Here is a 72,089-nt window from a genome sequence, read left to right on the forward strand (position 1 = left end):
AACTTTTATAATGAAGTAAAACAAAGAATAGAATTAGGGAATTTAGCCTGAAAAGAGGAACTTTTATTTCCATCTCAGTGGCTGATACCAAATTAAAAAGCATTTATTTTTGTGTGTTTTTTTAAAAAAGATGTTGGCAGGGCTGTGCTCTCTTAAGGCTCTAGGGCAGAATCCTTGCCTCTTTAGCACACGTTCCTTAGCTTGTGGCTGCATTGCTCCAATTTCTGTCTTCATGCGGCCTTCTTCTCTTTGTTCCCTCCTGTTTGGGGGACAACAAGGATACTTATAGCTGTCGTTGGATTTAAGGTGTCCCAGATAACCCAGGATGACATTATGTCGGAGATCCCTAACTTAATCACATCTGCAAAGAACCTTTTTCCAAATAAGTCACATTTACAAGTTCTAGGTATATCTATTTACAGATATACCTTTGTGGGACCACCACTCAGCCCACTATTAGTATGCTGTGAAACAACAGTGAGCCAACTTAAAAGATAAATTCTTGCCTGGCCAGTGTGGCTCAGCAGTTAAGCATCGACCTATGATCCAGGAGAATGTGGTTCGATTCCAGGTCAGGGCACATGCCCAGGTTGTGGGCTCGACCCCTGGTAGGGGTGTGCAGGAGGCAGCCGGTTAATGCCTCTCTCATCCTTGATGTTTCTCTCTCCTTCTCCCTTCCTCTCTCTGAAACCAATATATCGATCTTATATATATAATGATCTTAGAGAAATATTTAAAAAAAAAAATAAAAGATAAATTCCCTTAGTTGCATAGGAGGGTGAATCAAGCCTGTAAGTAAACTAGGACCTGAGTGGATTTATAAGAGGTAATGGATGTCATGAGGTGCTAACAATGAAAAGTTAGGTGGAAGATAAAAAGAGAATGAACTTAGGCCGCTTGTATCAATGTTTGATAAACTTGGGTGAAGGGACTTTTACTGTACTTTTATAGCAGCAGTTATGTAAAATATTCCATTTTATGAGCATTGATAAAGTTCTAGTATCAACAAACACACTTTTCCAGACTCACTAATAGTCTTCAACAGTTTAAGCCTTGGTGCTCAGTCTCATGCAGATATCCAGCCTCCCTACACTCAAACGATCCTGTCAGTCTGATCTTCAAACACAATTCCTGTACTCAGAAAATCTGTTATATTTCTGGATATATATACAGAGCTCTGGCAGTCTGAATCCCTTTCATTTTTCCTGAGTCCGTTTCAACCCTTATGCAAAAAGAGGTTACAAACAGACATAAAGAGTGAAATGCTAATGTTCACCCACCAGTAGCAGCCAAGCTCAAGACATGGTCCAGCCAAAATGTCCTGTTATATTAGAATTTTACAACTGAATTTTGGAACTGCTGCTGTTTATATCTTCATTTGAAATTACTCCCTGCCCTAACTTTTTGTAAGTTCTTTGAGAAAATATATGTAAACTGTGCTTAAAAACAAAGAGAAATATGATCTTTGTGGGGACAAAATGAAATACAAGGATCAATGAGGATGGTCTCACTAGGAAGGTAGATTCACAGAGAGATTCAGAGACTAGGTGTGTAGCTGTTTCTTTTCCCCTGAATGTTATCTTCTGGAAGTCTTTTCTGTTGCAACAGTGAAGAGATTTGGGACATCGAAGGATAATATGCTGGGGCTTTATGATTGATCTGAGTGTAGGGGAAAGAGCCTGAGCTTTGGAATCAGAGAGGCCTAGATTAGAATCCTAAACCTAGTTTTGCCTTCTCAAAGAAGTCGCGTAGCTTTTGATCATTTGCATGAGCATTAAGTTGAAGAAAATACCACCTAACTCAAAGCATTGCACGGAAGATTAAAAGAGATTTGAAAGCTTTAAGTTTCATGATAATAAGAATTCATTACCTTATAACTTGGTATAAGCTTTAATAATTTGCAGATTGACTATTCATGGCATCTTTAACTGTGTCTCTGTTACTAGTCCTTATGCCTTTGGCGTGTCTCCTCATCTTGGGATTCTCAGGTTGCCATAAACTTTACCCCCTGACAAGTTACTTGATGGTGCTAAAGATGTAGATGAAGGTACTGTCATTTTCAGAAGTCTCTTTTTAGGTAAATATACAAAATGTATATTCTTACCTTTTTGTTGCCTTTAAAAATAAGCCAATGTAGACAGAACTTTCTGACATACTTAAATGCTAGTTTGAGATCATTCAACTCATTTGCATGGATGACCTCTACTTGAACTCATTTCTCTGGAAATAAAAGTTTAGTGCACTACTAATTCAACTTAGAAAGTAATTGGAAGACTTCAGCAAATGAGGAAAATTCTAATTTTATAGGGACTGGGGACTTAATTCAAATGAAGAAAGCTTCATTGATGACATGAGTTAATTGTGCAGTTAACATGAAATAACCTTACCTAGCATTACAAAGACTCTAAAAGCATAATTTGCAAGTATCGATGATTAAAAGATTCTTTAACAGAAAATCACATTTCTTGAATTTTCTCCATTTTGTACATTAAAGGACACAGTCAATGGTCACTAGGGAATCTAATACTTTTGATGATACCATGTACTAGAACCCTATTATAACCCCCAAATCTGGGCAGATTCCTAAATACCAAACTCTCTCTTTTGCAAAATCCTTACCTTCTGTGTCTAAATTCTGGAGATCTCAGAGGTCAGTCCTGGACCGCTTAATGTAATTACACACCTGCTTGGAGATCTCAGCCATTCCTCTAGCTGTTAATACCATTCATATGCTACTAATGCCCAGACACTCTGTCTCTCCAAGGTTGAGTCATATATCAACCTGCCTACTTAACATTGCCACTTGGATGCCTCATAGTGATGTCGAAAGTAACATGTTCAAAATTAAATTCTCTCTCAGGTTGTTTTCCCTAGAAGCAGAGCTTCAGACAGGGATTCTCAAGTGATTTATTATATTGATATTGATTTAGTGATAGTCAAGTGATTTATTTGGTGAGTGCTCTCAGAGAAGGGGAGGAAAACAGGAGAGGGTCAGGGAAAAGAGCTAAGTGGGACTAGCTTCAGCACAGTCCCATAGGGAAGCTCTAGAGTTTTAATTGTACAATAAATTGGTCTCACTTCGAGGCAAGGCCCCTGGCCTTTTATAACCACATGTCAGGTTTCTGGCTCCCCAGGGCTGGGAGGTCAGAGGACATAACTTCCAAGTATTGCAGCTGTTTTACTGAGGAAAATTCTCCAGAGAAGGTGGCAGCTGTGAGCAATTAGCCCCTGATTCTCATGGCTGTGAGGGAATGGGTTTCCTGGGGAATGGGCATACCCGCCGATAAAGAGGGCAAGAACAGGGCACCAGCAGCATCCACTATGTGGTTAATTGATCCTTTACTATGTTGTACGAATCTACCTATAATTTATATCTGAACCCCAGCCACATCTCTCCAACTCCACTTTCAATACCAAGGTCAAGCTGCCATCACGTCTTATCTAGACTAGTAAAAGGCTTTCAACAGGTGCGGCTAGGCCCACCCTTACTCATCACAGTGATAATACCTTCTCTTGTCCTTTCAAACTTGGGATTGTAGGAGCCTCCTGCTGTGGATCACCTCTGGCTGCTTTTCCCCGTAGTGGGTGGCCTCACAGCACTCTCCCTTTACACTACACAACTTTCAAACCAATTCCCTGGGCCTGCTTTAAATACTCAGAGTGTTTCTGTTTTCTTGGTTGGATCCTGACTGAGGCTGGTTTTAGAAAAGCTGGTAGTGGTGGGGTGGAGACGAGCATAAACTCACAAATAGGGTATATAGAAGAAAGAGTATGTTGTGAAAATTATTCCAATTAAAAATAAGATGTTGTTGACTCCTCAGGGCTGCACGGCAGGCTGAAAGGAGGTTAGTACTCACCAGCCTAAAACTGGGCAACCATCACACTCAGAGTATTGCATTAAAACCAAGGCGCTCTTTCATGTAGGGAGGCAGTACTGGGCCCCCCTTCTGAGAACTGCTTTGTGCTGAGCAGGGAAGGAATGGGTTCCCGCCACTAAGGTAGCAGACAGGAGGCGATCCTGTGACACTCAGGATGATGGTAAGGGGTGAAAACCTAAAAATAGTACTTGAAGGGCATATTTCTAACACATATTTTACAGAGCCATAGTGATTGTCCAGTAAAGTATTAAGAATAACTGTTGTGCTCGGTCATTCTTTTACTGTTAGAGAATGCCTACTATGTTCCATTCTATTTTAGATACTGGGGATAGAGTAGTGAGCAGATAAAAAATACTATGTCTCTATAAATTTATAATATAGTGTTGGGGGATGGAGGAGACAGACCACAAACAAAATATGTAAGTGATATATATGTTAAAATGGTGACATGTTATAGAAAACATAATGCAGGGAAGTGAATAGTAAACGCTGGGAGTATAGGATTGCAATTTTAAAAAGGAAAGTCATGGAAGGCCTCACTTAGAGTGAAATTTTGTTTGGGGTTGTGTTTGGGAGATTAGGAGCTTAATATTTAGATATATTAGATTTGATAAGCCTATTATGCATTTAAGAAGAGATGCCACATAGATAGTTGCTTCTATACATTTAGATCTCTGAGAGAGATAGATCTGAGAGCTTTTAGAATATCAAGAGTACTTTAATAAATTAAATTTAAAGCATCAAGATAATGAGCATAGATAGGAAAATAAAAAGCCAAAGACTGAGTCCTTGGTATGCCAAAGAGGTCAGAAAGATAAGGAGGACTTGAAACAAAGCTTTATTAGTCATGGTTCTCCAGAGAAACAGACCAGTAGGGCTTATATAGAGATATAGAGCTATGTAGATGAAGATTTATTATGAGGGTCTGTCTTATGCAATTATGGAGGCTGAGACGTCCCATGAGCTGCCATCTGTAAGCTGGAGCCCAGGAAAGCCAGTCGTGTAGTTCCTTCCACACCCGAAGGCTTGAGAACCAGGCCTTACTGTTTCACTTATATGTGGAACTTAGAAAATAAAGTAAATGAACAAGCAGACCAGAAACAGACTCATAGATACAAAGAACATTTTCGTAGTTGCCAGATGAGAGGGGCGTTGGGGGTATGTACAAAAGGGGAAGGGATTGAGATGTACAAATTGGTAGTTCAAAATAGTCATGGGCATGTGAAGAATAGCCCAGGGAACATAGTCAATAATATGGTAATAACTATGAATAGTGTCAGATGGGTACTAGGTTTATCAGGGAGATCAATTTGCAGGCTATATAAGGTCTAATCACTAAGTTGTAAAACAGTGTTCATACTATATGATTTCATTTTTGTGAAACTGTAGACACAGAAAATTGATCTCTAATGACAGAAGGCTGATCATTATGTTTGGGGGTGGTGGGGTGGGGGTGGGAGGGAAGGAGAAGTGGGGATGATTACAAAGAAACACTAGAAATCTTTCGAGGGTGATGGGGATGTTCATTCTCTTATCTGATAATGAACTTATCTGACACTGTGGTGGTAGTTGCAGGTATGCATACATATATCAAAACTTACCAAGTTGTACATTTTAAGTATTATCGTATATCGATTATACCACAGTAAAGATATTTTTTTAAAAAAAGGAGAGAATGAAATTATATGAAAATGAATGACAGTGTGTATAGAAACACTTTCGTGGAGAGTTTCTGTAAAGGGAAATAAATAAATCAGTGGTAGCTAGAGGAAGTAGAATTATTTAAACAGAATTTTTTGAGGTAGGAGAATAGACAGTAAGTTGGTAAGAAAGGTCTAGCAAAGGAAAGCAAATCATGGTTCGGGGAAAGAGGGGCTGCCGCTGCTGCGATGTTTGAGGGCGCGGGGGAGGCGGCCCGAGGGTGCGGGCGGAGGGCTGGAGTGAGCCGGGAGCGTGGCCGGCGCCTCCCCAGGGCCAGGAGACAGGCAGAGCGTGAGGGGCAGCCGCTGCTGGGTGCACAGCTCTGAAGGGAGTTTGCATTTCTCTCCGGGGTGTTTTTATTTTCTCAGTAAAATGCGAAGCTGAGGAAGAAGAAGAAACAAGTCATCAACTAAGAAAGGAGGGTGGGGAAAGAGGTGCTGGAGAGAGAAGCGGGTGTGGAAATACAATTTCCAGTGAGCATTAAGAGCCCACTTGAGACAAGTGGTCGTGAATCGGAAGCGAGGCCATTTATCACGGTCTTATGCTTTTCTTTAGTCATGTTCAGTTGCACAGTTGCAGGTATGGAGTAAAGAGTTGGATCTAACTTGGGCCGTCTTTTTGCCTGTGATGAAGCTAGACAGAGACAAAGAAGTCGTGCATGGACCCACGGGAGGGACTAGAGATTTTGGTCACAGAGTTAAGGCTGGATAAGAAAGGGAGTGATTACTAGATGGATCAGAAAAAGTGAAATATTGATATCACCGGTAGAATGCAGGTCCTGAAGGGGTGCAATGGAGGCCGAAAAGAAGATACTGGAAGGAAAGTGCTGGAAATACAGAAGGTGGTGGTCAGAGAGTGGGATGCTGCAAACTGAGGATACAGAGGGAACGTAGTTCAGATCATGAAAAGGGCTATGGTATAATCATGGAAACAAATGACGGGGGGGCACAGGCAAGAGGATCATGCGAAGGAGGAGCTCAGGGACTGAGAAGCCAGAGTGTTGGAAAGAGCACACTAGATTCAAAGGGAAGTGCTTCCGTGGAGAAAGGGACAATAGGAAGGAGCAATAGGGGTTATGGGACACCCACCCCTCCTGGAAAGCCAGTGCATGAGAGTGCAGAGGAGCTAACGGGAATTGTTTGGAAGGGCTATGGGAGAAGCAGTATCCCCAGAGAGAGTCAGGGCTCAGAACATAGTGTGTCTGATTATAATGGACCAGGAGTTTTATAAGTCACAGTGGAAGAGTTTTAGGAATTGGGTACAATTAGAAGATGTGATCAGAAAAGGAGATCATGGGGTTTATAGAATAGAGAAGGAAGGGTAGCCTGGAGACCAGGACTTCGTGTGTGACTTTCTTTAGTTGCAACTTTGACTCTCTTTTAACTACTGGCTTAGAGCTTTGTCTACTTGTGAAGGGACTGTTATGGGACAAGGTTCATACTCATAAATATGTATGTACTGGGTTGTGTTTAAGAGATGATCTCCCCTCGGTTGTGATGCGCTGAACCTAAGAGATAATGTATGGAAATTAGGTGGAAAGAAGAGTTTGGCTGAGGGTGGTGAGATCTCTACTGATTAAGAGAACTTGGCATGGAAGTGGGAAGAGGGGTTATTAGAATGTAAAATGTCAAACCTGAAATCAAACCTGTTTTATTGTTACAGGCATGATCCTTCCACTGTCACACCAAAAACAATAGGACATGTCCTGATATTGGAAATACAGATTTTTGAGGGCGAGAGGAGTAAAAAACTGACTTACGTAGATTTTGAGTCCGTACATGAGTGATAGACACATATTTTGAAAGACACAAGAGCAAAATTTTAATTAATTTTTTTCACAAATTTGACTTACTTTCTGTTGCTTTCAATAGTAGAAAATATAATGCAGTCATTTTTAAGTAAATTTAGACAAATAACAGATTACTTAGTCATTTCAAGTAAAAGCTCAAAGTCAGAAATTTTTCTCTGCCCATCCCTTTTTCTAATCTGAACACTATAAGACGGGGGTAGGGGGAGACTCAGCTTCATTCTGTGGGAGAGCCGGCAGAGGGACAGCGAGGTGACCAAACGTGGTGCCATGGTCTGCGTTGGGAGCGAAATGTGATCACTGGCACCCCCGTGCTCTCACTGGCCCCCCGTCCCCGGGCCAGCAGCCCACTGGGGCTGCATATCGTCATCACAGCGTGGGATCTGTTGCGGACCAGAGGCCATGTCTCAGCCCTTGCGCACCCACTTGGGGTGTGCTGGGTAGAGTGGATAGGGGTCTGGGGATGCTTGCCCAGGACACGCTTTGCCTGTGGCTCCGCGTATTGCAGTGTGGTGCCCCTGTAGCCCTTTTTGAGCCAGGTTCAGCCATGCTGTGCTACAAGCGACGGTTCCACTCTGCAGCGGCTGCCTGTGGTGCACGAAGGTCTCTCCGTGAGGCTTGCTCTCTCACTGGGCTTGGCCCACATGCACTGTGCTATCAGGCCTCCAATTTGAAATAGATTTTTTTTGTGTTCCTCCCCATAACCCCCCAAAGAAGAAGAATTCTCTCTTACGTCTACCATCCTCATTTTCCCCCAATAACCACATTCCCTATTCTGAGTTCCAGCCCCCTTGAGCTCATGAGGACATGGGGACTCGGTCAGGGAGGAGAAATCGTTACTCACTGAAGTCACGTGCTTTATCTCTGGAGTCAGACATTTGATGCCCTTGTTCTTAGGTTCCCCATGAGGAAAAATTGGGGGGGATACTATTGGATAAGAGACATGGTGGGTTATTACTTTTTCCTGAATTATCTATTTTTATTTATTGAAAAGTTGAGGTTGATGAATGAAATAATATACCCGGCAATTAGCAAACTCTTTGAAAGAAAGGTGCTATTGGAATGGAAATAATTGTTTTAAATTCTTGAGAATGAGCAGATGGCTCATCCTGCTTTCGCTGGCTTTCAGGTTGGTTCCAAAAGACACACTATTGCCTGGGCAAATATTTGGAATCAGAGTGACCCTCCTCCATTTGTTCAGAATGTTTCAGTACCCTGTTGACTATGCAAGTCATGTTCGCCGTTATAAAAGGACATAAAACTTGCTAAGGAAAAAAATCTGCCATTTATTGGAGCACTAGGATGGAGTTTGAAAGGAAAGCAAGCGAAGGAACAGATACTCACCACCAAAAGGCAAAGATACTAACGGGAAGAAAAGAGTCTGAGCACACTGTGGACTCTGAATTAAGGCGGCAGACTTTTATCCAGGTGTGGACAAACTCTGCAGGTTTCACTGTTGTAGAGACCAGAACCATTTCCAAATGAAAAGGTGGGTCTTGAATTATGGATTTTGTTCTAAATAAGCTAAAGAGAATATTTAGTACTTTTGATAGAACCAATTATCTTTATGAGTAATTAACACTTTTTTGTCTCTTAATTAAACATGAAATCACTGTATTTTGAAATAGCTCTCGAGAAAAAGAAATAAAGCAAAATGATATATGACTGAAGAGCAAAGTACTTGGACCTAAAAGGGAAGAAAAATTTGAAGCGTAGTTACTTTGTAATATGAACTTAGATTTGGATGGTGGGAACTGGCCATCTCAATGCTCTCGTTTATTACTAGAGATTAATTAAAAAAACAGTAAAAGGGGAGCACAGAGGCTGGAGTGTGGCACAGCTTGTGCAATAAGATTGACCCAAGTCTAAATTCCCACTGTACCACATAATAGCTGTTTGATATTAAGCAAATCTTAGCCTAAGTTTCCACATCCTGCTGAAGTATCAGCTTTTCTCTCTGTAAAGTGGAAATATTAAAACCTACTTTATAATTTTCAGAAAATAATATGTATTATATGGCTTAGCATAGTATCTGAAACGTAGACTTAGGATGTTTCAGGTGGTCCCTCCCAGTAAACTGGCTATGCAAAGGGCTGAAATGATAGTGCCTGAACAATTTAATTTTCTTTCAAAGATGTTAGGGAATAAATTCAATAAAATAATCCATTTGTTCTGCTTTTTTTCATTGAAGGCCCAGTGTCCTGTTGAAAGAAGGCTAGAGGGACCTAGATATTGGAGTTTCCCTCAAACAAAAAGCTGACTTATTCCTTCTTTCTACGCTTTGGTTGCTCCCATCTCTCCGAGCAGTTGGTGCCTTCCGGCTAAGGTTTTGTATTTGTCACTGTTAGAAGTCATGCAAGTATAAATTGGCCCACCCCACCCAAGCTAGTGGTCATTCCTGAAATAGGAATCTATTTTTCTCCTCATGTTGTGACATATCCCAGAAAAGGGCTTTGCATTGAAATTGGGAGTTTCTAAAGAAAACAAAAATAAACAATAGAACAGCAGAATTCTTCAAGATCCAGCTCAAATGTGTCCTATTCATGAAATCTGTTTCTTTAATTCTCTAGTAAGAATTGTTTTACACACCCTCAGGTAGTCTCTATATACAGCATAATTTTGCATTTATGTCTTACTGCATCTTTATATTAGTATATTTTTATATATTCTCACTTTATATTTGTTTTCCTACTTGTCAGTCTCCCTTAGCAGTCAGTGCCTCTGAGAGCCAGGCCAAGTCTCTTTCACTGCTGGCTTCCCATTCCACCCAGCATCTGGTCTTGCACAGAAGTGTCCAAACGAGGTCAGCCTCTATCACTCCTTTTCTGCAGAAACCCAAGGCTTGAGACTCTTGGTTACTGTGACTGTGTCCATGAAAATGCATGTCCTTAATTTGGGAAGTGGGATGATTTAACTGTAACTATCTAAAATCTCATTTTGAGATAAAAAGGAAAGATCAAAGTTTGTGGAACTAGTCCCTATGTAATGCAGAAATCACTGGTCCAGCTGACACCCAGCTCCTTGGCTGAGAAACATCACAGACTGTAAAGCTGGCCTCAGAGCAAAGGCACATCTATTGACACAGTTTTGGCTGTTTCTGTTTCAAATTAGCAGTTGCTTCTCCAAAGCTCCTCTCCCTTCTCAGTGATGTTGTCTCACTGTTTCATGTAAATTCTTCTATGTTTCAAATTATTGATCTAAAAGGAGTGGAAGCGGGGGCTCTTTGCAGGAAAGGAAAAATCACTTGGCATATGTAGTTGCCTTGCATGCCTGACTTTTAAGTTTAGGTGTTACCCTTCTTAAAAATTAAATAATGTCTTTGTAAGGCACAAAACTGTAACTGTTACAAACTCCATAGGTATCTGGGCGAGATCAAAACATACTGTTCCTGGTGGGAAATGAGTATGTCTTAGAGATCCCTTTAATACTATCCTGCACAAGCCAGCAGACCTTTGTTCCTTTGATTGGAAATGTAAATCATATTTTAGAATTGTTCCAAAAGAATTTTGAGCTGAGTCCTTGGATGCAAAGTTGCAACTCACTGCAGATTCTGATAGTTGAGTTACAACTTACTGAAAATCAGGGGTTTAAAATGGAAGCGCTGACAAACCTTCAAGCCAGGGCAGCACAAATGGCGCCTTGATAATTTATAGTCTACAGGCAGCTCTTGGGTTTATTATCACAATGACAAATGCACTGTCATGGTTAATAGGATATTTCCCAGCAAGGACTTCTTGTTATGCAAGCCAGGTTCGGTATGTCATGCAGCATGATAGCAATAAAGTCTACAAGAATTTGTAATGAACTTCAATTACTAATAGATTATGGTTAATGGGAAATATGTGCAGTAAAGATATGGGTTTTTATATGCGCCTTCTGGTATTCTACAAGGCAGTGATTTATGCTACAATTTATGTTAACATTTCCTACTATGAAAAGGCCCAATTTGGTAGAAAGCCACTTCATCCATAACAAATATTTAAGATAATTTTGCACATAATATAAATGAAGGCATAAAATTAGATATTAATCTATTTAATTTTAGCATTTTTATTTTATTGAAAAGGGAGGCTTTTTTCTCCCTCTCCTGAGTAGTACTGTTAAAAATTCTTGCTATAAAACAAAAGCATGAGATATATTGAAGTTTTTGAGTTAAATGTAGCATTTGGTATGTGAATTTCTTTGTTTAACTTCCTGCTGTAATTGAGGATACAGTTAAGATTTTATATATGCTGGTGTCTTGCTTCTGTAAGTATTATTTTAAATTAAGAAAACCCACAAGTATCTTGGTAAACTAACATGAATTTATAATCCACATCATGATTCCTCTCACCGTAGAGACTGACAGCTGTGATACAAATGTGGAGGTGCACATTTAAATTGACAAAAACTGACAAAATTTAACAATGCTAACCACAGCTTAGCCAAGTACACACACACACACACACACACACACACACACACACACACGAATCATCCCTTTTCCCAGCATATTCATGCTGTCTATGGTACCCGCCGGTTGCCCTCTAGGTTATTAGATCATCTATGGCAGCATCTCAGAGCTTGTGTTCAGGTAACCCTTATTTTATTGTTATAATCGTTCTATTTTAGTGTTAGTTATTGTTAATCTCTTACTGTGCCTAATTTATAAATTAAATTTTATCATAGGCATCTATGTATAGGGAAAACATAGCACGCATGGGATTTGGTACTAGCCATGGTTTTCGGCGTCTACCGCGGTTCTTGGAACACACGCCCCATGGCTAAAGGGGGGCTGCTGTAGTTGACATCGTGCAGATTAAATATCTGGGATCCCTGTGATTAAAAAAATAGGCATACTTCTCATCTTGATATTTTGGCTCTATTGGGAAAAAATATTTTCTTCAGAAATAGTCACCCACTCTCGTAGGCCCAATGCAACCTGTGTTGAATTTTTAAAGTTTGTCTCTTATTTTCTCAGCCTTCCTTTTGGCCTGCTTTATAGATTAGAAAGAAGGTTCTGAAAAAGTTGGGCAAGACTTGGGTCCGGTTAATTTACGTGTGGTAGTCAGGGCATGGGTTCAGCCACTGGTCCTCCAAATAAGTTAACACTGAGCATAGAAGGTAGAAAGCTATTTCTCTATCGTGGGGCAGCCTTAGGGCAGGCAGTCCTGGTGTGGAGGCCGCTCCATCAGGCCCAGGGACCCAGCTCCTTCTACCCATTGCTTTGTGATTCCCAGGGCATTGCCATGCTTGTCTGCATGACCTGAGGGAGCTCACCGTCACGCCTACGTTCCAGTCATCCAGACGGAAGAAAAGCGTCAAGGGAATATACCTCTTCCCTTCTGTGTATCCCACAAATTGTTACTTCTCACATCCCATTGGCTACAATTGAGTCATATGACTACATGTAACTCAAAGGGAGTCTGAGAAATGTAGTCATCTGGGCAGCCATGGACTTAATTTAAAAGAGAAACACACATTAGGGTACCATAGAGGGGGGAGGGTTGCTATTAGGAACCAGTTTCTACCACATCACCTTCCACTCGCTGGCCAGCTGGAGCTACACAGGCCTCATCATGTGCCATTGCAAAGTCTCTCTTTTTTTTTTTATGGATATTCAATAACTGAGATTATGTTTCCATGAGGACAAAATAATAGATCATTTCATTGGGATTTTCCTCCCCTGCCCAAGAGGGCAGGCCAGCCACTGCCTTTAGAAGGTAATACATTATTGGATCAAAAGTGACTAAGTCCAACAGGTGCTCTCCTTGTCCCAGAGTCACCAGGTGAGATCAGTCCCCTGGAAACAGAATGAAAATTCAGAAGTGGGGAGATCATTCCTAAAATTCAGTTTGGAGAGTTAGGAGAGAAAGAAACAGAAAATCAACAAGAATCAACATTAGAAGAAGCCAAGATAAGGTGGTTGAGAAAACGGCCTCGGGTTCATCTGTATGGGTTGGAATTTGGGTTCTACCAGCTGCGAGAATGTGGGGGAGATTATATAAGCAACTTAAACCTCAGTTCCCTTATTTGTGAAGCTGGAATAAAATAGTAACTAACTCATAAGTTTGCTAAGAGAATTATATTAAATAATGTAACACAGTGCCTAAGCCTCAATACATATTAACTATTATTAAACTGGAGGCTTTAAAATTCTTTAAGGTTTGTTTAATCTGGCAAAGAATATCCTTCCATGACCAACCAAAGGAAATCTATACATTAAGGAGACCAAAGAAAACATATGGAAGCAGGTGGGCCTGGGAACTAGTGTTTATCATTCCTAAGGCACACAGGTGGGAAACTCATGGGTTGCCAACCTTGTCCAGACAAATCCATCCCATGAGGCTTCTTCTGAAGCAGTAAGACCTGGAAAATTTCCTGGTCCTGTTTTCCGAGTATCTTTTATACACGAAACTCAAAGACTATAAAGCACCTCTCATTAAAAGCTGTCGCAGGGTAGATTACGCCTCTTGGAAACATGGAGAACAGTAGCAATATCTTGATAAATAAGCCCAGGCTGCAATGTGCTTGTGCTGATAATAAGCAGCGTGGAACGACTGCCTCTTCTGCAGAACCCTGGGATTTATGTCCAGTCTGTCTGCGCTGGAAACCGGAGAATGAACTCAGGAAACTCATCCATCAACACATGGCGAAAAAGGAACCACAGCATAGAAATGAAATTAGCATGGAATTAGTTAGCGGTAGGACATAAATAGAGGCACTGACATTTTCCTGCATCTTCTGTATCAATATCTATGGAGAACTCCCCCGGCCTGGACTCTAGTTGATGGCCCCTGTGATTTATTTCCACATATTCTACCCAAGGCGGGTTGTTCGAAAAAGTCCTTCAAGTATCATTAGAATGAGTCAGAAAACACAGATAATTCTTCAAGAGAATGTGATCGTGGGAAGACACTGCTTACACAGAATATTCACCATGTGTCGTTGCAGCCTCCAGAACAGCGCATCGCTGTATTTATTCATCCATGGCCACAGAGATTACAGCAACCTGACGCGGAGCCCTAATGAGTTTTTGGCACGTTTGGAAATTGTGACTGTCGTTGCCCAGGGAGCCTCTTAAATCAGCCCCCCTCTCACGGCAGTCGCCGGTTCACACTGCATATCGCTCTGAGGGATGGACTGCGCAATCCGCACCTTTAACTCCCCTGCGTCAGCGGATCGCATACGGTGGATGTGTGTTGGGCGGTGTATGAATCAAGGGGTAGCTGGACGTGGTGACAGATAATTTAAACATGAAATCGGTGATGCCTGGGACCGGGTGGGAGTAATAGAGAAATAAAAGCAAAAGGGAAGGTAAACGGACGGGAGACTCCTGGTACTTGTGATTAGATGGAAGCAGACCTGTTAGTGAAGCATAGCGGTCGGGGTTGTGCTTCACCAGGCAAGGAGGCGACTTTCTGACCCTCCCACGGCTTCTCCTCTTCGTAATGATTCCCTTCAGTTTGCGGATGGACATTTGGGGGCAAAGGTAACTTTGTTCTATGAAGCTTTATTCTTTAAGGCAGCTGCATCTAATGAAGAAGAACCATAAACTTAATTGCCCAATATGTAGACACACAGTGTGAAGTCGGATGGCAGAGGCCCCGCCTCCTGGGACAAAGTTGGTGTGAGAGCCGAGGTCAGCCATCGACTTACCAGCATCTCGGCTTCCTGCCATCAAAATGGACTAATAATAGCCAATCTCTTAAACTCATTAACCATGAAATGTAATTTCTAACTAGGACGTTTGGGAGGCAAGAGGCAGACACGAGGATACTTTGGGGAAAGGGGTATTTGTTTTCAGGATAGACAGGGATTGAAAATGACAAGGAGCATAACTTGAGACGGCCGAAGGTCATGCCCTGTTTACAGGCCCTGGTCGGACTCTCTCTGCAAGTCGGATCCGTTCCTCTCTTTCTAACTGGTACCCCAGTGAGCTCCCCAACGTGTGGGCCCCGGTGGCAACTCGACTCCAATCTATCTCACGACCTTTCAGCTTAGCTACTAGAGAAAGCCGCCCAGCCTCCTGATTTTCAAATATGTCAAGCTCTTGCCCGAGGCAGGGCCTGCGCACTGGCGCTTCTTTCTTCCCCAAATGCTCCTCCCCTAGCTCTTCACCTGTCATGCTTCACTTCATTTAAACCTCTATTCAAATCTCACCCTTTAGAAAAGGCCTTCCCTGACCATTATCCCGTCTGCTGTTCTATTTTTATTTTCTTAATAGTGAAAGTGACTATCACTATCTGCTTTTTGCTTGTTTGTTTTTCTGCTTTCTAGACATCAGGTCGATGAGGTGGGGATCCCCCCCCCTTAACTGCAGTACTGCCCTGGCTTAGAACAATGCCTCACAGAGTCAGTACTGGTTGAATAATATATTTTATGAATTAACAAAATAGTGAATGCCTGATTTGTAATTCCAAATTCCTAGGAGAATTAAAATGATCCATTTCATATTTTTCAAAAGAAACCACTCCAATCAAATGCGGGCCAGCCTAGGAGCTGCCATTCTAATGTCACTGCCCCACCCACTGGTTCACTGGGAAACAGAGTTGAGATGGGATCACTTCACATAGTTGGGAGTGCAGGTGCTTAGTGTCAGGCAGGCAGATTCCCTGACAGCACCTGGAGTTTCGTGAAGCACCAACTCAGCTCTAACGGACACAGAGAGGCTGTAGACCTCTGACTAGAAATGTCAAGGTCAGGAACTAGGTTGGCTCCTTTAGGTACTAGCTCTCTGGCCTCCGTCATAATTTTCCTTAATTTATTTCTTATCTGTTCTGAATTTTATATTGTCCTTTTTGAGCAATTAATTATATAGTCAATATTTTTGAAATTCCCTATAAGCCTGCTGCTACTTTATGAGAATATTTATGTAGTTTAACTCCTGACATCCTCACAACTATCCTCTGAGGTAGGTACAATAATTTTCTCCATTTTGAAGATAAAGAAATGTGGTAATAGAGAGAGAATAAGTTGTTGAGATCACTTAGTGAGTGAACAGAAGCAAGATTCAAAGCCAGGAAATCTGGTTTGACCTCTCCATCTAACAAGACTATTTCATACAGTCATTCCCTGTGGGGCTTAGCAAAAAATCCTTATTTTCTTAGAAACAGCATTCTGAGGCAATAAACAAATGCAAATATGCTCTTAAAATGTCAAACTATTTTGAGTTAGCTATTCTTAATAAACATCTAAAATATATCACGTATACCTTTGGGTCTATGCAGTTTGACAAACTTAAGATATAGTATTCTCTATGATCTATGCATCTGTTATTATGTATGTACACCAGATATTTAAAATATTTTGCCCAAGTTGAGTTTTCAATGAAGACATTTGCCAATTTTTATAACAAGCAAATAACCAGACTCTAAAACACTGTGCTCCAGTTTAAATAAGTTAAGGTTTATACTAATGCTAAGGGCAACAGTTTTGTTGGGTTTCTTGAGCTATGTTTACAATAAGAATATAAACACATACGTATAAGAGAGATGCTTGAGAAGTAAAGAATTCACTGAGCACCCATTATTTAGCATCTTCCATATGCATGGCACTATGTTAAACATTGGGAGATGTACAGTGATATATATACAGCAATGTTCCAAATTCATGTTGCAGCCTTTTTTTGTGAACCTCAAGACCAAACTTGAAAAGTCAGTACGTGACTGCCCCAATCCCTTGTAATGTCATGCAGTGTAGACAGAAACCAGTAGTTCCTTCCCTTGTACCTTAGCTTCCCATCACCAACTGCTAGGTATTCATGGAGATTCTCTCCTTAACAAGGCTTGAGTGTTCCCATTACATTAAATTGAAGCAAGTAAGGGCATTATAGGGATGAGAAAAAGGCCATATTTACAAATATCTGTCTTTAGGTTGTATGTTAGTTCTATTCTTTTGTTTTGCACGTGTTTTTTTAGAAAAGGCGGTAATTTGCTCTGTAGAATCTTGATTTCCATCCTTTTGGCAAAGTTGTTCAAGGTTGCCATGATCCATAGTCATCAATCAAGTGTGTGTCATGGATTTCCTCTGTCAGAAGTACATATCAGTATGATTAATGGTTCAGGGTTCATATTTAGGGATCTGATTGGATAACTGTCGTTTCATTTGTTGGAACTTATAATTCAAAAAACATTGATGAAGTTGTCCATGAAAAGAGGGCAATGCAAGTCAGTTTGACTTATTATGAACAACAAAGCTTAGTCATTTGTTAATGCAAATGGGCTCTGTACTCCAGTATACTCCCTGGGCCTCAGCTAAGAGATTAGGGAGGGGCATTAACTCTTTAAAGTGACTCTACGGCAGCATTAAGTGGTAGCTCTGTACTGTGAAAGAGTGACTGTCATACTGTGTTGAAGGCTTCATTGCTGGGAGACTGAAGGTTCATGAGCACTTCAGTAAAACCTTATTTTTGTTTTGTAACAGGGAGTAATAGTTATTTACTTAATTTAAAAATACATTTATTTATTAATTATAAAATTACTTATTTGCTTATATAAAGAGATGTACTATTTTTATAAGGGTTATAGTTGTTTATTATAAAAGAACATCAAATAAGTTTTTAAAAATCCCCTGAAATCTTACTGTCCAAAGATGATTCTTGGTCTTAGAGAAGATCTTAGACAGAGAGACATAAAGGACTACAGTGTATGGAAAAAGATTCAATGTTTTCTAGAAATTCAGTAAATGATAAAAGGTGCACATTAAGCCAGTGGATTTTTTTTTAAGTAAATTGTGTTGATATAGTTGGCTTATTTTTTTGAGGGATAGCAGCTTTTTTCCAATCTCACTCTTTATACTTATATCAGTTTCAAATATATCAAAGATTTATTTTTTAAATATAAAATTATAAAATTATTCTGATAAAATATGTTAACATTTCAAAATGGTTTTAGAAGGTCTTTTAAAATGTGTCGGAAACCTAGAAATCAAAAAAACCCCAAAAACTAAATTTGAATGAAATAGAAAAACTTCAGTATATAAAAAAAAACCCAAAAACACTACAAAAATCATAGGTGAGACTAAAAAGGAAAACAAAATGGGAAGAAATGGCAACACATTACAAAGAGTTAATTTTATAATATCCTAAAAGTGCTTACTTTTAGCAATCAATAAGAGAGAAGCTACAACAGAGGAATGTACAAATATTTCTTCACAAAAGGGGAAAAATCAATAAATATACACTTGCTTAGTGTTCAAAGTATCAATAAGCATATACTTTACTAGTATGTAAAGAATCCATAGTACATATTTTATTGGTGTTCTAGGAAAAGCCAGTACAGTCAACAAGTGGAAAGGATTTTATTGTCAATAAGCCAGTGAAACCTAGTTGTCTCATTTTTCCAGCTTATGTGGTATTTAGCCTGCAGGTGGCCTCTTTACCTGAAGGAGGGGTGGGGTAAGACCAGCACTGTCATAGATGACTGTGCGTGGAAGTCCAAGAATGTCTTGACATTTTCTAGATTTACTTATAAGAGACAATACACTATTTATATTATGAGATGTACTTGTAATTTTAATACAGAAATAAAAAATCAGCATTGTTTAAAATATAATTTTTGAATACATTCTCTCATGGTTGAAATCTATGCCTCAGCCACTATGAAACTCAGACTGTTATTGAAAAGAACCTTTCCGTCTTTTTTTACACTGAACTCAGGCTCTTGCAGATCTTTCACAATTTCTGCTCTGAGATCAGGTGGGGCTGTTGCATTAAAGTTGCAGGTTTCTGTCAAAAAATCCAAAAGCAGGTCTCCATTTTCATTGTCATCAATAAAACAGTCAGATATGTCCATGGTGGACAGAAGGTCATAACACTCATACTTGATCCCCAGCTTGTCCAGCATCTGAGTGAGATCAGCGGATGTGACGTACTGGCAGAGGTCATCCCGGGGTAGGCGGGATCCGTACTTTTTCCATAGCTTGTCCCAGGCACTGGTTCCTGTGAGATAAAGCAAAGTTCATGCTTTCATTTATTCTTTCTTCCATTACCAACTCGGCCAGGCAGTGCATTAGATACTTGGGTTAGAGTAGTCAATTAAAAAAAATGTCCTTGCCTTCGTGTAGCTTAATTCAAGGAGTGAGGGGTTTGGGGACAGGGTTAGAGAAAGTTAAATAAATAAATCATGTATCAGATGGCGCTAAATGCTAATGAAAAACAAATCAGAGTGAAGAATACAGAGAGTCAGAGTTGGGTGGGCTGCTGTTTTACACGGGGTGGTCATAGACAGTCTCTCTTATGACATGACATTTGAGCACATCAGCTGATGTGACATACTGGCAGAGGTCAGTTAGCTTGGTTTCTATTTTAATGCAGTCACTCTAGCCACACAGATGAGACTCAAGTATGGGCATAAGGACAGAAGCAGGGAGAACAGTAAGAAGGCTACTGCGGTAGCCTGGGTGACAGTGATGGTAACTTGGACCAGCGAGCTTGGAGGTGAAGAGGAGTGGTTGGATTTTTTATGTTATACTCCTAGATCCATTGCCATTTGCCAACAATTTCGATAGCGGGTGTGAGTTTTAAAAAAAAAAAAAGTCAGTAACGACCCCAATAATTTTGGCCCAAGCACCTAAAAAGAGAGAACTGCCATTATTGGAAATGGGAAGAAAGAAGGAGCAGTCTTAAATGTATCATCAGGCATGATTTTAGATTTTAGAGATATCTGTTGGATATTCAGGTGGTGACAGGAGGAGAGCAGCTGTTTATGTTAGTTTAAGTTCAGAGGAGAGCATCTAAGAGCAAAAACTGAAATCCAAAGAAAGAGCACAATAAATACAATTATGATTTACTCAGACTAAAGACTGGGTAGCTTCTCTGTCTATACATTTACTACATTTGGCCTTGGACTGCTAATAACCAAGTTGACTTCTAAAGATTTTGTCCCCAAATTTAGAAGAAGATTTAACAATGTCTGATGTGTTTAATTTTGAGAATCCAGCCCAGTGTAAAAGCTAAGAGAAGCCCAGTGCAGCAGCTGAGGGGAGAGAGACATAGGTTGTAGGACTGTTCTGATACTTCATAATTGAGAAGTGTTTGTTATTCAGTCTCTCAGAATCTCAGTTTTATTATCTATAAGTTGGGGACAACCATACTTACCTCAAATGCAACTGAGAGTATTAAATGATATACTTTAAGTGAATCATTGCACACGGCAGGTGATAAGTACTTACAAAATAAATGAACATTACATGGAATTAGTTGGGTAATGTATTTCTGCTGGTTGTAATCTTGAGACTGTAAAAAAGCAAACTTACTGTTCAAAATCTATGATTATAATAAATCAAAACCAATGAATATTGATCTATGGACCTTCCAAAACATGCATGTAATGCTGGCTGTTACATACACAGTTGGTACAGTGAATTAAGAGTTAAGCTCACTAAAGTCCAACTGCTTGAGTGTGAAGCCTGGCTTTTCCTCTTACTAGATTTTTGAACCTGTGCCTCAGTTTTATCAACTGTAAAACAGGAATAATAATAGAATCTATCCAGAGAATTTCTGCAGGGATTAACTGAGTTGAAAAGGTAAGGCACTTAGAACCATGACTGGAACATAGGAAACAATGTTGAAGTGTTAGATAATTAAGCTGGACTTGGCCGAACCAATGTAAAAGAGAACCTATTTTTCTATGAACTTCTAGGATTAAAAGTGCAGATTTCAAAGACTTGATTTTTTTTGGTTCCCAAACCTCTTTTATGATCTAATGAAAGTAATTGATTCTCCAGAAAAGTACACAACAAACAAGACACACGCACATAGTTGTGCATATAATTACAGGATGCTCAATGACTAAGCTAAAGTCTCCAAATTTAACTCAACAAAGGAGACTATCCAAGGCAGGATATAGTAAATAACAAACAGCCTAGATAACTGATGTTGCACTTATATTTCAGAAGAGGAAGTGATAACTGCGGGATATGCTCTAAGAATTGGAATGAAGCAGAAAACAATAAAACCTCAGTTCTATGAAAAAAAAAAAATGAGGGTCATGAGTATATATTAAAAGATCTTTCATTCCAATATAGTGATTGTCTTCCTGAAAAAGAATTTGCCTACAAACAAGATTTTTTTAAGAACAAATATTTCAGTGGTTGAGGAGGAGTTCTGTTACCATTATTTTTTTAACCTGGCGGAGAAAAACAAAACAAAACACTAATTGCAGAAAATCTGCTGGTGTCAGTGTTCTGTGACTCGGTGCCTTCTCTGAGCCTGGGCAATTATACACTTTCTGACTGATGCATTATCATAATGGCTCTTCCGTGGGCACAGCATATGGTGTTACTTTTGTTTTCAACATGATATAAACCAGATTGTTTTCTCCCCACTGTATTAACAGTAACACACTATGATTTACCTCCTTTCTTAGGTAAGGAGAGGGAAGGACAGAAAACTTGAATGATCTCCTTCTGGCTAATCTCCCTTAACCAGATATATTGCATTTTAATTAGCAATTCATTCAACTAGTACCTGGCAACTACATTTGCAGAAAAACAGGTCGCTGACATCATTTTAGTGTGTGATACACCTCTTTAGTCCCTATTTCTCTTCTTATTTCCAAATCAAACCTTTTGTCTTCATAATCGGGAGCTTTCTGCTTGTTATAGTAAATGAATATTTACTGAGGCTGGTCTAGTTCTGCAAGGGATCCTTGGGAACACAGAGGAAAGCCTCTTGCCTCCAAAAACATGTACTCTAAGAGGCTGACCAGCAAATGCTGGCATTTCATTCTGATTTCAGTTTCGCTTTCTTTTCTCAATTAGTTCCACTTGCCTACCCTTCATCACTTTTGTCCACCTATTTCAGTGTACAATCTCTGTGTGTGAATATGTGTATCTTCTTTATTGAGTCTTTTATTTTTGTTTATTAAAGTTATCTTCAAATCTCCAGAACTTTCTATATAATCTGATTCCATGTCCCTCGTGTAGTAAGTTTTAGCTAAAACACGGTATTTTTTTTTGGAAGGACATTCAGAACTAGTAGTTTGGATAACATAAAGGAGAAACAATAAGCAAATGTTCAGTTCAATCCAAACACATTTATTGGGTGCCTTCCAGGTGCCAAAGGCTTTGCAAAGATCTGGGACTAGAGATAAGAGGCAGAGCTCCCTGCTCTCAAGGAACTCTCCTTCAAGTCCCCGTATGCCTCCGATAGGAGACTCAGTGCACTGCTGAGTGTTTACACGTCTGAATCCTCCATGAAGTTAGCAGCCTTTCAAAGGCAAAGGAAGAGTAATCCCTGCAGCCTTCAGAGCCTAGCAGGGACTGACTACAGGAGCTCCATAAACGCGGAATGAACCAACACACTAGACTGCCCTGTGCAGCCAGCGTGGAGCTGAGCAGTCTGTATTCTGAATGTGGCTGCACACACGGCACCTTACCCAGCAGGCGCTCTGCGTAACTAAATCTAGAAACTGACCCCATATTTCATCATCTTATAATCTAATAAAATGCAAAAATGAGTATCTATATGGTGCTCAAGTAGCTGAGTAATTCAGTCTATTCGGAGAAAAAACTCGTCAATTCAGTAACAGGTCAGCGTCTGTGTGAGATGGACAGGCAAGAGCCTTAGCTGTGATACTTAAGATTAAGGTATGTTAATCCTGACATACCTTTATCTGCCTAGATAAGACACTGGCTAGATGAGTGCTCTTAGAAATTTAATTGAATTACAAAAATTGACTTAGGCTTTCGGAATCTGTCTACAACGAGCACTGAGTTTTCTGCACGGCAGTGTAGCTATGAATGACAATACCGCCCTGAAATAAAGGAAATATACAAACAGGTTTCTTCACTTCTGGGTAATTATAAAAAGGATTCCATTTAGAAAGTGGCTGCAAGAAACCTGATAAAAACAGAGCCTACTGTGAATCATTTTGGTGTAGGTGCTCCAGTTTTAAGGCAATGTTGAAGTTTAAGGAATGTTTCATTGGACAAGTATGTACAATAGGGATTCAAGAATTACAGTTCAGGCTGAGAAGGCCATTTAGGGCAATGGTTTTCTATACACGTTGATTGATGGTGATGCAGTAAGACAAATTTGACTGGAAATTTCTTGTGATTAAATTTGTGTCCACTGTTGGAAACTGACCCATGACTACTTTTCTAAAAACTGACCCATATATTTATATTGGCTTTATTACGACAGCAAAGCAATTATGGCTCTTTTTAAAAAAGTAAACTGCAGCCACTTCTATACACTGAGGAGGCAATATTGTTGTGAAGACAGATTTATAGGTGCATAGGTTTCTCAGGGTGAGAGAGAGAGAGCAAATGGGAGTTTGCTCTATGTAATAAATAAGAGGGGTGGAAGGGGGAAGTGAGGAGTTGGTACCTTAGCAAAAGTACTGAGCTAAGAGGATATGGGTGAGGTCTGAGAGAAGTTATGAGTAGGTGCAAGGGAAGTGGGTCCCAACTGAGCAAGAGAAAAGCTGGGAAAAGAGTGGCTGTGCAACGCTGATGCTGAATTCTGTGTATGCTCTTCTTCCCCATAGATGTCAACATCTCCCCAAGTCAAAGAATGGTGCTTTGGTGAATGAATGAACTAGAGTTATGTCCATGTTTGGGGTAAAGCAGAACAGGATAAAAAAATGTAGCTGCAGCGCATGCAAGGTTTGGCCATAAGAAATCAAAATTTGAACTGTGAGAAGTCTGGAGCAAACAGTGGCTGGCAACCATCAGAAGCATGACCCCAGGTTTTGTCAGGAGTCACAAAGCAAGTGACAGACAATCAAGTTCCTTGGGATGAGGGCTTCAGTCATTTACTCTGGATTTTTAAGAGTTAAGTATGAGCCCAGAGACAGGAGAATCTGGAGACATTCAGGTTAAACTAAGTTGATAACAATTTCATTTCCCTTAAAGGTAGAATATATTTTAACTGCAAAGGAAACTATATTGAAAGAGGTGGTTTTAATTTTTTACTTATATTTAATAAATTTCTTTACTTAACAACTCTTCTGATAAACAGTAAAGCTATAATTTTAGCCTTAAGAGAGAAGTGGAAAGTCCAAAATAAAATACCTAAACCTATTTTTTCCTTTTGCTAAGTGGTTCTTAAAGAAGAAATGTATATGATATTTCTTCTATAGCTGTATACAGTCTTCTAGGAAAGAAGTGTATATGGTAAAGAAAAGAAGTAATGAGAGTCCCTTTACTAATTCAACAACTACTATTTGTTGCATGCTTATGCCTAGGAACAGTATCCACTAACAATGCTTTCCTCTTTGGGACGCCCGTCTACCATGCTGTGTACAATAATGAAGAATTATGAACTGCAACCTGAAAAAGTTAGTAAAATATTTTCACCATCAAGCCACACTGATTGAATAATATTTGACTCAAATAGTTCTTTTAAAAAAAGCTAACTGATTTTTAAGTCTTTACTCCCTTTCTTGATTTTTCCCTCATGAAAGTATATATACATAGTACATACGAATCACATACATGCACAGGTGCAATACATCGGAGGTATGATTATCCAGAAATAGCCCTTGAATAAACTTAGATTCATCGACCAAGCTCACACAGCCAGGAAGTGCCTCGGCATTCTTGCTTCATGTGTCATCATACAGTTCACTGGGTGGGCCCTGTTTCGGTTTGTACATTTCTTGATGCCAATATATGACGGATTGTATTCACTTATTCATGATAAAGCCAGCAGAATCCTGTATCCATAAGGGCACTTAGTCAATTCTCAGTTGCCTGGAGACTGCTCATGCCACTTTCTAAGCCTTAGGCTGGCTTTTTCTTATTGGTAGACATTGACTCATAGAAAGCTGCCTTTTGACACTCGAGTACTTAACTTCTGAAAATATTTAAGAATAAACCAAATATAAGTAAGAATGGATCTTCCATGGATATTCAATATGTTCTAAAATCAAACTTCTATGGATATTCAATATGTTCTAAAATCAAACATAGGACTTCTGGATGAATTGCTGTTTCTGTCTACAATATTTTTTCTGTATTATTGATATAGATTATAAAAAAAAGACTGCCTTTAATATTGATAACTAAGTTTACTTTTTTATTCATAAATGTAGAACAAAGTGCTTCACCCAAGTGTCCTAATTTAGAGATTAGCAGGAAGCATCCAGTTTACATAAGCACTTCTAAATGGGAAGACAGAACTCTCCTACTTATATGAGTATTTTTAACTAACCAGAGATAAAAATAGTATATCAAAATGTTCCCGTCGGGAACAGGTTGTATACAGGGCTCTCATTTGCCAGACTCCCATATGAGTTCAAACCCAGGATTAAGGATAACAGCCATGTTTATGATCCTTAAAGCCCTTCTTCATATTTAAGAAAAATGAATTTTGTGACATGGTTTTTTGAGTATGGGATCTGGTATAAGCTTAAGAAGATAGAAACTGTTGTATATCTATAATTACCCTGCCTAGCATTGTATGGACAGTCCATAAAGATTGATGAATGAAAGAAGTTATGAATTAATGAATTCAACAATGTCAGTGTTTCATTTGCTAAGGTGTTTACTTATGCTCTCACTGTGGTACTAATTCTATCTCTGGAAGCAACATGAGAGGCTCAAATGCCTTGTTTGGAAAATAAAACAACATAAAACAAAACAAGTGAACTACTTTTAATAGTTATTTGAGAAAACCTATAATGAACAATATTGATAATGGCTCTAGAGGGAAAGAGACATTTGAGGGACAGAAAAGAGGCAAACAGAAGTATTTACTATTTTTAGTCTCATTAAAAATGTTACTAACGTTGCATTTGCTCTGTGTTATATAAAAAATAATTTATAGCCCAGCCAGGCGTGGCTCAGCGGTTGAGCGTCGACCTAGGATCCAGGCGACCAGGGTTTGATTCCCGGTCAGGGCACATGCCCGGGTTGTGGGCTGCAGCCAATCAATGACTCTCTCATCATTGATGTTTCTATCTCTCTCTCTCTCCCTCTCCCTTCCTCTCTCTGAAATCAATAAAGATATATTAAAAATAATAATAATAATAAGTTATATATGGATAACAACAAATTTTCTCAGGAGAAAGAAGTAAACAGATATTTAATTCCATGAGACTCCCTAAATTGGGAGCTGTTGTGAAGGACTCTCCTAATACGGCCTTTAAACTCACACATCTATACATAAATGTACTACTGTTGTCTTAAAATTCAGTCTGGATGAGAATAACTCACCTGACACAAGTACAATAAGAATCTTAGCATTGGTAGCTAGGAGACTATGGAAGAACTTCAGGGTAGCTGGGATGTCTTTTACATAATACAGCATCTAGAAAGGAAGGAAAAGAAACATGAGACACTTTTCTACGTCAATATCTTTGTGTGCTTGGACCAGATACTCACTAGAAAGTTTGATTCTCAGTTGAGTAGATTTTGCTGAACAAAAAACTTAACTTTAAAAATTAAAGATGTTATATGGAGAGATAGGATAATAATGTGAATTTTTTTAGGAAAAGGAAACTATGTTATTTGCTCAACTAGAACCAAATGGTTTTAAATTACTCTTTCCAGCTTTAATAACACAGACACCTACACCTGGAGACACTCAGTCTCCACTCCACATGCAGACAGTGATTCTAGGCTTACTCTGTAAGTTGTGCATTATAGGTCTTCTGGGAGGAAATGGTGGCAGCACCATAAACACAGGCTCCATTTCATGGAACATTGCTTTAAATTAAGCCCTTTGTTCTAGCTTCACCATGTGCTCACAGATGCTTTTTTTAAATCACAGAAAATGTGAAAGGCACGGATGTTGCAAATTCTCTAGGAGAGGACTGGATAAAGCATGAAGTTAATACACTTGGTCACAAGATGCTAGGAGTCAGTCTGCCCATTTTTAATAATTCTGGACCATCTCTGGTGAAGTGCAGGGAGAGGCCTTTACACCCAACACAGGTAGAGCTTAGAATTATACATTGGTGGTGGAAAAATGTCCCCGAGGGCTTGTATTCTTGGAATCTATCTCCATAGACACTTCTTATATCTCATCTTCGTCTCTCTTGGACAAGAATTCAATATTCTATGTAGATTCCCATGATAGAATGTATTGCATGAAACAAAACCAACTTAATCTATGCCCCTCTCCCTTAGATAAATGAAATAAAATGGACCTGCCCATGGCCTACGCTGCCTCAGCACCATATTTAGTATTGTCACTCCATGCCGCTCACCACAGGGACCACACTTAGGCGGGTACCCAGATACAGCTAGTCCATAAGGCGGCTAACAATCTATGACATGACCTGGTGAAAAAAGTGGAGGTGGGCCATAGTAGATGCTCTGAAATTTGATCTAATAGACACCGAGATTCTCTGTAGTTGACTGTGAATTTTAAGCTGAAAAGAATGTATGAGAGTGTCAGGGCTATAAGGAAAAATGAAGAGACAGACAGGGCACAGGAAAATGCAGAGTAGACAGAGAGTAAGAGAGGACAGAGTCACAATGCAGAGGAAGCAGAGCTGCTGTAAGAAAAAGCAAAAGTGGAAGCTTTGGGAGAATGATCTCTGAAGCTGCAAATTTTTATTACAGGCAAAGAATGGATCCAAAGCACATGTGAAGAGATTGGCTTTTGATAAAAGGAAGCTTTTGTAATGACGAAAGAAAGATACGATGGGTACAGTTGGAACTTTGCTTGTAAATCTGGAGGGTAAAGAAAGATGAGTTTCCATCTGATGGTTTCTCGTTTCCCTATACAGTATGAAGTGAGGCCATCAACTGGGAAGGAGTGGTGGAGGAAGAGTTACAGGAGGTGAAAGGAGAGAGAGGAAGGTATGAAATAGTTGTATGTGGAGGTGGGAAGCAAGTCTAGTAGAGAAATATCATAGGCTCGCTGGGCACTCCCTTACAGGTAAAGTATTTGTCAGCTAAGAGAGAAGAGATGTAGGATTGCCTGAATGTGCCAACCTTTGAGTCATTTCTTCTTTTGACTTAAGTTTATTCCTTTGGGGTAACTGTAGTTGTGGGCTACAGAAAGTAAGAAACATCTTGTTGTTAATTGTGGTATTTCTAAAACACACACATCTTCTAATGGATGTCTATATACCCATATGCTATCCAGAAATACCAGTGGAAATATGTCCCCACATCATCTACTGAAGAGTCACCCCCTTTCCAAGAAATACACTATTAGTGCTGGACCACGGGAATAAATTCCAACTAAATGACTGATATTAATAAAACTTCATTAACCTGAGGAATCATCTAACCTGCCCCTTTTGTCACATTCACACTAGCCAGGTCATCAATAGAAGGCAAAAGCAAGAGGATTCAGAAAAACTCTGAGGCACTGGTCCATCCAGACCATTAGAGCTTTCAGTCCTATGAAAATTAATTAAGCCAATATTGAAAAAAAGATCAGTAACTCTGTAAGTATTTTGAGTAAACTGACTTTTTAAATGTTACAGAGAATTTCTTAGTATTATCAACATCTTTATCCTTAATTTGAATATGCTCACTTGTGGAATCAGAAATCAGATTCTCATTTTTCTTTTTAAAGTCAGAATATCAGGCACTCTTCATACATATTTCTGAAAAATCTCTTTTCTGAGAGTACATAACAATAAATATTTCTTACCTGAATCATATGAATAAAGTCCCACCTCTGAAGTTCTGTCTTCTCCATCATTCTACTTTGATAGTCAGATGATGTCTCTTTATGCCAAGCAAACGTTATGTTCTCAAGATTTGAAGACTTGGCTACAAACTCTAAAATATAGAAAAGAGATGGCTCACCATCAATTTTAATTGCAAATGCGGGACCCATTTCCTTGTAGAATTCTAAGGCAATCAATGTTATATACCTAACAAATACAAAACACATTTTTCTTTTTTATGTAGCTCTGGGAGACCAGAGAGTTCATACTGATTTCCCCCCCCTACTATTAAATGAAATTAGGGATGAAATAAAGAGTCAATGAACTGCAAGCTAAAAAAAAAAAAAAAGATTTAAAAAAAAAGGCATATGTATTCAAGCTGTATGATGAGGGTCATTATAATATTCTCTCCCCTTATGTTTGAACTTTCCATAATAAAATTATTTTAAAGGATGAAAACAATAGTAAATAAAGGGGACCTAGTCCATTAGATTATCCCTCATCATTGAACTAGTGAACTATCACAAAGAAACTATTATTTCTAATGCTCAAAAAACCCCCAAAACAAAAAAACATGCAATTCTACTTCCTGACTTCATGCCTCTGTCTTTCATATCTTACGCCATTATATTTTTAAATGATTGAACAAAATCAAAAGAAGAATACTATTTTGTTATATGCAAAATCATACCAAATTCAAATTTTAGTGTTTATAAATAAAGTTTTATTGGAACATATCCAGTCATTAGTTTATGTATCTCTATGACAGCCTTTGTGCTACTATGGCAGAGTTGATTAGTTGTGACAGAGATTCTGTGGCTTTTTAGGTTTAAAATATTTACTATTATTCAGCCTTTTTCAGAAAAAGTTTGCAGATTTCTACTATAAGCCATTAAACATAAGCTTTTTAAGGACAGGGATTCTGATGAAGTACTTCTGACTGAATTAATAACTCTGTCTCTAAGAATAAAAATAAAAAATAATCACTGATGCCCAGCTGGAGTGGCTCAGTGGTTGAGTGCTGACCTACTATCCAGGAAATCGAGGTTCGATTTCCGGTCAGGGCACATGCTAGGGTTTCGGGCTCAATCCCCAGCAGAGGGCGTGCAGGAGGAAGCTGCTCAATGGCTCTCTCATCATTGATGTTTCTGTCTCTCCCTCTCCTTTCCTCTTTCTGAAATCAATAAAAAATAATAATAATTGATGCCCAGTAAATGGATGAAGAGTCAGTAAATAAGGAGTTTGATTATTCTGTTTATATTCTGAAGTGTTTAGTTATCCCTGCCAAGAAAACAAATTAATTAGGTTCTTCTCCCAATATGCTTACTGAGAACATACCAAAGTAAAGTTGTTATTAATGATTAAAGGACACATTTGGGATGATAAGCCTTTGGGATAGAATGTGACATATAGCATCATGGGTTATAGGTACCTTTGTACTTGGCAATTTGTTCAGCACTTGGTTCAACAACTTCATTGTTGATATGAACTCCTGGGTATTGAGCCCGCACTTTGGAGAGAATCTGAAGATCAATTTCACCTAGAATATAAGCATAGGGAATAGATCACATCGGTCCAGAAAGAAATGATTAAGAATAATTTGAGCTAGTTTATCTGTCTTAGTTTTACTGGGAAAGCCCAGCATATATGAAGAATAATACTCAACTGTTTTCCTGCCACATTATCTATGATGCAGAACAGCTAGGTTGTAAGTAGGAATAATAATGTAATTTGAAGAGGGCTATGATTGCTGTTCATTCATTCACATAACATTTATTCAATATCTATTATTGTATTACATTTATTCTAAGATGCCATTCCTTTTGTATCACTAAGCCAGAAAAAACACTGTCAATTAGAATTTTAAGATATAATTAACTGGAAAATGTATCCCAATTTCACAGATGTTAAAATTTTTAAAAAGATATATATACAACTTAGAATAAACTATGCTAGGCCAGAAGCACACCCAAAACGACATCCGATGCAAAATATGTCAGGTACGAAAACGGATATAAAAATATGTTAGCCATTTATCTTCAAAAACACACCATGGTCTAGTGGAAGGGACAGACATGGAAAGAAGCCTGACTGGGTTGGGCTGAGGTGGGAAGAGGAAAGGAGACAGTGAGGGAAAGGATAGGAAGAGAGGCCAGAGGGAGAGAAAGCTTCATGGAGAAATGGCCCTCCTGGGCTGTGCTACAGGGTAAGTGGAAGTCGGCGCGGAGCTTCTGGGGAAATGATGATGGAATTCCTTCTGGGGAAATGATGATGGAACTCCAGGTAGAGGACAGGAAGCAGAGGCATGACGTCGGGGAGCAGGACAGCAGCTCAGAGTTTTGAAATACTGGGCAAGGCACAGCCTCCAGGAGAGAGGTGATACCAGAGAGGTAAACGGGCAGGAGGTGTTAGCGGAACAGCTATGGTCGTTAATGCACGCAGCAAGCACTGACTGACTGTTGACAATGCGCCAGACGCTGCACCGGCTCTAGCAAATGATGACAAGAAGAGACATAGTCACCGGCCCTGAGGAAAACCTAGCCTGTAGGTGACTGCATGAGAGAGACGGTGGTAAGTTGGAGGGACTTGAGTCCCAAACCTGTTTTCTTCACTTACTAGGTCCGTAGGACAGATGACAATTTGCTTGACCTCTCTGAGCTATCATTTCCTCATCTTAAAAACAGCAATGATGGCACAGAACTTACTGGTTGTGAGTGTTACACGAGGCAAGGCATGTAAAGCACAATGCAAGAGAGCCGGCACCCAATAAATGTTAGCTGTTCGTTTTTATAATTATTGAGTTCCTCTCTTTAAAAATATGTCCTCTCTCCCTATTATGGATGCTTCCAACTGAAGTTTTGCACTTCTACTCTCTTAGGTTATGATGTTGACACCTTCACTAAAACCGACCCACGTGCTGGCAGGACCAGCCTATTAAAACGATTTTAGTCTTTAGTGTTTTGGCATAAATTACATTAACTGAACTTCTTCAAGGTGGATCTGGCAGGCACCAAGACCATAGATCATACACTGGGAGTTCTAAAGGGAAGGAGATGAAGAAGATAAATCAGGAGCTAATTATGCTAATGTGAGAAAGTAAGGGAGCACAATGGTATAAGGAGAGCCCCAAGAACTGGCAATAGGAGACATGGGGGCTGCGGAGAGGAGTGGGATGGAAGCTGAACTAGACGACCAAGAGCCTATGGGACAGTTTTCTCCAAAGCTGGCCCACCAACACCAAGCCTTTAATTTCTTCCTTCTTGATTCCGGCTGTCATTCATTGGCCACCTACCATTTGTCAAACACTGTACAGGCTTTTACTTGGGACATCTCATTTAAGCCCGCCCATCTGCACAGTTTCCATTAAATGTTCCTTCACTTTCTCCTTCTGGTCCCTGCTAGCAATTCCCTTGTTCAGTCTCAAACTAAATCTCTCTCTCTCTCTCTCTCTCTCTCGGAATACCTCAACAATATATTAAAAATTCAGTCTGCATCTTCTGAACTCAGTCTTCCTCAAAGCCATCACTACGAGAACCATGGAAAACCCTAAGCGAGCCCTGGCCCCCGCACTCAGTGATTGGAGGCTGGGCCCTCCACCGAAGGCCTGGGTGACATTCCTGGTCAAGGCACAGCCCGTCCCGGCTCATGCTGGAGGCACTCTCACCATGTATCTCTCTCACATCTATGTTTCTCCCTCTCTCTCCCCCCTCTCCCCCCCTAAAAATTAATGGGAGCAATTTCCTGGGGTAAGGATTAACAAAACAAAACAGCCTAGGCTAAACAAGACCATCACTTCCCTGCTTAAAACCTCCTAACCTTTAATCCCCTATCAGCAGGGTCAAGTCTAAGTTTCTAAACTAAGCAAAGACCACCCAGCCTGGCTACTTTTTCTAATATCTCACATATTTTGAAATTTTTGGTTCCAGAAACTCAAAATTTCTTACATTTCCACCCTTTTCACCCTCCATTTGCCCCAATATATGCCATGCTCTTCCACGCTTTGTCTTTTACCCTTGCTCTCTCCTCTTACAGCAAGGGTGGGTAACGTCCACCCTTCAAAATCATTTGCTCTGGCCCTGCCAAGGCCTCACCAAAGACTAGCAGTTCCAGCCATCATCACATTAGGGGTGAGTTAATTAAATGTTTGACCAAATATAGCAGGCTCATTTTTAAGTTGATGATTTTCTATGGCTCGAGAATGATGTTATAAATATACAAATGGTCCTTGGCAGAAAAAAGGTTCCCCACCCTAATCCTACAGAATTACTCTCCCTTCATGTCCTCACTTTTTCTGACTAATTCCTATGCATCTTGAACACTTCCACATGAGACTAATTGCCTTGGCAGCCTTTCCCACGGAGCCTGGAAGTATCATCAGAATCCTCAGGCAGAAACTACCCATCAATTGACTGGAGATGGCAACACATATAAAACCTTCTTACGTTCCTTGGTCTCATTTTACTCACTAGCAAAGGCCTGATTCCAGTGAGTTTGTTAAACAGCATCAAAGATTCTAAAATGGTAGATTGAACAACTGAGCAGGTTTGATCAGTCACTGAGAAGCATATGAGGAGGTATCAGACCATATAGAACTCTGAACCAGCAGTAAAGAGACTTAAAAAAAAATGGGAAGGAGACCATTTGTTCTTTCTCAACTGAATCCTTCTGAGCAGGAGCTGTAACATTATGAATGTGCTCTGGTATCAGATTAAGTGCTCTATAAATGCTTTTAGAGAGCACACAAGCCAGACTAATGTGCCAAAAGAATGGAGGAGAGTAAACTAGAAATGGGCCAGTCAAATAACTCAGAAATTCTGAGCAAATTCAGGGGCAAACAAAAGAAATGTGGAAGCCAGCAGTCTGCTTTTTTATTGCCCATTGTAAAGCCTTCTGGGAATCTTAAATTAGAGATCCAGAAAACAGCATTTAAGGGGAATAAGGCAATACATGTTTATTTTATAGTCAGTCTCCTTTCACATATGATTTAATTAAGCATGGCTTGATCATAAGTCTCACAACTTTACTTATTTTTTACATTCTAAGTCTTTAGATATATAAACACCAACAGCTGTTTGGGTTACCTAAAACTTTATTATGTGTTTCCCCTAAAGTTTTGTAACAAAATCTGCAAAGTTTCTTATAACAAATAGAAAAATTATAGTGATTAAATAACTTTATTACAATATACCATGCTTTTCTTCCTCTCCCCTCCCCTCTTCCCTTTTCCCCCCTCCCATCCCTCTCCTCTCTCCTCTCCCCTCCCCCTCCCCTCCCCTCCCCTCCCCTCTCCAATCTCTCCTCCCCTTTTATGACTACCAAAGCAAATTAATAATTTGGGTGTCTGAATTTTATGATGACATAACTGACTTTCTCAGTTGATCAATATGTGGAACTTGAGTAATATTAGAAAGATCTAGACATGCGTCAACACCAATAAAAAATTTTCTATTAGGCTGGGTTGTGGATTTTTTTCTGTTCTGTTCACTCCTATGTTATTTTCTATCGAACAGAATATGCTGACTTTTTGATTTGGAAAGTTAAATGAAAACTACATTTAAAAACTCTCTTTCCTTGAAAATTTCTTTCCTTTGTACCACCCTTTTCCTCAAATCAGCCAAAACTATAACATGACTTCTCATGCTTCCTTTCTGGGCTATGATGAGTGTTTTGCTTAATATTACAGACAGATATTTTTGTGGTTATAATAGCGTCATATGAGCCATATTTTAAATGCATCATGTCTGTATTTAAAAAGGGACATAAAATTGACATCCCTGACATGGAATTTATAAAAAGTTCAAAAACAAGTTAGGGGGGAGGGGAATCTCATCTTTTAGGCAACTTTTCTCCAGTTCCTGAATTTCAAGCATATATTTAATGAGATAGCAGAGAAATGTTGTAATTTTTGTTTGAAATCCTAGGTCATTGATTAAAAATGAAAAACATGAAAAGAAAAATGTTAAAGGCTATAAGTCAGAAAAGACTAAACTCAAATATAGTATTCACCAGAATTACCTTATACAAAATTTAAAAATATCTCTACCCCTTAAATTGCACATCTGTAACTTAGGAATAATATGGTCTATGCCACAGGGTCATTGCAAAGGTTAGAGGCATTATATGGTGATAATTTACTACAGTTCATGATATAGAGTAATTACTCAAGAAATTGAAGATATTATACACTAATTCAAGAAATATTTTTGAGTACCTCCTAAATGCTAGGTGTTAATCACTGGAGATACAGCAAGAAATAAAACAGACAAAAGCATCCAACCTTTATGGATGGCAGTAAGTCCCATGGAGAAAACCTAGGCAAAAAGGGTGAGAGGAAGCCATGAAGGGGGTCTTTGTGGTTTTCCACTTGGTGGTCAAGTACACTTCATGGAAAAGGTGACATTTAAAAGAAGTCTGAAAGAGACTGTGAATGAGGGAAGTGAAGATTTACCTTTCTGAATGGGAAGCTCCATACTAAAATGACAAGTTGGAAAGGCACCCATCATGTATTCATGATGGCTTGTCCTTCTAACTGAGCCTATGTTACATGAAACTCAAATCCCAACTGGAGAACCCTGTGGCTTCTCCAAATGAGAAAGTCTGCAGGGCAAGAAAACAGGGGATTAAAGACTGTTGAGATGTTTCCTGCTATTTGATTTCCATCTATTCTTGCTTCATTTCTTATATCAAAATATATGTGAATTCTTCAGATTATCAGCAGGGAAAATTTATTTTATTACATGTTGCATTAAGATTATCATCTTCCTTGTCCCCTCTACCAGACTACAGGCACAGAAAAATTGTTTCTAGGAAGAAAAATTGGCCAGATAACCCTGTGCTTAGTGATGAAAAATAATTTCAGCTATGGGTTTGCAACCAGAGCAAGAACAATCTGATTTTGAGTTGCAGTGTGAAAGATATAAGATTCTTGACAAGATCACTTCTTTTCCTCCTTCCCACTCCCCCCCACTCCCCGGATGCCTCAGTATTGAGGCAGTTCTGTCAGGATGGGAAAATGAGAGCAGAATATTAAAACAACTGTACGGTCTCGGGAAGGGGATTATAAATATAAATTCTGAGTCAAAATAGCATTGCCCTTTGCTTTGGTGTGTCTTCTGGCTGTTGGCCCGGGAACAAGCCCTATTGAATGAACGCTCTGCAGCGGCAGGAGGCCTGAGAAAAGCCACGCTACCAAATTGTATGAAACATAAACGTAGAGAAAATGCCCCAAAAGGAACTGAGCACTGAAGTGTAGAGATATCTGATAGACCCCTCGGAAAAGACTAAATTTTGCCTTAACTTTTAACTTATACATTTTAAACATAGCTAGCCGACGGCTACTTCGGCACACGCATAGATACACAGTTACATGTAACATTGTAACATTTATGTTCCATTGAGCTACCCCAATGGCGCGCTAACCTCTCCCGCCTCGCTCATGCCAAGGGCAGGATTTACAAGGTGAACCCCCTGACCTGACAAAGGTACGCGGGCCAAGCACACAGCTGGTGACGTCATCAGTACCCCTGCCCACGCGGGGGCTCCGCGCTCTCGCGCGCTCTCGCGAGGCCTCGCCGACTTGCTCTCCGCCGCCCCCTCCCCAGTGATAGAGGTTGGAACGCAGATGTCGCGGAGGAAAGTGAGGAGCCCTTTCCCCCCCGAGTGTGAGCAGCGGGTCTGAGTGCCCGCGGGCCTCGGGCAAAGAGGAGCGGAGACAGCGACGGGAAGCAGCCAGCGCCGCGGGGAGCGCGCGGACAGCCGGCGCCCTTGGTCAGCGCCCGGCTCGGAGCGGGCGCGGGGAGCTGCGGGCCGCGCAGGTGAGGCTGCCCCTGAAGCGCGGGCAGGTGTGATCCCAGGCCCGCCGCAGACGCGCCGGCGGACACCTGTGTGCCCTGAGCACGTGTCGGGACAGCGCTTCGGGCGCCACGTAGCCGAGGGAGCGGCCAGAGCCGCGCGTCTGTCCCGACCGCCGCCTCCCATCAGCTGTACAATTACTGTTTTAATTGGGCTCATTTTTCCAGCCCTTGGGTATAAAATTAATACTAGAGAAAACCTGAAATACAGACAAAAGTATAAGGTAGAAAAGAAGTCTCTCACTACTAGGGAAAGAAAAAGTTAACATTTGGTTTGTTTCCTCCTGTTTGTTTTTTTCCTTCGAGCAAATCGTTTTCTTGCGTCTACACAGGTGAGGTCATTATGTATATAGGTTATTTTGACTTTCTCACTTGAGAGTTAAACCACAAATATGTCAAAATTTATCTGAATTTTTTGTTTTTGTAGTGGCAGCACTTTTCTAAAAATATATGCAATGATTGATTTAATTATTAACCTTTTATAAATGGTATAAAAATGTACCAAAGGTTACACATATATAATTTTATGTATAGTTTTAGATAGATAGGTTAGACTTAGTTTCAAGTTTTTTGCTATTATAAGGATCCTGACAATAGACCATGAATATTTATGCAAAAGAAAATCTTAATTTTTTTCTGATTAATTCCAAGAACCAGAATGAATGGTTAGAATGAGATCCTTGATCTTGGGTTATAAGAAAAAAAACCACAGCCCCTGCCCCCAAAAAACCTGGCCTAAGGGGCCAGCTGCTGAGAAAGGATGCAGGCTAAGAACTGGACACATTCTTAGAGGCTGGGTGTGGGGGTGCAGAGTAGGTGGGGGGTGGGATGTACAGGAGTCCAGGAGGAGGGGCTGAAGCAGCAGTTGGGGCTGTGGTGGGACAGCAGGGGAGTTAACAAACAGCATGACCAGGCTTTGATGTATTATAATATCCGAACTGTTCTTGATACAGAATGCCATGTTACTTTCAGGAACATTTTGTTTCTTTCATACCCTTACCTTTTTGTACAGGAGAGCTTTCATATCACTGTAACCTCATCACTATTGCAGATCGGCTTTCTAAATCTTCTCAAACTGTTCTCAGTAAATATTTGAACTTCCCTTCAAATAGTTTTTAAAAAATATTTTGTATTAAATATATTATTAGCAGATACTTTAACATCATTTCTATCAGTCTGTTACTGTTAATAGAAGAACCTGGGTGTTGACCCCAAGCTCTATGACCTCCAAACCCCTTGTGATGTATTATTAGGTTCAGTATGTATAAAATGAGGAGGACAAGAGACACCCCCCCCCCCCAACGCCAGGGTTGCATAACTGTATTGAATCACCAAGTTTTATTCAACAGTGTATGTCAAGTGGAAGCCTATTCACTAAGAGACTGTCCCAAACTTGCACAAGAACTGGCCAGATACAAATTTGTCCTTTAGCAAAATTACAGATAATCACATGCCAGGGACTTGCAGTTACATTGTAAATAATCAAAACTGTACATGAAAAATTCTCAAATGTTAACAACAAGAAAAAAGACTGTGGATCTACCATTGCTTTTCACCTGTATCCAGGCCATTACTGCATTCTTATTAATTCTAAGACTGTCCAACTCAGTTTGTTTTTCTAAGTATACAGTCATTTAATCTGCTAATAATAATAGTTTCATCTTCATTTGCCAGTTATCTTGTGTGTTCCTGTTTCAAGCCTCATTGAATTAGCCAAAGCAATCTTGTTTACTCTGGTTGGAATGACAGTGTTGAAGCATGATATTCTGTTCTGTCAGATCTGAAATGTACCTGTCTTTAACATTACTTTCATACTCACCAAAAGTTTTAAATACAATACAATGAGGTAAATTATTTTTTGGTAAAAGTATATATGGAGAATAGTTTATTTTTAAATAATATAGTTATGAATGCCTTTATATTGGAGTCCCCAAACTGGTTACCTGAAGTAGAGGATCCTAAATCCTGTCTTATTAATGAATCACTAGAGTACATATCCTTGTAACAGTGGAATAGTTGTTAGTATGCTGCACATAAGTAAAACAGATCTTACTCATTTCAAGAAATAAGCAATTAAAATGAAGACTAAAAATTGTCTACATTTCTAGAAGTCCCATATAAATGCCACTTCCTTAATATAACCAAACATGATATTAGCCACACCACTGGGAGAAATGCCTACTGCTTTCTAGAAGGTTACTCACAAAAGCATACTTTTTTTTTCTTTTCTGGACTAAAAGCATGTTTAACAGTCCAACCACCCAAGAAATCAGTGCCTAAGCCCCTTCCATAGCATGTCTGAAAAGCATTTTTCCAACCTGTGCTGACATTCCAAGAGTGACAAAGAGCTTTTTACCTCCCAGGATGTGTGCTTTCACTTCTTGACAGGTTTGATCATTAGTAAACTCTAATACAGACCCAAGAAATCTTTCTTTTATCATTGGCCCTTTCGGGACAAATATTCTGTAGTTTGATCAACAGGAAATATTTGAAAATGGCAAAAGGCACATTCATATTCTTATTTTCTGGGCAAAAATTCCCCCAATTTCCTATATGTCTCCAATTGTTCTTAAGTTGCTGATATACATTGTTCCCTTACTCTGAACACGGGAAAACACTAACCTGTGCTACTTACCTCCTTCTGGCTGCTAATGCTGACATACTGGCTCGTCCAGTTCCTGTCCTAATTGTTTCTCTTCTATCTAACTAGCTTAGAAAACTGAACGTCTGTGTCACCTTAACATGTCATTTATGAAAAGAGAGATGATTAATAATTTGATAAGATTAGATATTCAAGTAGCTGGTCATTACTGGTCATTAATCCTCCGTTGCCAGGTCAAAAATGAACTTTTATAGTTAGTACAATTTGTTTGACTCGACTAAAATCAAAAGACCTGCGTTTTGTTCTACCTTAGTGGTTCTCAGTTTTCTTATATATAAAATGAGGATGTTAATGGTCTCTAAACTCTCTATTTTGTAACCTCTGTAGGAATGCTGGTGTCCATTCCATATGTTGTAGAACAAGAAAATCATCTAACTTTTATCAACATATATGTCAGAAAAATTATTAACACAAAAAATGTGAGAGAGTTCAGACCACCTATGCTTTACCTGTGAGTTGCTTCAGTGGCTTAAAAAAACTATAAACATGTATATACTATTACATTATATGGGGTATGGCAATTGAGTTGGTACACAGTAGGTTAATAAAAATGGAAGTAGAAAGCTGGATAAAATGAGACTGAGTTATAGTCCTGTCTAACCCTTATAAAACTTCCTGGCATTTGAAGAACTGAACAGTGCAGCAGATAAAATGATTCACCTTTAATCAGGGCCCAGAGCAAGGAGATTGCATTGCCCATTGCTGCCTTCTGGAGCATTCTGCTAGGCATAAGTGTGTGCACTATAAATTAACAGCATGCTCCCTTAACAAAAAGTATGGGTTTCTTTTTCTCTGTGTACCGTCTCGACCACACTCTTTAGAGCTGAACAGTAATGGAACTCCTCTGAGTGGCTTAATTTTAGGAACCATCAGTGTAAAAAAAATGGACCAAAAGGCATATTCTATGAGGTTTAGAATGCAGTGCAATTGCTTTCAATGTCTGAAAAACAATGCTGAAATGAACTTAATAGGAATACTTTGAGACCCTGAATAAGGCAATCTCAGCTGCTCATTGTATTTCATTAAAGTGCATATCAAACTACTTTATACTTCCCAGTTTGACCTCTGTAAAAGCTACATGGCCCGTATTTCTGTCTGTGATTTTTCTTTTTTTTTTTTTCTTCCTGATTTTCTCTTTCTTTTTTTTTGGTTCACGTAATTATTTCGTACATTTTCCTGTATAATCTATGAAGAGCAGTACTGTTTATCAATTGTATTTTATTGATGTGGTAGATTACCTAAAGATGACATCAAAAAGTTTGCCACTGATTTTCTTTCTTTTGAACTGCTCAGAGCCCTAATTATTGCTTCACTTTTAACCTGAGTTTCCAAACACCTCTTCAAATATATCTTACATTCTCTTTTAACTGAAACCTCTCTCCACACAGACATCACCCTCTACAGAAGAGCCAGGAGGCAGACAGAGTGCACATGCACCCTCTGCTTGTGTTTCTGAAAAGGAAATCAAAAAGGTTACCAAAGAACATGAGCGTCAAGTGACCTAAAAGCAGCAATTTCACGTAGGAAAGTTCTAGTTTGTTTGCTTTTCGTGTGTTTTTCCGTTCTGGTGGGGAGAAGTGGCAGCACCATTATGCACGCAGAGAGAACATTTGCAGCAGAGATATGCGGAATATGATCTGCGGGTGACTGGCACCCAAGAGGAGAGCATCTAGGGAGTAGCACTGGAGAGGACTATAAGCTAAGACTGAGGTAGAGCCCTGTAAGATGCACTGTGAGAGCTGAACCAAAGGTACCAGACAGGGCCAATGACCTTGTTTGCCAGGGACTGGAGTTCAGTGACTGATCTGGAAAGATACGTAAGCCACAGGATAATGCAAAAGTCTCAGCGACAATGTAGGTTGGAACTTCTCTAAGGAGACCATTTCTCTATGGCAAAGACAGGAAGTTCTTCTGTAAGGTGCTTGCAGTTAGGCGATGACAGGTTATCAGGTGAGCATCCCCCAGTTGGTGTATGAGCACTTATAGTAATTGAGTGGGGTGTCATCTACCCCCCAAACACTGCTATTTTGTGCCAGGGACAACTAGATCTAGGGATTTTAAGTGTATTGCTTTTGATTTCATGTAGCTTACTTCAGCAGTGAAAGCTAAGTATCTGTAGCTGGAATTTCTCTTGGAGTTCTTATATTTCTGATGAATTTCTTATAAAGAGTGCCCTTAATGGGCACCCATATCTTCCCCAAGGCAAAGTCTGTTTTTAGTACAGTGTTAGGGCACAGTCAGAGGAACTCCAACTATTGTTCCCTTTGTTTTGATAAGTTTTCTATATTGGTTCCTACGTTCACCTTTATGTAAGGATCACTGTGTGGGCCAAGTGTTCCTTTCTCTAGATAGCTTATAAGCATCTGGACAAATTTACGTTAGAAATTCAATTAACTTTGTATTAAAGGTCAATTAACTTGGCCATGATATTGTTTTTAATTACTTTTCCTTTGTAGGGCTTCTCTTCTTGTCCAAGTACAAGTGATACTATCAAATGATAGTATCATTGCCTGTTGGTTGCCTGCAACTCATATGCAAAACACACTGGAAGTGACTGTCTTGGTTAAATAAATTAATAGAGGACTCTGGGCAATTTATCACTCTTATAATCCTTAGGACTTAAATTACCAGTAAGCAACAATGGAATATTTTAGCTCAGACACTCTCGATAAGATCATTCATGACAATATTCTTTATTATTTGTCCTTGTTGTTTTCTGTTTTCTTGGTGAAAGATGATAATAAAGTAAATTGATTTTAAGGGCTAGTCTTTATTATATCAAAGTGTATTCTATGATAAAGGAACAAATAATCACATGAAAAAGTAGCTGTTCCATTCCAGTGGCATGTTCTTGGTTATTTCTGTGTTAATATGGGCCAACAATTCACTCATTCATGGGGTACTGACTCTTATACTTAAGAGGCTCAAGAGATTGCCATGCGTTGCTATGTAACGTCCACTTGTTACCAAATGATAAATACTATGCAGTGATTTTTTTTAAAAGAAAACAATAAAGAAGGCCAGAAGGAGGGAGAGAAGGAGTAATACAGAAATAATATATATGACTACATTTTATATATTAACATATTAACTCAGGCCTCCAGATGACTAGCAACTTAAAAATAAGGCAAACACAACTTAGGAGTTTGATAGGAGGTTAAGTGTGGTGATGAAATTTTTTGTTTTGTTTTTGCAAAAGGGACCAGCCTGTACCTTATAGGAGCAGTAACAACGTGCTAACCACTTTATAAATGTTATCTATAGAATTCTCACTACCACTCTATGAGATATGTTTCACTGTTCCCATTTTACTGATAGGAAAACTAAAGCCTGTGTTTCTGCCAAGGTCACACAGTTCATTGGTGGCGGAATCAGAAACTACAGCCACATCGATCTTACCTTTCCAGATATTCCCCGAAGGTAAAAGCACTGGCTCTAAGAGTAGTGATACCATGGAAAGCTTATAAAAGGGGACTGGGGAGTGCGCTGAATTCTTAGTGGGCAGTGTTGGAACAGAATCAGTGGAAGGCAATGCTTTAGGCAAGGGCAACTCAAAGAGTAAGGCCACAAGAGGGTAAATTAATTGTGTCATTGAGCATAGGTTTTCCCATAGCAGTGCTTTTCCAATGAAGGGAGCTGTGCATTTATTTACATTCCATTACATGTCTCTTATCTCCTCGTTGATTAGCTACAGTTTGCAAACCAGCAACCGGTACAAGGGTCACACTTTGAAGTGGGACAAGCTTAAGAAATGTTTTACAAAATTTTCCTTTTCTCTGAACATAATTTTGGATAAAATTATTGAATAATTTTGGATAAAAGTTAAGCAAATATATCCTATATGTTTTTGCATTTATGAAAAAGAAAGCTACATCTTACCCACATTACAGATAGTAATGAAGGCTGATGTTATTAAGCCCTATAAATCTATGGCGGTGTTAATCTTAGTTGAAGTGGTATTGCCCTTACTAGTTTTAATAAGCTAATTTCTTCCAAAAGTAACTTTCCTAAAGAATGAACAATATTACCATCAAACAGCATAAGTTTAGAGTGAAATACAAATTTTAAATGTGTCATTCATACCTGCACCTCCTCCAATGCTTAGAATCTTAATTTCTGATTTTTTGTCCCCAATGCTGAAAGAAAAAAAAAAAATTATGTAGTTTAAGAAAAATGTGCTAGGTGCTTGGAAAAATCAGATTATTAAGTCTAGTTGCAGAGAACAGCCTAAGATTACAATGAACAAAAATTAAGCTAACATGAAAGGTTCCAATTATTTCAGTAATTATATTGCTGTCTTTAGAAATCTTTAGAAGTTTAGGTTCCATCATTAACAGTCTTGAACTGGTAGACTTTTAGAAACACACATCTCAGAGGTAAGGTACATCATTTGTTGAGAAGTTATTTGGGGAACAAGAACAGAAAAAGTGGGTCCTTGAGTCTCATGATGTAATTAGCCATTTGTTGTATATGGAGAAAGGTTGAGGTGACTCCTACTCTATGATATCTGTCTTCTTTCCTTCTTTCTAACTTCTTTTAAACAAACAGGTGTTTATTGAACATTTATTACATGCCTAATCTAGGCATTGAGAATATAAAAATGAGTAAGACACTACTTTGCTCTCAAGTGAAATGTGAGATAATAAAGCCTGACATTATGGCTCTAGTAGTAGAAGTAGAGTGGAATTGATGGCCTGGAAAACAATACTCTGACTTGTTTTAGGTTGATGTAAAAGGGTCAGAAAAAAGTATGAGTGCACAGTGACTGCCAAGTTTCCAGCTAGGATGACTTGGTGAAGCATGGTGCCCGAAAGGAAGCTGGAGAACATAGCTTGATAGCTTTTTGCCTGTTCTCAGGGTTTTTCTTTTTAGTTTTTGGTTTTGTTATTTTGTTTTGATAAATCTGAATGAACAGACATTTGGATATGCAAGATTTAATCTGGGTGTGAGAGATATCAGGATAAATGATGTATTCTGGATAACTATTGTCATAAAGTAATGGTCAAAACTAGAAGAGTAGATTCTAATGACCCTAGGATATTGTAGATAGAAGAGCAGTGAGTAGGATGATGATGATGCACTAACAACCTTTAGAAGTCCCTGGATTATGGGACATACACAAGGAAGACAGGGAGACAGCAAAGCTCAGAGAGATGACAAGAGTACTGGAGAAGGAGAAAGCCATCCGTAGTGTAAAAGGTGGCAGACCGTACTACTAAAAAATAGAAAAAAGGAAAATCTCCATTGCATTTGGCAATATAAATATCTCTGATAATAGCAGTTTTTAAAAGTAGGTTGAGGGCAGAAGTCAGATGGCAGTGGGGTTAAAAGTGAGCTTGATAAAGAGGAAAAAGATCTAGAGAGGATGTTGAAATAAGATGAAAGAGTGAGAAGAAAACAGGTGACTGCTAAAGGGGAGACAGGAGCTGAACGTATGTTTGTTTGTTGGGCTTTAGGGTGATAGACAAGTCTGCTCTTCGGCTAACGTGAACGAGCCTGCACAGAACAGGGTGACGATGGAGGTGAAGCAAGGTTCTGAAGAAAATGGAACGCCTACAGATGAGTTCTAATTACCTACTGGCTCATAATTATGAGTCTTAATATACCCATTCCTGTCTATGTTCTTGGTTAATTTCTTAAAAACGCTCATATCTGCAGATAGCATAGTGAGGCCGTGGATCAGAGCACCCGGGTTGAAATCCCAGCTTACGCATTTGTCGCCTTGAGCAAGTTAACTAACTTCTCTGCATTTTTGTTACCTATGAAATAGAATAATATAATACAACCTACCTTATAGGATTGCAATGATGGTATCTAACTCATGGAGGAGTTATGAGGAATAAGTGATTTGATTCATGTAAATCTCTTAGATATGTGTCAGCTTATGACAAGCACACAACATGTATTAGCAGTTATTATTATTCCAGGTACAGCTAAGTGTTTTAAATGAATTACCTCTTTGAATCCTCACAGCTCTTCTGTGAGTTAGATACTATTATTCCATTTCATATATTATAATGATAACTAATCACTGAAAATTTATATATGCATTACCTATAACAACAACAAAACTTTACTATTTACAGCTATAAACTGTAACTCTCTCCACCCCAATCTTCACCTCCAGATAGGGGATCTTAGTGAATAAACTTACATATATTGACATCTGAGAATCTAGCAAACAGCTGAGTCCACATCCAGTTGTTACAGTGAGCCACTCACTCAACAAAGTCTTCCCTTACCTATACAAGGAGGATCTGATCTCATTTGAGTGCCTCCTTGTTTGATTGGATGGACAACCAAGGCTTATCAGGTACTTTGGGAGCTTCCCTAACATGAAAGACAGAGACCAAAACAAAACTACAGCTTAGAAGAAACATGCAGAGAGCAGCAGAAAATTTTATAATAGATAAAAGAAGGTATTACATGTGTGACAGATGAGTGGGATGCTATAAAAAATAACATTTTTGGAAATTAAAAATATAATAGCAAAAATTTAATAGACTAAAAGATAAAATGATAGAAAACTGAAAATATAAGGAAATTAGAGAATCAATTCAGGAGGTCTAGTGTTTGCTGACTACAAGTTCCAGAAAGAGCAAAAGAAATGGGAAGAATGATTAAAAAATACCAAAGTTTCCCTTAAGGATCTGAATTTCAATTGAAGTGGCCCAGGCAATACCAACAAAAATGGGTGAGAAAGACCCACATCACAACTCATTATCTTAAAATTCTGTAATACTAGATAGAAAATCCTAAAAGCTTCTAAGTAGGGAAAACAAAAACAAAACAAAAAACAACAACAAAAGGCCATAAGCCAAAGATGACCCAAAGGTATTTGATTTCTCAACAGTAAATCTAGTACCTAAAAGACAATGGAAAAACACTTTTAAATGTTATATAAAATCATTTCAGCATAGAGTCTTAGACCCAGTCAATCTACCCAAAGATGAACAAAGAGTGAAGGCATTTTTAAAAATACAGTCTTAAAAGTTTACCACCCAGTACACTCCTTCTTGGGAAGCTGTTAAAGGATTAGTTGAAGGAAAAAAGAAGAAATAATAAAATCAAGGAAACCAAGAAAGGAAGGGCATGAGATACAGAATCAGGGAATCCAATACCAAAGAGGGAAGAGAATTTATAGAAGGTGAAATAAATTCCCTTATCAATAATTGCATAGAAGACCAAGAGCAATTCACCACAGACTGGGATAAAAAGAACAGAGAACTTGAGAAAAGATATTCCCATTGGGAAAAAATAACATTACTGGATCTGCTGAGAGATATTGAGAGGAGATTAATACTTCTATTTGGGGTATAAGTAATGATAAGTTCATAGAAAACTAAGAAAATAAGCCAAAATCAAGACAGTAGTTAACGTTAGGAAAAATAAAAAGTTGGATGTGAAAGGAAATGTGATTGTAGTATAATGCATTGTTCAAATATGAGTATTACGTACAAAAGCAAAATGATATAAACACTTAAATTATTTAACCAAAAACTTTGACATAGACATATTGACATGATAAAGGAGGAAATGTGTGTGCTTATTTAGCTATTTTAATACAGTAAACTTAAGAAAGGGAAGAATAACATGTTATTTAGAATTAGGAAAGAAAATTCCGTAAGAAACAACTAGAAGATTTCATAGTGTGTAAAGTGGTTGCCCCTGGAGAGAGGGAGTCAGAGTTGGGAGTGGGTAGGGCAAGGAACCAGTATTTTTTCTTTTCTTTTCTTTTTTGCTGTTGTTGTTATAAGGTTTTTAGAACCATTTGACTTTCCAAAAAAGTTTTTTAGGCCTGGTTGGTGGTGTTCACTGGTTAGAGCATAGGCCTGGGCACTGTACCTGGGTTGCGGGTTCTATCCAAGGCCCTGGTCAGTGCTTGTGGGAAGCAACCCAATCGATGTTTCTCTCTCTCTCTCTTCCCCCCCTCGTCCACTCTCTCTAAAAAATCAATGGAAAAAATACCCTTTGGTGAGGATTAACCAAAAAAAAAGGCTTTTTTGCATACTTATATAACTTAGAAACAACTAAGCAGCAATTACTTTTTAAATAAATGATACTTTGATTTAGACAATTTCTAGTTATGTATTACCACTATAATGAAAACTTATTTATGCCTCTGAAAGTCCTTCAGTCTTTTACAAATTCCACATTCAATATTTCCAATGGGATTATATACACCTTGAAGAGAAAGGTCATCATCTATTATGTTACATCCATTCATGGTGCGTCTTCAAACCATACTGATGCCTAAAGAAAACCAAGTATCTGGATATAAGCTACAGACATGAACACGGACATTTAGTTCTGTAAAAGAACTCAGAAATTGACTCATTACTCTTGACTTTAGAAATGAACAAAAAGACCCAAAAAAGTAAACTATAATTAGTTCCTAGATAAGAAGTTTGTATTTGCTGTCTGCTTTGACTTTTGCATCATTCTGTTACATTTTAATTATTAAAATTATATGATACTCTACTTTTGAAGTCACATTTAAATTGTTTGTCAACTGTAAACTGAAATATTTTTTAAGAGTTAAAAAATACATTTAAAAACTAAACCATAAAAAGTAGAAAGGGAAACAGAATTCCATATACATCCAGCAGTGTCTGCTCTGGTCAGGCAGAAGTACCACCTTGGTGAAAGAATTTCAGGCCTATATTAGAGAAAGCCAGCAAAAGATAAAATTCAGTTTCCTTTGCTGCTTCTGATTGGATCTCCAGCCAGTCAGTTCTTCCCAGTTTTCCATCATTATTTCCTGAAGCAGAGTAAGTTACAGCAATCCACCCCTAGATAGGTGATTTGATTGTCTTTAGCATGTGGAATCTGTTACTCTCATAATGCTTATCAGCTCTGGCACAAATTGAACACATTAATCACCAAAAAAGCAGTCTGCTAGAAGAATAGGAACTAGTGAGTTTCACTGATAATAGGAAAATGCTTTTTCTTTTGGACCACATTGCTAATATTAAGTTGAAAGGAAAAGACAATTTTTTTTTTAGCTTGGTAACTATAATAACGGATAAGAAAAATAAATTTAAATGGATATTAGGAGAACTAAGAGGCACCCACCCACTCAATCCTCAGGGGCAAACAGTATTTGGTAATTATTTATATTTGATTCTAATGGAAAGAATATTAGACTCCATTTGGGGCATTTTTGAATGCAAAATCTAGAGGAGGGCTGAAAAAATCTGAACTCAAAGATTTGCATCTATCTTTTCCCAAATGAGCATGGATTTGTGCCTTCAAATGGTTAAACGCTTATCTCCATGCGACTGGAAGTGCTGCACAAATAGGATCCTTTGAATGTTTAAAGCAAATGCCTAAGTAAAGCGCCACAGGAAAAGGGGCACAGTGGGACAAGGAGGGAGCGCCGAGGGAGCGGGAGCTGCCCCCTAGCAGGCTCTATCCCCCTCGCCCAGACTGCAGGGCTGGGCTCCACCCATCCGTCGCTGAAAAGAAAACAGGGAGGCTTGTCCTTTTGACAAAACGTCCTATTTTGTTACCTTGCTATTATGCCTGGCAGCTGCTTGTCCAAGAATTCCTGCATGCATTGGTGTTCCGTGGAATTGTTGAGAAACCTCCGAAAAGATTCAACATATCTGCAGTGATCAGAAAACAAGCTCCTCATGGAAGATGCCATATTTGGTTTTCTGAGGAAGGCAGGGAGGGAGGGAAGGTTTAACTTCCCTTCTCCTTCTTTTCCCAGTTCCTTTTTTCTCTCCCCACCCCCACCAATTTGTTGCAAAAAAAAAAAAAAAAGCTTGCTGTTTTGAATTTAACTGGCAAGGGAAAGGCTGGTGTGCAATGCTTATTACTAAATCAGTCTTTGTGTGGGACTTTGCACTGATACTTTAACCCCTACACACTTGTTTTATAACAATTGAAGTTAGTAAAGCAAGGCAGTAAATCCACCCCTAAAATGTGTTTTAAAACTCCCAAAGTTCAGAGAGCTGTAAAAACACATTATGTTCTAATCACTTCCTGTTTTGCCAGCAGCTGCCCAAGAGTAAGTTCCAAGTGGGAAAGTAAGTGGCTGCTTTCAGGGCCAAAGGTGACAACACAGAAATAAATACGCAGGCTACAAAACTACAAAGCGCTTTCTGAAATTTACAGCTGCTGAATTTTTTCACATAGGATTGTCATCAGTTTCTTGCTTTCTGTGGAGAGTTTTATGCCTTCATATCCCTCAATAGTTGAACTTTAAACTTATCTGCTGAATTTCTTCAAATACTGATTAATTTGTCATGACTTAGGAAGTCTCTTTAGAATAAACTATCAGAGAAGAACCAGAGAACTGTTAACTAGAAGATCTCAGAAGCCTATGGGGAGAAATGAGGGGATTAAGAGAGGAGTCTTAGGGTAAGAATGCAGGGCACCAGGTAGAAGCTGAGTCCATTGGACACCTTCCCTAAGTGTTTCTGAAAGTGGGATTGTTAGATGGGCCAGGTATAGAAACTAAGGTAAAGAAATTCACCAGGGCAGGAAGCTCTGGATGCCTAACAAGGGACAAAACTGGGAAAACAAGAACCTCATCCCCAAGGTAACTTATCTTCCCCCAGCACCATCTCCTTCCCCCTTCCTCCCTCCAGGGGACCCCAGGTGACTTGCAACCAGGGGAGCAATAGGCAAAGGCAACTTACCCTGGATTACCCCTGAACCTGTCTCCAGGGCCCCCTTCTTTCTCTGACTTCTTAGTGAGGGTCCCCTGTTGTTTCTATGTTCCTGGTTTCACTGTCCCAAGCATATTTTTGCTGCCATCATGGACCCAACACCCATTGACTCAGCGCTGTGTAGCCCTTTCCTTTGGACATCCCTGCACCTCATTCCCTTTCTTTCAATAAATTCAATTTTTCTTTCTCCACCATCTGAGATGGCTCTTTAGCCTGCCCAAGTACCACTGTCCATAAATTTTCAGGGCTCATAGATGCTTAGGGTTGGATGAGCCTTTGGAGATCCAGTGGTGTCACCCATCAAAATGTTAGAGTTGGCAATTAGAAAGATAAGAGCCAGGAAAGGCATTTGGTTAGGGCTTGGAGGGAGTATGTGTGAGATGTGACAAACCGGAAATAGACAGTGGAGATGCAGACCCCTAAATGAGGAGGGAACATTCAGAGCCCCTCCAAGATGTGGTCTAACCATTGGCATAACACCCAGGTGAAGGAGCCTTATAGTGTGAAGATATCATTTTTTGAGACTTGCTCCTTGCCTAGGGGGTTCTATCCTAGGGGTATAAATCCTGTGAATTTCCAAATATTGGGACACTTGGTTTGGTTTCCACAGGCTGAGTTCCCCGCTCAGGTTCTATCTGAGTGTATTTCTTTCCTACAGCATCCTCACCTGCTTTTGCTGCTAGGTGTTGTCTCTTGTTTGAATTTTGTGGTCAGAGGCTATCTCTGGCCAGAGACCACCCCAACCACCTCTGACAAAAAGACCCAAAGTGTTAGAGTACGCAAATGCTGGGCCTTTTACCTGGGAAGTGGTCTTAAAGGAAGCTACCCTTTATCCAACATAGGACTATTAATAACAGTATACCATTCATGGAGGAGTTGTGAGAATTAAATGAATTCATCTATATACATCTCTTAGAAATGTGCCTGTCTAAACCATTCCCTCCTCTGATTCAGTTCCAAAACTGCCCTCTAAGTATTCAGCATACTCCCAAGCCCTCTTTCATAAGCATTTTATGGTCTCATTACTTTCAGAGTGATGATATTTATCCTAGGGGAAAATGGGAAATCTGGAAAAGCGGATTGATGTGCATATAGTTCCTGACTTGGCCACTAATTAACTTTGTGACCTTGGCTGAAACATAAGCTTCAGTTTGCTCATCAGTGAAATGGGAACAATGAATTATATCTCATAGAGTTGTTGTGAAAATTAAAGAGATACTTTTTATAAAGCTCTTAGGACATTATTACTGTTCCTGTAAGGTGCAGGCTGCTCCCTTCTGCAATAATAAAACAACAAAAAAGTTGTTTTAATTATAGACACTGAAAATTGAGTTTCATATCATTTTCATGTCATGAAATATTACTCTTCTTTGGATTTTTTTCAATCACTTAAAAATATAAAAGTTATTCTTAGCTCATGGGCTGCTTGTACAAAAACAGGTGCTGGGCTGGATTTGGCCCATGAACCCTAATTGGCCAACTCCCAATCTCACTCCCAGGCCTCCATACATACCTGCTTAACTCCCATCTCTATCCACCCAGCCCCAACTGCCTCAAACTGACTCTCAAGTTTTTGTTTTTCTATTACCATCTTCCACTCTTCTATTTAGAACTCAATCCAAATCATTCATTCATGTATTCACCTGATAAATAAATATTTAGTAAGGGTCTAGTGTGTGCTGTTCTGCTGAGATGAAATATTGTTGACCTTCAAAAGTTTCTACCTTTAACTAAAACCCAATCTTCCAAATTCATCACCTGCTTCTCTTGTCAAATCTTCACCAACAGTCTGCTCTTAGTGGAAGTCTCATTAAGGATTTTTCTCCCCATTTTCATTGCTTCTACCCTACTTAAGATTCTCTCTTTTTTTCACTTACTGTGCTATTTTTCTTTTTCTTTTTTAAAAAGAAAAATGTAGGGTTTAACATAGGCTTTACATTTGTTCTTAAATATTTTTAAGGCTTAAAAGTGTTTATTTTTTTACAATTAAATCTAGTAGGGCTTTATTCTATTATGATTATCCCCTAATTTTGTTATATTTTTCTATTTGTTTTTAAAAGAAGGGTAACCAATTAATCTCAATTTCTATTTTTTAAAATTTTTATTGAATTTATTGGGATGACATTGGTTAATAAAATTATACAGTTTTTAAGTGTACAGTTCTACAATACATCACCTGTATATTGTATTGTGTGTTCACCACCCAAAGTCAAGTCTCCTTCCATCACCATTTATCCCCCTTTACCCTCTTCTACCTTCCCACACCCCATCTTTTTCCTCTGGTAATCACCATACTGTTCTCTGTCACTGATTTTTTTATTTTTTTATTTTTTTGCTTAATTCTTTCAACTTTTTCACCCAGGCCATCAATCCCCTTCCCCTCTGACAGCTGTCAGTCTGTTCTCTGAGTCTGTTTCTATTTTCTTTACTAGTATATTTTGTTCTTGAAATTCCACATCTAAGTGAAATTATGTGCTATTTGTCTTTCTCTGACTGGCTCATTTCATTTAGCATAATACTCTCCAGGTCCATCAATGCTGTCACAAAGGTAAAATTTCTTTCTTCTTTATTGCCGATTAGTATTCCATGGCATAAATGTACCACAGCTTTTTTATCTAATCATCTCTAGGTAGGCACTTGGGCTGCTTCCAAATCTTGGCTATGGTAAATAACACAGCAATGAATGTAGGAGTGCATATATTCTTTCATACTAGTGTTTCAGGTTTCTTCAGATATATTCCCAGAAGTAGAATTTCTGGGTCATAAGACAGTTTCATTTTTAAATTTTTGAGGAAACTCCATACTGCTTTCCACAGAGGCTGCACCAGTCTGCATTCCCACCAACAGTGTACAAGGAATCTCTCTCCTCCACATCCTCACCAACACTTGCTTGTTGACTTATTGATGGAGCCATTCTGACAGGTGTGAGGTGATATCTTGTTGTGGTTTTAATGTGCATCTCTCAGATGGTTAGTGACACTGAGCATCTTTTCCTATGTCTATTGCCCATCCATATATCCTCTTAGGAGAAGTGTCTATTCAGGTCCTTTGCCCACTTTTAAATGGGGTTGTTTGATTTTCAATGTTGAGTTTTATAAGTTCTTTATAAATTTTGGATAACCCCTTGTCAGATGTATCATTGGCAAATATGTTCTCCCATTCAGTAGGTTGTCAAGAAGCCCCGAGTTCTATACAAGCTCAGCCTCTTGCTCAGTAAATGACATTGGCTACATTATGTAACTGCTCTTTTCCTTTTCCATCTTCCCACTGTATATACATAAGGGGAATGAAGATAGACGAGACGATCTTTAAGATTCCTTGAAATTCCACTTAGTCTTCAACTTTGAAAAATATAAGTAATTGTGCATTTGTAAATCTAAAAATAGATATATTCATAACTATTAGAGCACTGTATCCAAAGACTCAATAAATCATAAATGATAACCTAAATATTCTCTGGGTAAGCAGCCCCTTGACTTTATATAAAATGTCATGAGCCACATTTCATCAAAGTAAGTTGCTTAAGCTCACACAGCTGGAAAAATGCCATATGTCTTATTGTTTTAATGGCATAATTGTTTCAATTGTACTTAATTAACATAGAGTTTATAATGGTTTTGTTTTAATTAACTTAGAACGTTAGAAAAAAAGACCCTAAAGTAACCAGTCAGAGAGGAGACAAACCAAATGAAATAATGCAGCAGAAATATTTGGGAAGTATTTAGTTGACAGGGAAGAGGGTAGATAGACAAATAATGTTAAAAGCTGTAGAAGAGTAACCAGTGATATTCTAGAGACATAAAGCTTATATGAAATGTTAAGGATAGTAACAGCGAATGAGACAAGGCAAAGAAGAAATAGTCTAAGTACTTAGTTCCTATTTAATACTAAAACATTTTTAAAGCCACTGGCAAAGCCTAGATCCCCTTCCAAAGATAGATATTGGTAAGTAATTAGAACCTGGTAAATTATCAGGAACTGGTCATTTATGAGAAAACAAACAAATATATTAAAAAAACAAGAAATAATACAATTCATCAAACAAGTTTTGCCTGAGTCCGCGATACAGATCACCTCAGTTACTGAGTCAGTGACTCTAAGAAGAAGGTCTGAGGTGGAATTAGCAATCTGGTGAAGGTCAAGGGTTCATGTAAGAGAAAGTTTGATAAAGACAGTGGTAATGCTAATCTGACTTCTCTGGCATTTGGTTTGGAGAAGTGCTCAAATTCTCAAATGTATGCTGGGCTGGAAGGTTCTCACATCTAGGAAACTTTGCCTTTGCGTGATCCAGAGACAAAAAGGATACACATGTCTATGAGACCCAAAGATTACTTTTAAAAAATCAAAGCATAACATATATATAATTAAGTATATAAATCTCAAGTGTACAGGTTGGGAAAGCTTTACATATGTATACGTCCTAGAAGATTAACTCATGTCTGCAGTTAATAATACTGTCCCCTCACTTCAAATAGCCATCATTCTGACTTTTATCCCCATAGATTAGCTTTTCCTGTTCTTGAACTTCACATAAAAAGGTCACACAGAATGTCTCTGGCTTCTTTTCCTCGTTATATTTTTGAAATTCACCTGTAACCTTTTTTTGGAAAAGAGGGCATCAGAAGTTCATTCTTTTTTATTGCTAGACATTATTATATTGTATAAATATTTCATATTTTAAAAAATTTTTTTAATCCTCACCTGAGGATATGTTTGATTTTGGGGGGAGAGAAAGAGAGAGGGAAACATCAGTGTGAGAGAGAAACGTCAATTGGTTGCTTCCTGTACTCAACCCTGATTGGGGATCAAACCTGCAACCTAGGTATGTGCCCTGACTGGCGTCAAACCTGAAACCTTTTGGTGCATGGGATGATGCTCCAACCAACTGAGCCACCCGGCCAGGGCAATATTTCCTTTTTTTAAAAAAATCCTCACCTGAGGATATGTTCATTGACTTCAGAGAGAAGGGGGAAGGGGGGAGAGAAACATCGACCAGTTGCCTCCTGTATGTGCTCTGACCAGAGATCAAACCCACAACCTGACTGGGAATTAAATCCGCAACGTTTTGGTGTATGGGACAACTCTCCAACCAACTGAACCACCCAACCAGGATGATATTTCTCATTTTTAAAACTATTTTGCTCTTAATGGACATTTGGGCTATTCCAGTTTTTGGCTGTTAAGAATTAAGTTGGTGGAAACATTCCTGTACATGCCTTTTGATGAATATATGTATTCAATTTTGTTATCATGAGTGAAATTATTCCATAGGATAAGCAAATGTTTCGCCTTAGAAGGTATTGCATAAAAGTTTTGCAGATGTCCACAATCACCAGCAAAATATAAGGATATTAGTGGTTTCACATCTTCATCAATTACTTTTGCTTTATCCCTTCTGGGGATATGTAGCAGTATCTCTTGGTGGTTTTAATTTGATTTTTCTCTAAGATATGATTTTGAGTGTGTTTTCAAATACTGGTGGGCCATAAAAGGTGTATAGCCTTTTATGAAGGACCTGTTAAAGTCTTACATCCATTTGAAAAAACGATATTGTTGCCTTGGCCAGTTTTGCTCAGTGGTTAGAGCGTCAGCCCACAGTACTGAAGGGTCCCGGGTTTGATTGCGGCCAAAGGAATGTGGTGAGGGAGGCAGCCAGCTGAGGCGTCACCTTCACATCCATGTTTCTCTGTCTCCCTTCCACTCTCTCTGAGAAGCCACAGAAAAAATGTCCTTGGGTTAGGATTAAATAAATAAATAAATAAATAAATAAATAAATAAAACTATCATTTCTTTTCTTACTGATTTATAGAAGATCTCTTTATGTATTATAGATGAGTCTTATAGCTGGCTAGCTAGCTAGCTAGGTGTATATGTATGTGTGTGTGTGTGCATTTAATAGCTTGAAATCAGCCATGGTGGGAACATTTACACTATGGAAATTATCTAATACTATGAATCAGGACCCCCCCCACCCCCCCCGGAGGGCAGATGTTAAACAATTAGCAGCACACCACTACTTTTAGCCCTGTGATTATTTACAAAGCACCTGCAGTGGCCTTGAATCTCCTTGTAAACCAGTGCGTTGTTCTAATACAGCAAAGTCCTCCTCTCTCCAGCCTCATAAACTTTCAGAAAAGTCTGACCAATCAAACTCTGGGAGAGGGGGTCCCAACTCCCAGCATCTCTTTTTTTTTTTTAGAACTTTAGAAGCACACTTTTTTCTCCCCCCTTTTTTTTTTTTTTTAAATATATCTTTATTGATTTCAGAGAGAGGAAAGGAGAGGGGGAGAGAGAGAGAGAAACATCAATGATGAGAGAGTCATTGATCGAGCCCACAACCCGGGCATGTGCCCTGACCAGGAATCGAACCCCAATCGCCTGGATCCTAGGTCGACGCTCAACCGCTGAGCTACGCCCGGCTGGGCTCCCTTTTTTTTTAAACAATTGCTATATTTTTATTTTATTTTTTAATTTATCTTTATTGTTTAGTTGGTTGTACCCTTTCTATTATCTAAAGACTGATCTCAATATAGCTCCTAAGTCTGCCACTAACTAGAATGACACTGGGCAGATTATTTATGTTCCCTGAGTCTCATTTTCTTATCTGAGAAATAGGAATAGTAATATCTACCTTATAATATTTAGTGTGGATTAAATGAAATACCGTGTATAAAGTGTAGTACCTAGTATATAGTAATCTCTTTGGTGTGATGCAGACTTCTCTAACCTTCAGTTTCTTCATTTGTAAGATGAAGACAATAATGTTTTATGAGCCAGGTTCCAGTCCAAATGGCAGAATCCATGTCATCGAGTCCAAAGGTAATTTTTAGTACTGGAAGCTAATGGTAAATGTACTGGAAGAGCTGAAAGGGCAAACGGAGGCGGAGAGGCAGCCCACCAGGAAGCTCCTACCACCTTCGAGGCTGGAGGGATAAGGGAGAACATGGCATCACCCAAGGTCTGGAGCCTGGGCCACCTAGTAAGAGCTAGAACATCAGAGGGGACACAGGCACCCTTGGAGGGGTTGCCTGAAACCTCAGGAAATGAGCAGAAATACTCAGCATTTCCCCTCTTCCTACCCTCTCATTTTTGCCAGTTTCCCCCTTACGAAAACTAATTGGAAACCACTTGGCAAGAAAGCTTGGAAAATGTAACTGCCAGGATTCAGTCCTCTGTAATACTGAACAGAGCAGGGGATGGACTAGAAATGGATCTGGCCCCAAGCAGGCAATGGCCAGCACAAGTGCCACTATGTTAATTTATTGTGAGAGTTAATTTTTTAAAAAAAGTATAAGGCACCACACCTATAACATATTAAGTGCTCAATGAAGGCTAGATAATCACAGTAAAACAGTGAAAATAAGAGCTATTTTCACTATGTATTGTTATAATATTGTATGTTATATACCTCATACTATTTTAGTCAGTACCATAGCTACAGGGTCAAAGGAAGGCTGGTATTCATGAAATCTTAAAGATAAAGAGCTGAGATGATTGACTGTGTTCATTAACTCCCTCAGATATGAGGAGGGTATTTGGTTGGAAATTATTGTTTTGGAATCCCTCAGGGATCTGCAAGCTCATCAGAAAGAACCATCCATGGGCACCTGGTACTCCTGTAGCCTCTGACAGCTTGAGAGCTGGCGTGAGCCGGGTCTGTAGGTGGCTTTCTCCCCAGGCACTCAGATGGAGTTAGTAAGTAGTGTGTGACCCTGCCTGGTTCCACTTGTGGCTCTACTTACTAGTTTCCTGTGTAACTTTGAGCAAATACTTAACTCATTTGGACTTGAATTTCTTTAAATCTAAAGAACTCTATCACATCATCTCACTTCCATTTCTCAAACTTTAAGATTACTTGGGTTTAAACCTGTTACTCAGAGATGTGGCTAATATTTCAGGTAGGGAGCAGGATAACTCTTCTGAGAAATTTGGCACTCAGTGCACCTCATTCTCTAACTCTTTGGTACCCCTCCTTCCCTAAATTCAAAGGTATTTTTCATTTTTAAGCATAGATTATATCATCATAATGTACTATTTGGAAAACATAAGGAGATCATAATAATTACCCTATGTTCTCAGATATAGAAAATAATTAAGATCTGTTTATTGATATGGCTAATTAAAAACAAAAAACCCATATGTGTGTATATGTATGTTCTTATTATTTCCTATATAGGCATCTAAGAGTTGTTCATACTTATAACACCTGAAGAATTAGCTCCTTTCCCAGGATGTTCTATATTTTATAATCAGGCATTATACATGGGGTGTCAGACGGTTTAAATAGCTAGAAGATGGCCTCCCATAAACACAATTACTGTTACATTTCAGAGTTATCAATTCTGAATGCATTTTGTGCAGTCAAGTGAAATTTGCAGTCAATAAACACATGATTAGAGGAGGAGGTATCATGTATACATAGTGCATATAAAACCTCTCTATCCTGCTAGTCCAAATAAATACTTCCATTGGTGTAGTTCTAGCAGCAGTGAAATGCAGACTGGGTCAAAAGTGGTGAAAGTGTATGGAACTAACTTGTTAACTTGTGAAAATATGATTTTGGGAATTTTCAATGAATGTGTGGGGTATCTTGCCTCTGAAACATGATGAAACAAACAAAAAGCCGTAGTGATTTTTGCCTCCCACCAATGCCTGCTCTCTTTTATAGTCTACTTTTACTTTGGATGCCAAAAGAAATGCTAGTTGGTATTTCAAAGTTGGTTAAAACTTTTCACAGTATTGGGCCTTTCATTAGTCAGATAAACACTAAAAAGCTCACCTGGTTTTCATAATAATGCTGCTAGACTCATTTTCCTAAGGTTCATTTTATCACCTTTTTATCTCCAGTCAGGGTAAGAAATGAATGCATATTGGAATTTAATTTGTTTAGGGAATTCATTAAGTTTAATTTGATTTTAAAATACTAACTGCAATCTGGTAGTGAGAAGAGATAGCTTGAACTCCTTAATAGCCTTATCCAGAGAGATTTCCATAGTGAAAATGGAGGAAGGGGAGAAGTAGATACTGATGATATTTAATCAAATGATTTTAGAAAACCCATAGAATGAACCAAAATTATGTATAAAAACTGAAGTTGGAATTAGAATTCAAAGCTAGGTCTCAGTGAATGCAGGGCCCTGCACACTGCTGCTAGACGGCAGACAGAGGGAAGAATAAATGAGCTCCAGCTTTTGAGAAGCTTAATTAAAAGTTATATCAAACCTGGGATTCTCCTGAAAGATTTTGTTCTTACTTTAAAAAGGCTGTTTCTCATTGAGAAGCAATTCTAATTTTATACCAGGATTGCAGTTCTGTGCTGAAAATGGCTTTTCTATGAGATCTTGTTCATTTTTTCAAACAATATATCCCCACCCCCAGACCTTTCTCTGGCATCCAGACAGGATAGCATTTGCCAAAACAATGACAGGAATGCTTGGAAAACCATAGCTCTTCTTTGAACTTTATGACTGTGAACTAGAGTACAACAAAAATCCAGACCAAGGGCAATGTTGGGATAAGAAGGAAACCATAATTACCACCCACATGGGAAATTGTCATTTCCAATTTTAAAATTCTGGTAGGGACAGAAAAGAGATCAGGGTTGAAGGTCAGGGGAGGGTTGGACTCCAAAGGAGCAACAAGAGGCGTGTTTTGGGAGCGATGGAACTACTCTGTATTCTGAGAACGGTGGGGGGCATTTGTCAGAACTCCTAGAACTGTGTGCCAAAAGAAGGGAATTTACTGTAAATTTAAAAATAAACAAGTAAACACTGTCAACTTCTACATTTTAAAAAAGAGTGTCAGTTTGGCTTCAGATCCCCCCATAGATTTGACACAGCTAACTGGTATTTCTCCGCTTTCCTAATTACTATTTCAACGCTCCCTTCCCTCTCGTGTCTCTTTAGATTCCCCTCTTCCCCAGGTTTTGCTATGATTTCCTAATTTCTCTTTTTTTTATGGAAAAGAAAAACAAAAAAAACTTTGGGAACGAAGGCCTCAAATTAATGATGGTGATGAAAAGAACTCAGACCTGGGAAAAAACCTTCTGATGGTGGGGCAACTGTGCTGATGGAAAAGCTTCGCACTGAAAGGTGGTGGCGGTTGGGGTGTGGGGTTGACTTGGGGTGTGTATAGCTCCTTTTTTTTTTTTTTTTTTTTTTTGCAAGACCCCTGTGAGTCTGAAAGGCAGTGGTGGTAGGGAAGGGATAAAGAATAATATCATAATAATTCTACTTTATATTTGTGACGTGTGTTATAATTTACAATAATCTTAAACCAGCTTCCCTGATACTTCAGCTCATTAATGTAGGTGGAGATCATTGTCTCCATTTTACAGATGAGGCCAGTGGCCTAGAACAGTGAACTGCCCGTGGTCACAGGGCTTGAAAAAGCTTATACTTGAGCTAGGATTTCTGGTTTCAAACACTCGCTTCAGTCTACAACCTGTGTGGTTTCTGGCAAATTGCTGTGAATCCAGAGCTACCGACAGCATATCACACCCAGTGAGATCCTTGCCAGCGGTTGTCCAAGATGTGTGTGGGGGAAGTGAGTCAGCAATCTCGACTTCGGGCTTGTCTTCCAGGGATGGCATTGCAGCTAATTCTATGTTGTTGAGTTCACTCTTACTGTTTTAGTTTGGTCTAGAAAAGCTATAGAAATGGGTAGCTCAGACTAAAGCAGTGATCTCTCAGTCAGAGGCCACCACTTTGGGCTTGTCTTCCAGGGATGGCATTGCAGCTAATTCTATGTTGTTGAGTTCATTCTTACTGTTTTAGTTTGGTCTAGAAAAGCTATAGAAATGGGTAGCTCAGACTAAAGCAGTGATCTCTCAGTCAGAGGCCACCTTCACAACAGGCAGCATCAAATTGAAAATCCAAATAGGATAAATAGTGCCTGAGATTTTCATTTTCATGCATGGAAGGAGAGAAATTCGGCCAATTCAAGGATGAACATGTCAGATAGGTTTTCCCTCATGAATTATCTGCAGATAAATATATTTATTCTGTGCCTTATTCCACAAGTAATTTGACAAGGCTAACTAGAAAAGCACAGATCTAGTCCTGTTAACCATAGTTCAGGAAAGATGTCCCCCAGCACTTCTTGAGAAATTTCTTCAAGAGACTTTGGTTTTGCCAAATGTTGTGTGTCGTGCTTTCTGTAGTGGAGTCAGTATTTATCAGTACATTTCAAAGTATAAGTAGCAAACCAGTTGCGCAAATGCCCATCTGGTTGCCTAATCTCCTGTTTATAAATAGAGAAAAAGAAATTGCCTTTGACTTGAGGAAAAACATGGAAGAGAGTTGGGGCTCCATTCCAGATCTGATCTGATCACATTAACTCCTCAACAATCCATGAAAGTCATTTCATCAGAGGGATGGTCCCTGCCTATAATCCAATACCCTCCCCGAACCCCTCCGGCTTGTTCTCCTCAGATATAACTTAGATCTTTTCCTTCAAAACATCTATAAAAATGTTCTTCATTAGGAGGAAATACCAAGGAGACAAGAAACTGTGTTTGAGCCTTGGACTGTGTGTTTTTCCAGTGCCTCTCACAGTTCCTGACACCTGACAGAGGTGAAATTAATAAGTGGAGTGGACTGCTATGGAGCGCCCGTGCTATGTTCCAAAAAGCTGTTCTGCCATCCCTTTATAAACCAGAGAGAGACTTTTCCTCCCTCCTTTTCATTCCTCACTTTGCATAGTAAGAAGAATGTGTCTCCTGTCAGACAATTCTGGGTATATGGGAGTTCACCAGGGGTGCACGCAGCAGGGGCAGGATATAAAGCCTCTCCTTCTGTCTTAAGAATGAGGAATTCTCTCTTACAAAACTTTAACAGGCTGGAAGGCAAAAATCAGGATGATTGTTCCTGGTTTTTCCTTCATTTTAATGCAAGAAACTCGGTTTCCTAAGAAGCAAAAAGTGCAGAAAGTTGTGGAAAGAGCACTAGGTTTGTTGTAATGAACGAAATCCTTAAAACAGCAGAGCTGGGCCTGTTTCAGAGACCGTCACGGTCAGCGATGTTTCCCTCGCTGTGTAGTAGAATCCCCAGGAGAGGCTGAAATCAGTGTGTGCGTGCCTGGGCCCCGCCTAGAGGGATTCGGATCCACTTGGTCTCTGTGGTATTTTGTCACTTTATTTGTCCTCAAAGATCCTCAGGTGACTCCTCTGTGCAGCCAGGCATGAGAATGAGAAATATGAACCAAAGGTATAAGAAACATCTGTCCCCTTGGCCGCTCAGGGCCTGCACCTAGGCCCTGTTGTCAGGGAATCCCCCACCTCGTGAACTGCTTTGGAGGCAGCACCCTTCCTCCAGGCTCCCCAGCCTGCCTTGTAGCTAAGGAAGGGTGTGAGGGCCTAAGAGTGAGGCTTCCTAAATCCTGAACTTTGGATGGGAACTGGAGACCCCAGGAATCTGTGCTGCCAGTGGCTGTGGCACCAAGAACGACTTTCTTGGGCAGCAGTGGGACATGTTCACTGCAGCATCAGCTTCAGCGGCAGCAGCAGTATCCTCATCACATCGATTCTGGGTGTCACTTTGGGCTTGTTTCTCACGAGCAGCCCCAGATCCACTTCTCCAGGCCTTCCTGTGAGAGGATCAAAGTTCTTTCCAAGGATTAAAGTAAATAAATGCCTCTTCTGCCTATATCAGCTAGACTCAGTTTCTGTTGCTTGTGAAGAAGGATCTTGAATACCACAAATGCTTTCTTTTTTATGACACCTTTTCTTGGAATCTTATGGTTCTGTAGGTACCTGGGAGCAATATGGAGAGGACAGAATTAAACCAAGGCTGAACTTCTCGGGGCTGTCTGTCCCCTTCAACCAGAATAGCTCAACTTAACATTTTCTTATGAAAAGGGGTTTCTGCAAAAAAAAAAAAAAAAAAAAAAAAAAGAATAAGTTTGGAAACTATATTTGTGTGGCAGGGAAGTAGTTCTTTAATCTCTATAAAATTCCATTATTTTTTCTGGACTTTCCCTGGATGCTAAAACAGAGCTATTCTTTCCGGCTTGGGTGGAGAAATATTTTTAAGTGAGCCAAAGTGACTTCCAGCTCCTTCTTCAACACTGAAAGTTTCTCTAGCTTATCCTGAGCAAACTTTCATCTTCTCCACTGTGTAGCAACTCCCCATGTAAACAGTGGATGAAAGATGCTTCAGGAAAGTAATTTTAGCACAGTGATATGTATTATTAAATTTATTTGAGAGTTTTTTAAGTCAAGAAATTGAGCCTGTTGCTCTTAACAGATGAAACTTAAGATGTCCCCTTTTTGTAAAAGGGTCAATTTCATCTTCCAGTCAGAAGCAGGTACTTAACTCTCTTCTTAAGGTGATTTGTGCATCTGGTATTGACTGGTTAATTCTTATTTCCACTCTTGATGTTAACATGTGGTTGTGCTCACATTTTTCAATGGGGATCTTTGATGTAGGGCTGTGGTTTGTTGCTCTTGGCGCTTCCAGGCTCACCACTATGAACTCTAAATTCCCCCCACTTTCACCTCAGTTCACAACTTCTCCTTCTGCTCTTTTAGGTAGTGATATTTCAGGTGACTATTAAATACTAGCTTATATTTGTAACCAGAGGCCTAGAGACTGAGATCATATTTCTGCTTCTTAACCCTGACCCTGTGGACAAATACCTATTTCCACTAAAATTAAATTCTCTTTTTTTAAAAAATAGAATACCTAATTCTCTTCTGTCAACCTCATATGATACCTGTAAGGTTCAACTTATATAATAAATTCAAATGATACAATAACTAAAGTCACCTTATGCATGTATAAATTATTCTGTGAATGCAAGATGAAATAATTATCACTAGTACTGTCAGTATGAAATTTTAAATCCATTGGTGAGTTTGTTTCGTGGGTATAAATGAACTAAACTAGTTCATTCAATGAAAAAAAAGCTGGTTCTTGTCACAGGAGAATGTATAGTCTTATACCATAGGTATGTGATTAAATTCTGAGGTGATACTGAAAACTTACGTAATCTTTTTACTTCAAGGCTCTATAGGCTTTGAATGACTTACTTGCTTCTAATATGTTATTTGCAGAGAGATCCAGCAGTAATAAAAATAGTTAAAGGATAATATCCCTTATATTTTCATTTATACCAGTTTGTATGTTTATATACAAATATCAATCAAAGAACAAATTTTATTAGACACTTTCAAAGGACAACACCATATGATTCTATGGTTATATAAAGATGGGTCAACATGGGTTGTAAGAGCTCTGATTATTAGCCTGAAGTGCTTGGATCCTGCTCACTAATTAAGAAGCCATCGGAAGTGGTTGAGAGTCATATGATACCAGCAGTGTTTTAGTAAGAAGTAAAGATTAATTGAATATTAACAATAAGGTATTAGAAGAGTGAAATAGAATTCAAAATTCCCTTTCACAATGGGAAATTGAAAGAATGGCGTTTCCATAGAAAAGAAAGACCTGGCTGGGTGTTTTAGATGAACCTTTAGAACGTGTACAAGTTCTCAAATATGGCCAGAATGAAACGAGGAGCCATGAGTACAGAGTATTGACTTGTAGTCACTTCTAACAACCACTGCCACCTGGTGGCTTGTGACTCTGTTTCCACTGAAGGAAGAACCCCAGTTAATTCTTGATTCTGGGAACCTAAGCAGGGTTGAAGCAAAATAGAAAGAACACTGAGGCGTTATATAAGAAATCTGTTTCTGGAGCACAGGAGTTAAGAGCCATGTAACATTGTGCAACATATATCTAGTCCATAAAGATCCTCTAGCTATAACTGTCTATACTTTAATGAATTCTCACGAAACTCACAGCCAAAGCTGGAATCTAGGGAGATTCCTGATGGCACTGGGTGTGGGTTAAAACTACTGCATATCCCATCGCATATGGTTGAATTACTCTTTTCTGTTTCCTTTTGTTTTGATAAGTCTCATATCTCTCCTGAGTTACCGAGTAATGCATGACACGGGAAATGCAATAGTTAAGGAAAGAGGAAGTGCAGGCAGATAGAGTGAAAATGAGCAACCCAGAACATTTCAAGGAATAAGCTTACAATCGCATCTTTCTGAAACGACATCATGATATGGGTGCAAAGCTACCGCTGATCTTGATTCTGAGAGGGCCAGCGTTCCACCACCTGTAACTTCTAATCATATCCCAAGAAGGACAGGTCATTTTAAGATTTCTTGGTACCTTTTTAATGCATCTCGCTGCCTAGAGATTCCTCCCTACTCTCTACACACTCCTTTCAGAATCTCCTCTTTCAAAGGTTCTTCATGCTGGAAAGCCTTCCAGAACTCTCCCCCAGTGGGGATAGTTCTCTCCTCTGTGCTGCCATGAATTGCATTTTGTTTTCATTGTACTAATCAATTTCTCATTATACTCCTATCAAAACAATGTGTATCATTATCTGTTTAAATATATATCAGTATCACTGTACCTTGGCCTTCTTTGCATCAGACACTTTGTCTTTCAATTCTGTATTCAAAGTAATTCTTTTGATTGACAGCTGCTATATAACGCTTCTCTCTTACATCCCAGGAAAATAATTCTGGGAGGAAATGGATAAGCATGTGATAGACCTACACACCAGGTTCTATGAGGGTTAGGGAATGAAAACAGATTTTATATAAACATGTGCATGCTTGGAACACCCATGGACCCTGAGCTTCTAAATAGTTTCTTAGGGCCCTCCTAACTCAGGATACGTAGGCAGAGTTTGCATGCACGTTGAGCAAAGTTTTGGCTTTTAACCAGGGATCCCTAGGTAGACATAGTTTCTGAGGCTCTTCCATTTTTCTAGAGAGGACTTCCCCTTAACCCAGAGGTATAGTTCATGACTGCCAGTCAGTGCTCTGGAAGCAAGGCAAGAGAGGGGGTCCAGGAAACCTGAGGCTAAATATGCAGAAGAACATGGAGAAAACAGATCATCTGAGGGAAAGAAGAAAGATTAAAAAGCAAAATAACACTAATATTAACAATCTCAAATGGATAAAAGAATGTACTATATCCATAGGACTAGGGTGTTATGAAAAAGGAAATGAAAAATACACTAGCCCGGCTGGTGTGGCTCAGCAGTTGAGCATCGACCTATGATCCAGGAGATCGAGGTTCGATTCCCAGTGGGGGCACATACCTGGATTTCAGGCTCGATCCCCAGTAGGGGGCGTGCAGGAGGCAGCTGATCAATGACTCTCTCATAATTGATGTTTCTCTCTCCCCATCTCCCTCTCTCTCTCAAATCAATGAAAATATATTTTAAAAAAATACAGTAGCCAAGATAAATGCAACAGAAAGGTTAGAAAATAAAATTAAGAACATCTTTTCAACATAGAGTAAAAAGTAAAAAAAAAAAAAAAGTGGAAGAAGAAAGTAAAAGATGTAGAACCAGATAAATGACATGCTGAGAAAGATTTGATGGAAGGGGGCCATGAGCCAAGGAATTCAGGCAGTCTCGAGGAGCTGGAAAAAGCAAGAAAATGGAATCGCCCCTAGATCCTCCAGAAAGCAAGGCAGCCCTGCCAGCACCTTGATTTTAGTTCAGTGAGATGCATTTTGGACTTCTGGACTCCAAAACTATAAGATAATCCGTGTTGTTTTAAATACTTGAAATTGTAGTAATTTGGTAAAGCAGCAATAGGAAACGAAGAAAGACCATGTTGCATTTATTTTTTATTCTCTTTCTTGGTCATTTTAGGACATTAACTCCAGTCCTGCTAGCCTTGTCCCAAATCCCTGATCTGCAGGAATCTGCCTGTCCCACAAGATATGGTCTCTGCTTTGCTGGAACACCCAGCCACCTTTACCCACTGTGCTTGGGCCAGTTTTAACTCCTTGCTGGCTTTGGTCAACGGTAGCGAGCATCACTGAGTTAGTTTGGACTCTGGCTGTGCTTGTGCACACCCACCCTTAGCCCTCGGTGAAGACTGCATTGACAAGGGTGCTAAACCTCCTGAGATTCTTTGGCATCATCACGTGGACAAAGAGGGTTTCAAATTATGTCTTCTTTTCCCTCCTCAGGGCTGAAATGTGCTTCTGTGACAGATTTCAACACATGGCTGAATCTTAGTTATTTTGCTCGAACTCGCCATGCACAGTTTTTTGTTTTTTTTGTTTTTTAAAACTGCCATCAGCTTCCCAGCTCATCTCTGACTAAATCTTGATGTCAGTCAGAAAAATTATCCTACTGGGGCCAGTTCTTGCCAATCCACAAATAACTGTTAAGTAATGGTGTTTCTTTCAGAGTTGCAAAGGATTGCAAAGCCTGCTGAAAACTGGGATCCTTAGAGATCTAAGGGGTAAAGAGTACGTGGGTTATCAAGAACATAAATAGCCCTGGCTGGTGTGGCTCAGTTGTTTGGAGCATTGTTCCATACACCAAAAGGGCTGGGTTCGATTCCCAGTGGGGTACATGCCGAGGTTGCAGTTTTGGTCCCCAGTTGCAGCACATATGAGAGGCAACTGATCGATGTTTCTCTCACATTGATGTTGCTCCCTCTCAAAAATCAGGAAAGAGTAAACATATCCTTGGAGGTGAGAATTTAAAAAAACCAAACACATAAATAATGTCTGAGAGGGCCCAAAGTGGACTGCTGAGTGCAGAGGGCTGTTAGTAATGGGGGAGACACAGGAGAGCTAGGAGATACTCTGCAGAGGCAGGAATCGTCAAGAGGTCAAGACCGTTTGAGTTATGAACTAAATCACATGAGAAAATACGTGACCTGATAGAAATTTGCCCCAATCACCCATTTCCCTCTGACCTAAGACTAAAATCTAATTGTACTCAGCATGAAAGGAGGCCTGGTGGGCCTTTAATATCCACAACCCCTCTCTGATACCTTTTACAGAGCACTTGGAGGTGGCCTGCAAATAAATGTTAACAAAACTCACAAACAGGATTTTGTGTCAGGCTGGCAAACCTCATTTTAGGAGACAAACTGTCAGGGATAAAGAAGAGACTCTCCTGTCTCCTATGATTCTCCAAGGTTGTTTTTATTAAAATGGAAATTTCCAAGGCTTTATGCAGGGTTCGCATGTCGATGAAAGGGTTGCCTCACCAGCAACAGAGCTATAATTGTCTTCTCTTGTTCCTGAACTCAGCACTTGGCTGTTCATTAATTAACAGTGCACCTCATGAGCATAGCATTTCCAAGCAGTGGGCTCCTAAGCAATACTTCAGTGAACACAGTGTCACCTGCATTAGCATTGCCGCTTCTTACTGTGAAGGACTTCTAATTATAATTTTATTCATTTGATATATCTACATTGAACTTCTAGTGCAGTAAGCCATTTTATTAGCTATTGTGGAAGACAAAGAGATAAGATGGAATCAATGCTTTAAGTTGGCAGCAGGAGTAACACCCAGAGGAAATGTACAGTGTGTGGCCACCACATTGGAGTTAAAAATACAAGCCCCAAATTATTCCCCTCTACCCTAAACCTTCTATTTTTACTACCAATAAAAATTTTCCTTAATAATTTTAGTTGCCAAATGGCAGATGCAAGAAATGTTTGGGCAATAGTATCAGAGTCTATTGGATATACTATGGTTGATTGGTTAACTCTCATAATAACCTTATGAGAAAAATGATATACTTTCCTAGTATGTGTAAATTATGTTTCCCACATTTTAATGATATTGTTACAAATAAGGTTCTAATAATTGGCTATAAGTTAGACTTCGCTTGCTTTCGCCAAAACTCACCAATAATGTGTTAACAGTGAATGCAGAGTTAGACCTCAGTTCTTGAATTCAGCTAAGAGCCAAGAACTCTAATGCAAGAAGTTTATTTAGAAAGTCACAGAGGGAGAAGTGAGCCAGCTGAGTTCCGTGGACTCCGCTAACAAGTTGCAGAGGCAAAAGAAGGGCCCTTGGAGCTTTGGAGAAAGAAAGCGGAGGCACGCATTTGAGAAAGAAGGCATGAGCCTGCTCTAGAGAGAGAAAGTGCACACTGGATCCGTGCCTTAAGGTTTTTATCTATTTTCTAAAGGCAGGAATTTTAGGGGAGGTTTCATGGGGAGAATCTCAATAGAATATTCATCCCCTCTCCAGTTGTGTCCTTTCAGGGTCATGGCCTCTACTGATAGCACTAAGGTCGGGGCTCGTCATTAGTTATTGCATCTGGTTCTAATGTCAGCCATGGCATCACTTCATCTGGTTTGGCTGCTTTTCTGGGCCTGGAGCTGAAATACAACTGCGGCCTAGATGTTAAATCTAGTTTGACCAAAGTTCTGTCTCTGTAGTCAAGGCTTTTTCGTAAGATCATTTGATGCTGGTCAGGACCTCATTGTCTTGAGGGCTTAATGTTTAAGGGAGTGGCTGTGCAAGGGTCTGTATTGTCATATGAGTCTATTCTCTAGCCCCCTTGTTCCCCCTCTAAGGTGGTCTAAACTACATGACTAGTGACATGCAAGGGGAGTAAGGGTTAGCGGGTTTAAACCACATGACTAGTGACAAGCTAGGGGAAGGAAGGTTGCCCTGGTGGTGAGGTCCTAGCCTACAATACTTGTTTTCCCAATTTTACCCCTTGCTAGGCACTGGGACTTTCCACCCTGGTGACATTCTGTATCTGGCCTGTTGTTCCTGCTCTGCTCATGCCTGTCTAACTACCTACCCTATCAGAAGGATTTCCAGGAACCTGTGTATTTCTAGTCTAAGAAATCATCATTCATGCAAAATGGAATCAAGGCTGTCTGCTAAAGGTGGGCCCACACCACTGGCCTAGCAAAACCTGCGCTACAGTTGGGATCCCTGATCTGCAAAGATGAGGAAATTTGGGCTTTATGACTCACTGAGTTACCAAGGGTGCGTGCATGTAAGAGAAAGACTCAGATCATACTTTACACTCTGCCTCCAAGCACAGTGTCTTCTCTGTGTTAAGAGCTAATCGACCTCTTGTTTAAACACAAAAACCATCTCATGTTATCCCACCTTTTTATGTAACTACATACTTTCCCAATCACACAGATTAGTTTCTTTTGGGAGATAAGCTGGAAATGCAGTGATTGAGTGCCAGGCTGGAAAAGAGCCGGGCAGAGGAGTCAGGCCCTGAAAAAGGCCTCATGAGAGCAAAGGGCAGCACAGTGAACCGCAGGAACTCGGGATGCAGGCCTGAGGAGGGGGCATTGCCCAGCACAGGCCCCACTACTCGTCTGGGCTGAGCAGAGTTTAAATGATATATTATGTACTTAATATCTAGTACCTTCTAGCAACTAGGCCACAGACGTAATCACTAAGTAGATATCTGTGTAAATATTAACCTGTTGCTCATGCTATGCTAAGCGCATATGCCATTGGTAGGTGACTTTCATCTGTTTATAGTTTTCTCAACAAGCTCTTAAGGTCCTTTGGGACAAAGAATGTTTCTTCCTTCTTGTAGTCTCTTATTATGTAGTTTATAATTCATGAGTAATAGATTTTGTTGTTTGAAATTCCAAAGGAAATGTGTATTCAGCCATTATTAACAAAATAGATCTTTCTGGAACAGAGCCAGTATGCTTCCTTAGGATGTAAATCCCGTGCACCTTATTACAAGGATTAAATATGCAGTCATTGATATGGTAACTTTAGGCTTCCCTTTCCCCTCTTTGAACATGGAGGTGGAGGACTGCATTTAACTTTTATGTTTTGCAGGATTAAGGAAGCCAAACGCTCAAATTCCTAGAGAAGTGCTCGTCTACTACCGCTAAAATATCTCTTCTTGGAAGGCTGTGACTTCAGAAAGGTCAGCACTTGCCTTTTTCTAAAGCAGTGAGTATTTCATCTCCCTTACTTTAGACAAGTATTGAGTCACATATTATTCCTGCATGACGCCCAGTCTGTTCACTTCTACTTCCCTTTTCCTCTCTCATCTTCAAACGAGAGCTTCAGATTGCACAGGAATCCTAACTGTACCATCCATTTTCCTCTTGACGTTTCTATGAGCTTCAAGTACCGAAGGAGAACGCTATTTCTCTGTGTTTACCAACGGGATTGGTGTGGACAGAAGGGTGCATACCACACACCATTTGTAGGAGCTGTTTCTTATGATCAGTAATTTTAAAGCAGCACACCTCCTCGAGCTGTTAAATATGTCATCCCAGGAGCTGCTGCTCCAGTTCCCCCATTTCCTTCATCATCCATGTGTCAGACATGCTTTAGGCCTGTTGGGCATCTGCTGTTTACCATTGGGGCCCTCTCTGCCCCCCAGCCCTCTGAGGAATGGATTACGGAAAACACAGGAGCCAACAGGGAATACAATCCAAAATGTTTTTGTTCCCAGCTTGGCAAAAATAGGTCGTGAATCAACTGAAGGTTGACTCACTGTGGGCCCTGTTCATAAGCATAATATATAAAAATTAAAAATAGCTCTTCTGCTCCTGTGGTTTCTAAAGTGCTCTGGGTAGCTCAAAATGGTGATTCTGTTCATTTTATTTAACCAGTGAATTTTTTGAGAGAGAACTGTGGATTGGACATTTTATATAATTGTGATGGTATTTTGATGAGTAAGGCATGGGCAAGGCAAGGCCATAGACTTATTGGGGGAGAAAAAAAACATGAGTGTGGTTGGAACACTGGTAATGCTCTTTACCAGTAGGGGGTGCACAGGAGAACCGCTCAGTGCAGCCCAGAGGAGTGTGGTAAGGAGACCAGGAAAGTCTCTGGAAAGAAGAGGCACCTAAAGTGAGGATTAAAGAGTGGATAGCTAGTATCTCTTTTAAAGGGAGGAGACTGGTAGAAAGGAGCAAAAAAGAATTATTAACTCTGTTGTCCTCTAGCTCCTATGTATTATTAGCACACCCCAGGGAATCTGTAACTACCGCTTCCTCAAAGTTTATTAACATTTGGTGAATTCCATGGATCTCTGTCCCCATATAATTTCTGTGCATTTGCTTAATTAAGACACAGTGATAGACTGGGCAGACATTTCCTGGCAATTATTAATCAACTGGAGGAGCTTAAGTCTTGAAGCAAAGCTGTGAAAATA

The 72,089-nt window shown here is 39.4% G+C and overlaps 1 protein-coding gene across 1 annotated transcript; it reads right to left on the reverse strand.

Moving 5' to 3' along the window:
* Positions 1-18,424: 18,424 nt before the first annotated feature.
* Positions 18,425-49,122, reverse strand: HNMT (histamine N-methyltransferase). Its single transcript, XM_016205132.2, has 6 exons — positions 48,971-49,122; positions 43,542-43,594; positions 30,379-30,486; positions 28,928-29,058; positions 26,530-26,623; positions 18,425-19,306 (listed from the first exon to the last, which is right to left on the reverse strand). The coding sequence occupies exons 1-6, from the start codon at positions 49,105-49,107 to the stop codon at positions 18,951-18,953; spliced, it is 879 nt and encodes a 292-aa protein (XP_016060618.2). The 5' UTR covers positions 49,108-49,122; the 3' UTR covers positions 18,425-18,950.
* Between the last annotated feature and the right edge of the window lie 22,967 nt (positions 49,123-72,089).

Source organism: Miniopterus natalensis, chromosome 8, assembly GCF_054644295.1.
Source record: "Miniopterus natalensis isolate mMinNat1 chromosome 8, mMinNat1.hap1, whole genome shotgun sequence".
Taxonomy (NCBI): Eukaryota; Metazoa; Chordata; class Mammalia; order Chiroptera; family Miniopteridae; genus Miniopterus; species Miniopterus natalensis.

Excerpts from the sequence above, each read along its gene's own strand:
- HNMT (XM_016205132.2), bottom strand. The coding sequence starts at position 49,107 with ATGGCATCTTCCATGAGGAGCTTGTTTTCTGATCACTGCAGATATGTT. Across the intron at positions 43,595-48,970 it reads CTGCCAGGCATAATAGCAAG|CATTGGGGACAAAAAATCAG; the intron begins GTAACAAAATAG and ends TTTTTCTTTCAG. Across the intron at positions 29,059-30,378 it reads ACAAATTGCCAAGTACAAAG|AGTTTGTAGCCAAGTCTTCA; the intron begins GTACCTATAACC and ends TCTATATTTTAG.